The sequence below is a fragment of the Melanotaenia boesemani genome, chromosome 17, assembly GCF_017639745.1.
Source record: "Melanotaenia boesemani isolate fMelBoe1 chromosome 17, fMelBoe1.pri, whole genome shotgun sequence".
Lineage (NCBI taxonomy): Eukaryota > Metazoa > Chordata > Actinopteri > Atheriniformes > Melanotaeniidae > Melanotaenia > Melanotaenia boesemani.
In genome coordinates this window covers 19,927,258-19,997,775 of record NC_055698.1, presented here as the reverse complement: position 1 = coordinate 19,997,775, position 70,518 = coordinate 19,927,258, and the positions used below count along the sequence as shown (strand labels likewise).

The window sequence follows — 70,518 nt, the reverse complement described above, 5'->3', positions numbered from 1 at the left end:
ACATCCCCTGTTGTGGGTCAGTAGTTCCCATTCTGGGGGTCAAGATGACTAACATACATGACCGATAAACACACTGGTGAGAAAATACATACTTGTGTTTAATCAGATTACATTTTTCCCTCAAATATTTTCTCATGTCCATTTTTATAAGGTAAAATTACTAGTATAAAAGAACAATTTAAACTCTAAAAGTAATCTACATCACACATGTGCAACCAATAATGAGGCATTACTACAACATAGACAATACTGTCTATATAGATGCATGGATTACTACTGCATAGAACATTAAGACATTTTGTTTATCAAAAGGCCCTAAAGAGTCTCAAATTTAGTTTAGTTTGATGACCAAGAGTGTGAAAGGTTAAACAGCTTGAGATGTGGAGTCAGACAGATCTGCTTCAGATCATCTCTGCTTGAACAAAGTCTAACGCACCAGAATATCAAACCCAAAAGTCCAAACCAAGAACATTTGGCAAGCAAGAAAATTTCTGGTCAGAAAATTGCAATTACCCACAGCTGTTAGCAGGCAAACTCTTCTTTGGCTTCATGTCAGAGAGACAAATATGAACTAATATAACAAGATTTTTCTCTTACTTTCTTTTTTTCAGTCTTTCAATTAAAAACATCAATTAATCTTTTTTATGTAATCCTAAACGGATTAACAAGTACTAAATAATTAACAAGAATTACCCCAAATAATGTATTTCAAGTACAATGATGAACTAATGGTGAGAAATTATATAAAGATACGGTATCCTCAGCATGTTAAAAAGTTTTCAACACTGAGATGAGCACCGCATTAACAGAAATAACTGTTGGGCTATAAGTAAATGTTGTAAATATTGTCTATATTTATCTTGTTTATACGCGCATGGCACATTCATATTTTTCTTTCCTAAGCTTGTTGAAAATTGCTCCATATCACAGACTCAAAGACAATGGGGCAAAAGAATTGGTAAAAAGTCTGTTCTCAAGCACACTTCTGCTGGGAGGATCAATGGCTAACATTATTTGATCTGCATAGAGGAAATTTCTCGAGTGGCTATGGCTTACGATGGGGGATTCTCGTGGTAATAAAATTGTACAACACCATAACTGAATTCTGTTTATATGCCGACTGGTAGAAAACGTCTATTTCATTATATTCAGATTTTACCTGCATCCATGTTGGATGATATTTTTTAGCCCTGACTGTAAGCACTGTACAAAGGCCTGGAAAAGATCAAATACAAACACTTGGTCAGGATCCATAGGTGTCTCAATAAGGTGTCTCTTTTGAATCATTTTAGACATTTAGGGTAATCCTATAGTGTCTAGCTTCTAAATACAGGAGAAAGACAGCATGAGACAGTAACTAAACATTAAGTGTTTGTTAGATTACTGTTACAGGATAGATCACTTTGACTATGAGGGGATGAGTCTGTGGTTAGCTTTATAAAAGGAAGTCTTTGAAACCAAAATGTGAAGGTAAATAAAAGTTGTCTTGATGTCTCCAGCGTACAGGAAAGCAGTAACATAAAGGAGCATATATAACAGAGACAGCTAGTTCTGTTGAACTGGCTCAGTATTAAATACCAATACTTCATAATTAACTGGTTAAAAGGCTCTCTAATAAAAAAGATTAGGAATACTGATCCACACCACTATAAACCACCTTATTAGAGTAATTTTCATACATGTTTAGCAGCCCTAAAATCTTCTAAACATAAGGCTGCATGTGAGAATGCTGATTTCTTCAACATTCACTGGATTTAAGTGGAAATCATCAGTGTGTATGTGTGTGTGTGTGTGTGTTGATAACAGTTTCTGCTTCTTACTTCTGATGTACATGTTGCCTTCATTCCTCACTTCTTCTCACTACCTAATGACACCTTAATGACTTGTGGGAAAAAAACATCTTTGCATTTCTTGACAGAAGTTGACAGTTTTTGAATTGGGAATTTATTGGAGCCACGAGTGTTTTTGAGTCAGCAGCTTGCTGTTGTCAGTGCTCTTACATGTTAAAACCTTTCTCATTGGGAGGCTATGTCTATTTCAGTCTATGGTGCAAAGTCTGGTCCTCAGTCTCTGCCCATTCTCCACAATCTCACCAGTATCAGTGTGTGAAAATGTTATGTGTTATGATATAGAGTTAAAACTAATCTGTTAGACAGAAAGAATATGCAGGGATTTGCAGAAACACATATTTGAACCTATATTTATAGTCTTAAATAAGTACTTGTATTTATAGTTCTGTTTTTTTTTTTAAAAAAAAGCGCTCAGAAGCATTTTTATTTTTTAAAGTGTTATAAAAATGTCCTAATTTTCTAAGTCGGTGTATAATCCCACATCTGTGCATACAGACTGGATACCTTGTCTCCTGCTGTCTAGGGTACAAAAGGTTCAGGGCTTCTTTCTTTCTCTGAAAAAAACATAGAGAAATTTTTATTCCATTAAACTTCATTACAAAAACACAACAAGTACAAACAATCAAAAACATAAAAACCCCACAGCTCAAACAGCATTTGCATCCAGGTTGATAAGATCGACTTGACTAATGATTTTCTTAAGTGTGCACAAATGGTTGTATTGGAACTATAGATAGAAAAAACATCTTTTATCTTTTCCAGCATGCAAACATAAGAAGGCTAATATGGACTCTCACTCTCCTCAGTATCATCTGTTCTTATATTTTCCCTCCAACTTCAACACAGCACCCTCTGCAGGTCATCACCCATGTTTCTATGCAGGTATTCCCATGGAAAATCCAGTCTGAAATACCTGCCCTTAACTTTCTGAATTTAATTTATGCACCATTCTTGTGTTTATATTATGTGTAAGAAGGACAAAGCATGTGTCTAAATAAGTCATTAATGGTCAAAACAAGACAGAACCACTTATAATAATCACTTATTCTTACTCACTGAGAGTCGCTTGTGAGCAGACATGTCCCAGTCTGGAGTCTGTGGGTGAGAACCAACTGGGAAGCCTCCATCCCAGCTGCAGCTATTTGTTGTCTGTGAGACACAGAGGAGAGGTCAGAGGTCAAATAAGTTCACAGGAACTCAGGGCTTTCACATGTTAATACATAAGACCGCGCAAGAAAAACACGAGGGTGATTATAATGTCGTCAAGACGGTGTTTATTCAAATGAGCCGCGATCTCACGTTTGATGGACATGTCTTCTTTACTGGTGGAAATGAGTGACTTTCCATCCATGTCCCTCAAAACAAGCAGATATATTGGACCTGAATGAACATGAATGAGACAGTGGGATGATGATGAGGAAGCTGCATTCAAAAGAAATTTGGCTTTGGAATAAAGCTTTTACACATTTTATTGTATTGTAGTAAAAAGTATGAAGTCATTTTTTATCCTAGTTTCTTGTATGAGATGGAAGTCAGTGTAAATCCTTTTATGCCAATTTAAGAGTGGAATACTGTATATTTTATTGCTCCCCAGTTTTATCTGACAACTGAAGCTACTATTACAATTATTTATTATTATTTTATAGTCTCAAAAATCAAAATGACTGATTCTATAGCATGCCAGAAGACTTTTTAATTCTCCATGAATAATATCTGCAATTTTTACTGTTAATATTAATTAATTAGCACTTAGATTTTGAATGTGCCTGTCATTGTATTTCAACCCGGTTTAAGGCTCTAAAGGCTGCAAAAACTTCCAGCATCTTGTTCCCCTAAGATACTGTAGACAGACTAAACTACATTATCTTAGCTCTAATGCTCATTAACATAATATATATGTGCTAAAGGAAACATTATTTACTTTGCTGCAAATTCTCTTGTGTTTTATTGTTAAGTACAGTAACCCAGATATTCAGAGTTTAATAAGACTGACTATGGTACTACAGAAAACATAACCAAATGCTTTTGAAGTGATATGATCTTCGGTTATGTTGTTGTGTTTCCTAATCCATATCCTCTCCTATAAAAAATGAATGTCCTTGTGTCCTTGCAGGATTCCTGACCAATAAACATATAAACAGAGACAAAGAGCAACTCCTGTGAAGATTCAAGAAGATATTTCAACAAAATGAACAAATGTTTACAGATCGAGAATCTTCAGCACCGTATTATCACTCAGGGTCTCCGGGATTTTGGATGCTGACCACGTAACTTCATTCAAAATATGAGACTCATCACAGATCTTTTCTGCATGTCATCCTGTTTTTTCCACCCCTCATTTGTTTTAAAGAATTCTTCTATATATGATCAACAAAAACCAGTAATATTTCACTATACCATCACACACAAAGCCAGGAACAACAGCCTCAGGATTTTTCCCACACCATCAACTGAGCAGAAACAGCTCATGCATATTGAAGACAGCAAGAGTCATTTCTGAGGTACAACCTCAGCTCAGTGTAGCCCCTGCTGGACATCTGCTGCACTGCAACTGTAGACCAAGATATTCATATTTATAAGTAAGACCAAAATATTGACACATTTGCAATGCTGCTTGTGGATTCTGATGCTGATAGTTGTCTGAACATATAAGCTTGATCTTTTAATTAAACTGAACTGACCAACTTGATTACTGAATAAAGAGCAGTCAAGAATCCGAGGGAACAATCAAAGAAATGGTTTTCCTTAAATGTATATTTCTGGAATGTAACCTATTTATCTGAAGCATACTCAAATGAAGCAAATGATTTCAGCTCATAAAAGCATCCAGCCCATGGAGATAAGTCTTAAATAAATGAGAAAGAACTGTAATATAACAAATTATATCCACAAACTGTTAATGTGTTAATTTTAATTCTCAGAATGACCTCAGCAGGGAAAATATTTGGTTTGATCCAGTGCATCCATCTGAAGTGTGAAAACAAACAAACATACAAAAAGAAAAGAAAACCTTTTCAGCCACTGACATGCTGAAATAAATGTGTTGCTTCCCGTGCAGGTTACATCCTCCACATTAATCTTTTTTTCACACGGCTGCCTGTCAATCTGCCTTTCCAGCTCCAGTACAAATCACTGCAGTGTCCTGTTGTTCTAATTGGCTGGAATATCAGAAGCCTTTATATCTGTAGAGCTGATGGTAAAGCTGCTGCCTGCAGGAAGCCCACAGTTTTCATTGTACAGAGAACTTGGTACATCTGCATCCAGTAGCTGCAGGTTTTTACTCCATCATTTTTTTTACTTGCTGCCAATAATTAGTCAAACTGCGTGGTGACTGATTAAAAAATGACTATGCTGATGCATAGTTAATTTTCCATTTTCAATATTGGTGCAGCACAAACAACCAGAAGGAGACAGACTCAAGTAACTATTTCATTAATACTGCTTTAAAATAAAAACAGCACAAAAATTAAAGAAAGAATCTAATGTGATAAAATATGCTACAGGAACAAATATAAGTTCAAAACAGACCCCAAATAATAATGTCTTATTTTTCTATGTAATCATATGAGATTTTAGAGATAACATTTTCTTTACTGATCCTTAATAATTAAAAACTGTACATTAAGCATATACTTTAAAACATGCAGTAAAAGGTAATTAAACTAATATTCACTAGCAGTTGTTTTTATTTTTAATAGAATTATGTAAAATATTTTGCTATTAAATTTTTGCTTGATTCATAGTTAAATTATACTATATTCAAAGTATGTAGATTTTGCTCAGTAAAACAAGCAGATCTCACATAAACTTAAGCTCGTAAAGTTAATCTTCATTACATTCACTGAAAGAAAAGATTTTTAAACTTAAATATGTTTTATCTTGTTACATACGTGTCAATACAAATTTATATATCATAAAAGTATTATTTGCTACAGACATGAGACAAATTCTGCCGTGTGTGTGTCTGATTGTATACTAAACACACACTTGAGTTGAATTAACGTGCATTCCTGCTTATTGTAGAAACACCAGAAGAAAAAGGGGGGCAAGGCTCAGACCAAAAACAAAAAAAAAAAACAAACAAAAAAAAAACACAACTGAATTTTCCCAAACTGGAACTGGACGTGAGTGAAGCCACAAAAGTTGTTTTTGTCCTGTTGAGGGGCGATGATGGGATGAAGGGTTGTGGGTAAAGCTCATTGCTGAGGTTCCCAGCCGCCATGGCACGCCTTTTCAACTTCTCCTTGCCCCTCTTGTCTTTTCATTGTCTAGACAAATGCAGTCTTGTTCATTCTTGGACAAATTGTACAATTATTACTGATAATTTTTGCATAAATCATCTCTTGTTTTATCTGGAAACCTTAGAGAAGTTACAGATTGATTCTTAGTAAGTAAAATTAGTAGACCTCATAATTTGAAAAATTAGTTTAAAATGAAGAATGTGGATAATAATAACAGTCTGATCTTGATCACATGTAGACTGTAAATGTATTTGTTGTAAGTAAGATAATTAAATCCCAATATTGAGGGCTGAAACAGATTAGCAGTTGATAAATCAAGAAACAAAAGCCATTTAATCAGGAAAAAAATCCATTAACTGTTTTTTTTTTTTGGCTTTTAAATAGAGCAGATTTACTTATCGTCAACATTTTATATTGTTATACATACATATTTTATGTTTTGAATAATTGGTTAGTTAAAACAATTTAAAGAAACAACTTTAAGTCTAATATGACTATTTTGTAATATTTGATGGCGAAAATTAATTCAAATGAAGACATAATATCTTCCCATTAATTCAACTTACTTTACTAAACTCAATAGCTAGAAAATAGCTACTAAAACAGTCCACAATAGGAGGGCTTTGCAAAATGGTTACAACGATTACACTTGATTGCCTTTTAATTCCTACAACTCGCTCTTCTTCCTCACCTCTTCTGCTTCCTCCATGCCAGCAGTAATTTTTGGGCATCAAGCACTTCACACTCTGAGCTGTGAGGAGGTGGAACTCTCAATTAGCGAGCCACGTGTCCGGTGGAAGAAAGAGGAACTCCATAAGGAGTCCTTAAAAAGTGGCCTCTGTTCACTCCTCTCTGACCTCCTGACCTCAGGGTCACAGGCCTTGATACCACCCCCCATGTGGAACTGCGCTATCGGCTCAATGACAAAAGGAGACGGACAACAAACTCCTGCATACAGGCTGCTGTGTGAGGCTAAGAAATGCACCCCTCCTCCAAAAGAAGCACTCTCCAAAGGGAGGGCTGCACACACATACTGCACACCCAGCGCCACCTAGAGCGATAATAAAGCTGAAAATTTAATCTGTGCCCAGAACTAATGTGGACCTGTACCAAGCTGAATACCTTGATGAGAAGAAATACCAATCATCTATCTTTAAATGAAACAGCTCTATCATTTTTAGCATGATGTATAAAATCACTTTAATGCATTGTTTTGAGGTATAAGGTTTTTACCTTTAACAATATCTGATACTTTTGTGTCTAAAGTTTAGAGGAAAAATCTATAGAAATTAAACTAAATAAGTTGGGACAACTTCAGTCAGCACCTTCTTTGGTTATACTCTGTATCATTAGTCACTATTTGCTGATCATTTAAATTATGTAAAGAACCTATTTATTGTATTCCATACACAGCCTCACCTTCCCAAAAGGCAAACAAAATAAAATCACATAACTTCCATCAACGACTAAATATCAATACTATTCAGAAAAGGCTATTTACTGAATAGTTAAGGCCATTCTGAAATACTCTGACTTTAACCAATTTAAATTGAGTTGGTTGTGTATTTTGGTACTTTTTATTATTATAATTTATTATCGACTTGTACTTGAAATGGTGGATTTATGTTCAACTATTTCTTATTTAAGGTAATTGTGTTGTGAATGCTCATGTGCAGGTAATAATCTAAAACTGTACACTATTTTTCTTTTAATTAGTTTGACAATGAACCATTTGTTAAAATAAGCTGGGCCACAGCAGTAGATTTGTCTTTTTTTATATCTAAGAATTAAAGTAGCTGAAATGGTTGGTAAATGACTAAATGTTGATGAAATGTGTTTCTCCTTCATTAACCAATGAGATTCTTTTCACCTTTCAAGGCCAGCCCAAGCCCAAGACAAATGTGAGTTTTGGGGCCCTCTATTACTGTCTGTAATAATTAATAATTAATGATTATTCACATACCTACCATAAACTTTTTTATTTATTTATTTATTTTTACTTTTTTATGTATTCACTTATAAAACTAGATGTAAGAACTTTTAGTTGTTGTTAGATTATAATAGACAGTGATAAAAGTTATGAAAGAAGACAACAGATTTCCAAACTTAAATCTTAAAATTAATATTCAGCAACTCTCTGTGCTGGCCTCACAGAAATGCAATAAATAAAACATCTACACAGTTATAGGAGTGTTGTTTGCAGCATGCTTTTATCAGTTAGGTATTTTTTCACCCTTCTACTGTTTTTAACCTGAAACGGTAATAAATGCAGCTACAAACGTGGCCTAAGAATGATATGCACTTTATATTCAAAGTGATATTGTACTAACTGGGGTACTGAATGTCACAGACCCACTTAAAATAATTAAATAGAGCCATATAAAATGTATTTACTGTAAACGTCAATAGCTTTATTACTTTGGTTTTAAATAAACTGTAACAGCAATGTGCAACAATAAAGACCCACAAAGACTAGAACTGCAATTAAAATCACTAAAATAAACATTACTTCATTTTTATGTTCTCTAAATGAAATAAACAAAAATCTACAAAAAGAGACTATCAATTGTAATAAAAACAAATCTATTTAAATAAATCTACAAATAATTATGCAAATAAAGAGGTGTACATCTACTTGAACTTTCCCCACTAACTATTTGTCTTTAGGTCTAGTGCTGGTGTAAGCGTCAGCCATATTGTCTTGTGGAGAACATTAAATTCTCCTTTATAGGCAGAGACCTTCTGAATACCGGATCAGACCTTTCTGAGAAGAAAGATGGTCATTCAGCTGGGTAAACCGGTGGAGCTGCTGATCCATGGTGAATACTGAAGTTCCTGAAGATGTAGATGTGGCATAAACTTCAGTGACCACTAAAAATGGACATTTAGGGAAATTAAATTAACATTTTTCAACTAAATTATTAATCTCAGAATTTGCTGTAGTGTAATGTGTAATCACAAAGTAAGAGACCGCTCTGCAGAGGATAAAAATAAACCTAAGATGGAAAAAACAACAATAAAAAAGCAATCTATGTTAGATGTCATACTAGAATAATATAAAATACTTACTCCAGTGTGTTTTTACTTGTAAGAAGAAAAATAGATCAGTCAGTGGAACAACTTAAAGCTGCTTAAGAACTTTTTATGATATGCATTTCTCCAAAAACAAGTCCCCTGTCATATGATTGCTTCTTAAAGTTAATCTTTTAGGGATAATTTGACTAGACATTAAATGTATACAGTGACAGTATTTTTCCTCACCTGATGCTATAGTCTGCTTAGCCTGAGAAGGCGGGACTGCTCCTGGACTGTTTACAGTGCTCTTGTAGCGATTTCATATAACTTATGAGTATGTTAATGTAAAAAGACAGTTAATTTTATTTACATAATGAATATCTTGTGCAGCCAACAATTATATCTGAGTCTATAATTCATTAACACAAATTCTGCTCATTGATGACGTCTCCTAGCAAACAACGCGGTGTCTTTAATTAGGTAAACGTTTGTTAAAGTAGTTTGAAGGGGGAAAAAAATATTTTTGAAAAAAGTGACCGAGAGTAGAGAAAAATCCCCTTAATCAAAGTTAAGGCTCAGTATTCCACAAACACAAAAACATTAGCTTTAATAGTAGGCGAATTAATTATCAGTTAAAAGTAATTTCCCAGCTATTAACTGGCTAGCTAATTAGCTTTTACAGGCTATACTCCACCAGCTGGATCAAAATGTCAGATATTTAGGTACCTTTCTGACTAGAGGAAACTTACCTATATCTCGCCGTTGTTTCCCTCTTCTCTTACTCCTTTCTCCTTTTATTCGTGACCCTGAAGATTTCCTTTTTGCGACTTTATTTTGTTCTTCAGCCTCCCCTTTAGCCGCGCTCTGCGCACTACCTGCTTAGTTGTGCACGTAGAGCGGATAGACAGCGAAATCAGCTTTCTGTTTACATAATGCTGGGTTTTTGTTTAATAATATAAATGTTATAATATTTTGCCAAATAAATGGTTGAATCATCATTCACGCTTGTAAAATTATTATTAATGAAAAAAATAAAATAAGAAAATAAACTGCTCTTGGGGGCCCCCTAGTGGTTACGAGGGCCATAAAAGGCGCTTAGTTCGCTTTTGCCTCGGACAGGTGTCGTGCCGACAAAAGCACCCCTACCGTGAAACGCACAGGGGGTGTAGGGACAGCGAGTCGCCTATAGATGGCGTATATTCATGTTTACTACCCTTGAGAACTTACCAACCATATATATCAGTCTCATTACATTGATTTTTAAAAAATGAAAATAAAATAGTCTAACAGTAATAATTAGATGGTATGTACATGGTCTGACTGTACTCTCAAAAGTAATAAATGCTGTGACCAACAGGGTCTGATTTACCATGGAGGTGCATATTCTGGCCGACACTCTGCTAGAATATGCATCCCCTGCTATTTCTGACTCCAGATTACTTACAGACACCAAATTCACAACATCTATCAATAATCATGGTCTGACTGTACTTGCAAAAATTAAAAAAGGTGGGACCAACAGGATCCGAGTTACCCTTCTATTTCTGGGTGAATGGGTAGTAGGACTACTTCCCCCTTGCTATTTACAGCTTGTTTGTTTAAAAATCAATTATCAAGGCAAATTTAACCTGGTGAATTACTAGCATAGTCCCTTATCTTCTTTACAAATTGCACGTCAAACATAAACATTTGGAAAATGTCTGCATCTTCTCCATGTGTTCAATGCAGCCATTACACAGTAGAAAGCAGAAAGACACATTTTCCAGGACTGATTTGTTTGTTTGATCTGTTTTGATCCATTGTAATATACCTGAATAATAATTCAATAAAGTCAAAAGGAGGAAAACAGTTTAAGAAAAATCTTTTTGTTTAGTTCCTGTGTTTTAATTCACACACACAACTCTTTAAAGATTGCAAACTATTATAAGAAACATATATTTAAAAACACGCTTCTAGAGAAATAAATATTTGAATAAATAAAATAAAAGTTTAAAATGTTTCCATAACAGAACACTTCAACAAGTTCTTCTGCTAATCAGCAAACAGCAGGCAAAATTCTGACTGCACGGGGGTAGTTAGGAAGATCTTATTGGAAGTCATATTGTCATATTTTTGTTTTGTATGGTAGTGAGAGTGCTTGATTATGCAAACATTGTATGCTGCTGGACACCTGAATATCTTCAGTTGGGGATGCATAAAGTATCTAATTTTTATGAAACAAAGGCCACCACTACTTTAATGCAGGGCACAAATACTCCTCGTCCACTGGAGGTGTCTTTACACATGCATAATGGTACCACCATCTATCTATCTATCTATTTATCTATCTATCTATCTATCTATCTATCTATCTATCTATCTATCTATCTATCTATCTAATTTAAAGTGCAAAGATGCAGAGGATCTGCCTGAACATGTGTAAAATAAAATAGTATAAAAAAGAGCTTTTAAAAAATATGAAATAGTATAAAAAGCAGCAGCATAAAATAGTTTTTTGCGGTGTTCATGACAGCATAAGGTATCATTTTAATGATAGTCACTGAATTTTACAGTTGCGATGTCTAGGTGATCAAACGTTTGACTGTCAGTCAACACAAACACACGCACGCACGAAATCATCACACCCACCCAACAGCCTGCAACAATGGCTATGTGGTTCAACATAAACAGGCCATTATTGTTGTTGTTAATTCTTAAAATTTGTTACATACTCGACGAGAGCAGAGACCAGTGAATATGAGTCCACAGGCGAGTGACTGCCCTCCTCGTGAGGGGGTGTTTTTGACGGAAGAGTGTTTTTGTCGGCACAACAGGTGTCATTGATTTCCTGAAATTCCTGATAAAGTTAATCTAAGCAGCATTTTACAGAAAGTGACTCTTTACGGATCAATGTTACTTTCAGGGTTTGTGCTATAAACAGAGGGAATGATTAACACTTGGGAACAGTGATATCAAACACTGTTTAGTCACACCCTACCGTCAATTTCGTCCAGGACAAACAAAACGTGACACAACGACGCCATCTAGTGGCAGATACTGATGGTGCATCTACTTCCGCATCCCTTTGTAAACTCGAAACTACAACATTAGAAGTGTTTATAAAAAAATTTAACATGGAAATTAGCTTAAATGGAAATTAGGCGGAGACGTGATCGGGATAGAGCAGGATGTACTACAACACCAGTCCCTCTTTTTAAGATTTTTGTGTTTAGTGCATTTAACACCGACTGGAAAAACCAACCACTTACATTTCCTTTTTCCTTATAACCGAACTTATCTATCTTAAGCTACGGCGACCAAGATGATTTAACTTACTTTTTTTTTTCTTTCTGATTTTCCTCAAATGACCAAATTAAATGACAAAACTGTGACAGAGAACTTCAGGTTATTGATGCATATATGGTTCATGAAATGAAGCCCCCACACTGCGCTAAGGGTGTCTTAAGAGATTGGTTTATTCTTTGCTCTGTTCTACAAAACTTTATTACAACATAAAGCCATCGAACAAAACTGTGTCTGCTTGACATCAAATATTTGTCTAAGGAAAATATGGACAATGATCTCAGGTGTGTAAACCAACATATACACAGCATCTGTTGGTCATTTCCGTAAGGTTCACTTTGGAGTTTCTTTTTTTTTCCTCTTTTTTTTTACACTACAGGAAAATGTCACAATAGAAAAAACAAACAAAAACATGTGTTCAAAGTGTTTTCAAGACTTTAGCACCATTTTGTTGAAAGGCTCTTGATTTAACAAAATTCATAAGATGAACTGTCAATTGCAACAATATATAGCTGATGCTGTGATTTGGAGTTTATCCAGTAAATATTTGCAGGTTAGAAGATATTGTCTTGTAATCACTTTAACATTTATATAACAATGAATACCAAATAGGAATGTTTATCTATGTATGTGCACTCAGTCATGTTCTTATTACCTGAAAGGAAACTTCAGTTTGTCTTTCTGCTTTATGTTTTTTTCAAATTCTTTATATCTTGTCATTTTGCAGTAACAAGATTTTATAAAAACAATACAAGAAGAGCACAGTTATCTTTTAAAACTTGATGTCCTTGTAAAGTGGTGTCTCCTCTGTGGCCTCAAACATATTTTCAGCTGCTGCAAAGTTGCTGTCAGTCTGTGACGTTTCATCTGGAAATTGCATTGAAGCTTCAGCCTCTGAAAAAAGAAAACATGTTTTGTGGTTTTTATGACATTTATTTTTGCTTTAATTCTCTTCGTCTCCTTGACCATTAACATTATAGACAAAGAGCAGAAGAAGGCTGTGAAAAAGTTTTTTTTATATACATCTCTAATCTTACCAGGGATGCACAGGATCTGGGGTCTCTCCCAGCGACCTCCAGACTGACATCTGATCAGAGGGTTTAGTCTTTGCTGGAAACCTTCTGCACAATGATAACGTACAACTGCATTGGTCTCATATCGCTGTCGAGGTTTGCCGAATATGGAAGCGTTTCTTACTTTTGGTGGTGGACCACAGGAGGCTGTTGGGAAAGTTGAGAGATGGTGATGTAACAGTTCAAAACAACCATGAGAGGGAGCTAAAACTACACTGACGCAAAGAGGTTTAAGCGACTGCATGCTCATTCTCATTGATACGACTCACAGGTGCCTTTTTTGCAGGTATATGCAAGGTGGTAGTTACAGGGTACATCACTCCAGCGCCCATTATCGTGCCACACCATCACCACACAGTCCTCTCCGGAGAGAAAGTAGCTGTCTGGCTGTCCTCTGTACCAGTTCTCATACAGCTGTAATCATGGACAGAGCTTATGTTTTATATAGATTTCAAGCCATTTAATTAAAAAAAAACAAATAGAAAATATTAATAATTCTACAAATAGACCCAAGAAAATATTATTTGACAGCTGTTAACTAATTATAAAATATTCCTGAAATGTTTAAAAAGAAAAAAGAAAGAAACAAAAAGTATTTTTTGCCAGTGAATCCAAAGACAGAGACAATTGCTATATTTCTTAAGGTTTCGCCCCTGCACATTGTGTCATTGTCTGGAGTCTACAGACCATCTGCAGCCTTAAAACACTCTTATGAGTCAATATGTTGATGTTTTATGACTATTCAACATCTTTAATAACTCAAATCAAACCCTTTTCTTTCACATCTTTGATTATACACAGTGTTTGGCTTGTAAAATGCCCTGCATGATATTTTATAACTCTAACATAGAGGTAGCTAACATTCTTTACCAGTGGGTTTCCGTCAGACCATCGGAAATCATCCTCAATCATTTTATCATTCAGACCAGTCCATTGGTATTCCTTGTAGTTACCTAATGAGAAAAACAAAAAATGTAATGAATAAATTATTATTACATATTTATGCTAAATATTGTATAATAACACTAAATGTAGCCCTACTGTTGATGTAATCCTGCTCCTCAGGGTTCATGATGGACACCAGGTGAGCTCCCATCATGCGACAGTGCTGCTCTGCAACCTCCCAGCTCTGACGCTGGGCAGAGTGTCGATAGCAGAAACCTTGAAATTTATCCCAGCCTGGTTCACACCGCTCCAGGTCTGAAAACATCACAATGGAGAAGATAGGACAACCAGGCAAAGAGAAATATTACAGTGAAAGTTTCTGTCGTAGGAAAAAAAAAATTAATTATTTCCTGGAAGCTTTAAATCATGACGTGACAGAATCTATAGTTAAGTTAGCAAAGTGCTCACCAGTTTGACAGAAGTCTTCTCCATATGTCGGCAAACAGAGACATTTAATCTTCCCATTCCACTCGGTGCAGGTGCCTCCATTGAGACAAGGGTTATCCAGGCAGGCATCTGAAACACATTGGAGGACAACTACAGATTATGCCAAAACCTAATGGATTAAACACGTGCATGTCACAAATGTATGATTATATTTAATGCATTAAAAGATTTTTTAAAGTAATGATTAGCATCAATAATGAGCAAACCATAAAGATCAAACTCCTTAGATTTCAACAAGTTGACCAACAACTAAAATTACCATTAGGTTGTCTTTTCAAACCCATTAATATGTCCCATAATGGTGTAAAGTAGCAGCTCTACAGGCAGAAAATATGACTCAGTATTTCAGAATTGGAGTTAACATCATTCTCAGGTCAATCCTCACGTGGAAATAGGAGGTGGTGTTGGATGGTACAGTGTGCTGTGCTTTCAGTTCTTCAAGAGTTCATGATATGAGTTTGTAGTTACAATTAAAGTTTTTTTTTTATCCTACTGTGTGTGTGTGTGTGTGTGTGTGTGTGTGTGTGTGTGTGTGTGTGTGTGTAAATATACTGAGCTGTACTCTGACAGTAGTGGTGAAAATCCCTAGTCAGAAACTCCTCTCTGGTAAAAGTCTCCAAGACGAAGAGCTGTCTCTTTTTCAGTAATGACAATATTTGAATCATTCTCCTTCAGAGATGACACTTTTTCAATCATCCACTTGTGTGTGTGTGCGTGTGTGTGTTGCTAAGCAGTGTTTTTGACCTCTTCACCATTAGTTGAACTCAGCTGGGAAAACCCTTGTGTCTGAGATGACATGATCTAGCTGCCCCTGGTCTGACACCTGCTAGTTTGTATTGTTTGAATGTATATTCAGTGGCTGGGTTGCTGTTCATCTCAAGCTCGGGTCCTCTACCAGAGTCCTGGGAGCTTGAGGGTTCTACGCAGTATCTTAGCTGTTCCTAGGACTGCACTCTTCTAGATGGAGGTGTCTGATGTGTCTGATGTAACTCCAGGAGCTACATCTCCACTGTAGGGGACATGGCCCCAGATGACCACTGGTACTACTGTTGCCTTGACCTTCCAGGCTTTCTCTAGCTCTTCCTCGAATCCTTGGTATTTTTCCAGCTGCTTGTGTTACTTTTTCCCTGATATTTTCATCATTGGGAATGGCTACATCAATCACTACCATTTTGTCAGTCTGTATTTGGTCCCAAAGGATCTTAGCCCTCTCATTCTCCACCACCTTGGGAGGTGTTTCCCATTGTGACCTAGGGGTCTCCAGTCCATATCCTGCACAGATATTTCTGTACACTATACTGGATACTTGGTTATGGCATTCCATGTATTCTTTACATGCCAGTATCTTGCACCCTGCTGTGAGGTTCTGGCTTGTTTCAGGGGCCTCTTTGCAAAGCCTGCACCTGGGTCCTTCCTGGTGTGGTAAATCTAGGCCTCGATTGCCCTGGTACTCAAGGCTTACGCCTGTGCTGCCATGATTAGCACTTCTGTGCTGTCCTTCAGTCCAGCCCTCTCTGGACATTGATAGGAGTTGTCTATCTATGGTGGCACATCCCATGCAGGGGCTTGTGCTCCCATGATGGTTCCTCAATTTCATTTTCCTCCAGGTTCCATTGCCTGAGGCATTCACTCAGTGCTTCATTCCTTGGGGCCATCTGGCTGATCTATTCATGGAAATTGGATGTTTCATGTTGGATAGTGGCCCTGATGCACACTAGTCCTCCGCCTCCCTCTTTGCGCTTACGTATAGTCTCTGGATACTGGATATGGGGTCAATCAATAGTAATTCATGTATGCATTTACATCGTACAATGTAGTTAGAAGGGTGCCCATGTACGAGTGTACTGTAATGCCACATGACTTGGAGTAAAGAATAAAGGAAACAGGATGTGGGCTGCCCTATGGGAGGTGACCAAGTGGTAGTCCAGCCCTAGATGCCATTCAGGGGGTAGTAACCTTAAAAAAATGCTGAGTAAAGGTTTTAATACATGATTAGGTAGTCCTGAAAAGAAATGGTGTAACATAATCTGAGATGGATGCATAAAAATTAGGCAGCAGGGTTCTAAGAGCTGTATAAATACAGCCATACACCATCATAGATGCTAGTCTGGTTACCCTTGTAAAATGTAAAGACAACACATTCTGAAAAATTTTTTGTCACATCCTTTGGGTTTAGGCAATAATGTTCCTTTCTAAGGGTTAGAAAATGGGTTTTGGGTAGAATACATTCCTTTTACAATGCAACCATCACCTTTGACAGTACACCTTTTTTGCAAGTCATTTTCAAATTTCCTTTGCTGCTCTTATGTATGCAAGAGGTCACTTATTTTGTATTATTATTATAGGATTTATCTGCCTGTATGAACAGATAACTCAGGACAGTTTCATCTTCTTACTTGTTATTTCTTCTTGCATCCCACGGTCATATTAAACTTTTCAGGTAGTTTATTTTTGTGTGAGGTGGAGTAAAGACACCACATTCAGTCACAATATCCTTTAGGTTTTTCAAAAAGTATGGATCAGTTCAGACTGGCTAGATTAGTCTTGCAACATGCAAACACAGCATAGTAGTGAGTACGTTGTTAACAGAATAAAGAAAGGTTAGAGTATTGTTTAATTCAGAAAATTTGTTAAAAAACAAGGTAAAATGAAAACACATGTTTCCACACTGAAAATAAATATTTTACAAGGAGATTAGGTTTATTTGCTTTCTTTGACACCATGTAAACAATAACTATGACTTGTTTGTCATTATGCTTCTTTCAGAAGTATCTCTGCAGCTCATTGTGTATAAAAGGTAATAACTACTTGTACAAGTTGAATGAGGATCATATGCTCTCAAAAGGAAAGTCGTCCTTCAGTTTTGCAGAAAAATATACAACTGCTGTGTGGAAAACTAGTGAGGTTTCTTTCAAGTCTGAAATCTCACTCAAAAATGGTTTTATTTATGTTATGTTCCCTTTCTTATCTTACTATTATGACCCTGTCTGTGCAAAGTTTGTCACTATTATTGTTTTCATTTTCCTATCTTAAAAGGGTCTGTGTCATTGCACTGTGTAACCGTCGAAATTCTAGCTGTGGAGTGACAGTAAATTTAATCTAGGAGAGTTTAACAGACTTCTTTTTTCCTTATGGATGCAAAAAGCATGAAATTAGTGGAAAAAAAATCTGTACATCATTGTCAGCCACAAGTTAAACTAATCTGGCTTAATAAGTCTTTTAAAAATTAATTGATGGTTTCCATGTCTGTGTCTGCAGACGCTACATGATGCTTGTCTCTTTTTTTTGTGGTTCATTGGTTGCAATTCCCCATTTCCTAAAAACAAGTTTTTAACCTTGTCAATACATCCATCTGAAGCTTTCTATGTGTTACAAGATGCATCTACTATCCACATCTGTCAAGATCACAAATGTTCACAGCGTCACAACCTATTTGGTGCAATAGAGTTTTTGAGGAGAAACATTTCATCAGTTTCATAGTCTATAGGGAGAATGTGTCTATATGATGACATTAAGATAAAACAAACTACTTTTAAATGTAATCTTGCATCAGTGTTATTAGTCATTAAATCAAAATAATTTTCTGAATGTTCCACTATTTATTTGTTTATGTATTTATTTATTTGTGGACAGATTAAAATCTGCATTAATTTCTTTCTTTGACAAAATAAAGTCAATTTTAAAAAAGCATATTCCTGTAAAAAAATTTTAATGAAAAAAATATAATTTAATGTTTTCTTAATTAAACCAGGAATACTTTTTTGATTCAGTACACTGAGAAATATAGTCTAAATCATAGCTAAATTTTCAGGCTTTTCATAATTTCTTTTCCTTGTTTATATTTTTCTTTTGTTCAGTTTCCTTGGCAGAAATTAGCTCTCATATACTACATCACAAATATATATATATATATATATATATATATATATATATATATAAACTTAACAAGTAGCGGGGAAACAAGAAACAAGCATTTAGGTTAGCTGTTTTATCAGTATTGAAACTAAAAAGACACCACAATTTTTAAACAATCACACTTAAATAACAAAGAATGGCTTAAGTATGAAACATTAATGAGTTTGAGCATGTTGAATCATGTTGCTGTCAACACTCACAACATATTAACATGTTAACAATTGAACTAGTTGTGCTTCTATTCAAAATCTGTATTTCTAATGACTAAAATAGCTACATAAAACAGATTATGTCTGAGCAAAAAAAAACAAAAAAAAAAAACAATTAACACTTGAAAAGCATTTCTGCAGTTGCATTGGTCAGTGCTGTTACATTCCCATGAAACATCAAGTCAATTTTCATGTTTCTTCCACATTCTTTTTTTTTTTTTTTTTTTTTTTTTTTTTTTTCTTTTTAACCTGTCTTGTCCAGCATCGTTGCAAACAGAATGATTGTCTGGCTGCTGTCTGGTGCTGGGCAATTTTACTCTATCAAGCAGGGATTTATACTACATGTATAAAGTCCCTCTTGATGACATGAAAAACTTTATTAAATCAGACTCTTAATGCTGGACTCGACCGGAGGGGACAGAGAGAGAGAGAGATAGAAAAGAAAGTAGAGAGAAGAGGGAGGGGAGAGAGAGGGACAGAAAGGGTGCGGGGAGTGCGGGTGTGGACTTAAAACATTATACAGAAAACCATGTAATCCATACTACTTGCAACATATATAGCTAAGATCATCCTGGCCAGTAGGTCATTACACAACTAGTTGATAATAGTAACAATAATAATAATCACAATAATAGTAATAATAATAATAGTAGTAGTAATAATAATAAGAGTAAGAGTAATAATAATAATAATAAGAACAGAAATAATAAAAAAAAAAAAAAAAAAAAAGAAAAAAAAAATATGATAATAGATATAAGTGAAACTGCTGTATTCAAGAACACGCGCAGAGAAACCTGTGTGGATATGCTGGAGAACTCGGCCACACGGCAACGCAAAGACTGTGTGGAGACGTTCAGGAAGGAGTGACCATGCAGAGTGATCATGCAGATGCCACCTCACTTGAACAGAGGCCAGAGTCAGGCCAGCGGTCCCGAGACCCAGGCCACCAGCCCCCCCGTAGGCTACAGATCCCGACCGGTCCACAGAGACGACCACTCGCCCGCCCAGGAAGGCAGCAGCAGGAGACCCCAGCAGGAGCCGCCCCGCGGACACAGGGCACCGGCCCCGGCAGGCCGAGGCCAGCAGTCCCCGACCCCCCCGGGCACCGGCCGCCCGGGACAGACGGGGCAGAGGGCCCGGGCCCAGGAGCGCAGGGACACCCCCCACCCCCACAGGCCAAGGGCCAGCACGCCACCCGGGGAGACCCGGCCCGCCCAGACGGCCACCGCCAGAGGCCAGCCCCACACCCCAGCGCCCAGCCGCACACCCCGAGAACCAGTCCTGCCCCCCCCCCCCCCCCAGACCAACACACACAAACACACACACTCTCCTTCCACTCCTCCATTCATCCTCCCACACATACACCATCCAACCCTCACATACTCTGTCCTCCCACACACACACACCATCCTTCCACCATCCATCCTTCCACACACACACCATCCTTCCTCCCACACACTCACCATCCTTCCACCATCCATCCTTCCACACACACACCATCCTTCCTCCCACACACTCACCATCCTTCCACCATACACTCTCCCACACCTACCCCATCCTCCCACACACACATCATCCCTCCACCACTCATCCTCCCACACATACACCATCCTCCACCTTCACACCTCCCACACACACACACACACACCATCCTTCCACTACCCATCCTCCCACACATACATCATTCTCCTACACATACACCGTCCTCCCTCTCCTACACCAAACATCCACCTTCACGTACCCCATCCTCCCACACACACACACACCACCCCTCCATCACCCACTCTCCCAAACATACACCACTCCCCCACACACACACCATCCTCCCTCCCATACACCATCCATCCTCCTGCACACACACCATTCTTCCACCATCCATCCTCCCACACACTCCCCATCCCTGCACCATACATTTTCCCACACATACCCCATCCTCCCCCACATACATCATCCCTCCACCATTCATCCTCCCACACCCACACCACCCCCCCTCCCACACACCACACATCCACCTCCACACACCCCACCCTCCCACACACACACACCACCCCTCCACCACCCATCCCCCCACACACACACCACTCCCCCCCCCCCCCACCCCCCCCCCCCCACCCCCCACATACACACACACACACACAAACACCATCCCCCCACCACCATCCTCCCGCCACCCCACGCCGCGGGGGGACAGCCCCAGCCAGGAGGCGAGGAGACATGAGCCAGGCCCCCACCCCCCCCACCCCGCCCCAGTCCCCCACTCCCCACCCCCAAAACAGCACCTTCCCCCCAGGGCCAGCAGCCAAACCCCCCGGGACAGCCCGCCCACGCCCCGGGCCAACGCGACAGGCCACTCGGCCCGCCCCCGCCCCCGGGCCACCCATGGAGACAGGGGCGCTTGAAGACCCCATCGCCCCTCCCTCCCCCACTAGTGAGGGAATATATTATGTGCTGTTTGCAATTAAAAAAAGAGGGTTAAAATTGGGGGGCAGTAACTGCATTGAGGAGGGGGTGGGGCCACCTGAGCAGTCCCACCCACCTGACCTCGCATGTTCCACCCCCCAAAACGTGTTTGTATGTTGCAAATGTTATTTGTGCTCAGTGACTAAGTGGAATTAAAAGCTGGGAGGCATGCTGCCGCTCGGCGAAGCAACGGGGCCACTATGATGACCCCCCTGCCCCGCCCAGCGCAACAAGCACACCTCCCACGGCCCTACCTGTGTATGTAGTGAAGAGTGGGGGAGGGGAGGGGTCAGGAGATGTAGGTCCAGAGGGGGGTAAGCCTCCCCCCTGGAAGACGACCAGCCAGTGGCTTAGGGCGCCCCCGTCCCCCGCCGGCCCCGAAGGGCGTCACAGGCCCAGAGCAGGCACCCCAACCCAGGTACGCCACGAACCCCCCCAGGGGCCAGCCACCAGCCCAAGGGGCCACTTTTCTCTTTCTGAGTGGGAGGGGGGCGAGGCGAAGGAAGGGAACCCCAGGCCCCCGCCCCCAACACCCAGCCAGGGCGCCCCCCAGAGGACACGTCCTAACCCCCTTTTTTTTTTTTTTTTTTTTTTCTCCCCAGCCACTCACACACACTCTCACACACCTCTATATACCAACACCTCAATACGTGCACATACCTCCACACACACACGTCACGCACATACCTATAAACACACACACCGGTGCCCACATACACGCACACTCTCATACCCCTCCATACACATACACCACTACACACACACTCACCTGCATATACACACAAGCACCTCCATACATACTCACGCCTCCACCCACTCCTTCACTCCTCCACACACACCTCGACCTCCTCCACACACACCTCGACCTCCACGTGCACACACTCATATATACATACCTTCACACACACCCACATCCCACATAGACCTCCACACACACACCCGCACATTACTCACACACACACATACACGCACACACCCAGACCTTCATACACACCCACACACACATACGGCACACACGTCCCTCTACACCCACCCACACACCAGCATACCCACAGACACACACACACACACACCCACACACAAACACACCCCCACCCAGGTTCCGGGGCTGCGACCAAGCACCAGGGCACGGACCAACCCCCGGCACGGCACATCCGGACGGGCCCAGCCCCCCCCAGCAGCGGCAGACCCCCCACCCCCAGGAGCGGGGGGAGACCCGACACCCCAGAGCCCGGGGCCCCCACCCGGCCCACCCCGGGCCCGACCGGCCACCCGGCCAGGGGCCGACGGACACCGACCCAGGCACCCCGGCAGCCACCCCCCACCGCCACGAGGCAGCCCCACCCCGGGGCCCACCCAATGCCGCCCGCCCAGACCGGAACCCCCAGCCGACCCAGCAGCGGAGCAGCCTAGATCCCCACCCAGGAGACAACCGGAGACCTGAAGCCACCAGGGACCCCCCACCCACATCCGCCCCCATCCCAGCGAAGCCGCAATCCTCCACCTACATTAAGTGATGTAGCCAGTCACAGGGGACCAGAGGGAATGAAAGTCATCAGATTGGTTCCTGGAGGAGGCAGACATTGTCTCAATGCTGATGTGATCTAACAGGAGATTTCTAAACTGCTGGATAGACAAATTATTCTTATCTGTCCAGTTCACAAGAATAGTTTTCTTTGCGATGCATAAGACTGCGAGGACCAAGTTTATGGAGTGTATTCCTATGTTGGTGTCACCCAGGTCGCCCAGTAGGCAAAGTGTGGGGTTTGCAGGAAAACTAGTTTTAAACCATTTTGAGAGATCTTCACACACCTTAATCCAGAACCTTTGGACAGGTGTGCAGGACCACAGCGCATGGATGTAGCTATCAGAGGTGTTCTCAGAGCAGTGTGGGCAGATGTCTGATGGTGAAAGGCCCATCCTGAGCATCCTGTGTCCTGTATAATGAGTTCTATGGAGAATTTTGAATTGTATTAGTTGTATATTTGAATTCTGAGTCATTTTAAACGTGTTTAAACATATTTGTGACCATCTTTTCTGATCAAAGTTATTAGATAAATCATCTTCCCATTTTGAAGTTGGGAGAGATATCCTGTCTTCTAGCTTTGCAAGTAATCTATATATTTTTGATAATAATTTTGGAGTATTATGATTCAGGAATTCTGCTATTCTGACAGGAAGCTGCAAGTCTAACTGTACAGGGGTATACTTCTTACATATAATTGATTTTAGTTGGTGGTACTCTAAGAATTTATTGCTGTTGATTCCATACTGTGAGACAATTGTGTTGAAAGATACAAAGTTTCCATTTTCTATTATCTGTCCTAACTGTTGTATTCCTTTAGTCTTCCATTGAGTGAAGTTTATCATCTTTTTGTTCTGCAGGATGTCAGGGTTGTTCCAGATGGGTGTAAGTCTACATGGAAAGAGGGAAGATCTGGTTATCTTACAGAATTCCCACCAAGCCATTAAGGAAAAACGGATGTTAAGGCTTTTAAAGCACTTATATGGTTTAATGGTTGAGCTGATGAACGGCAGGTCAGAGATGACTAAGTCCTCACACAAAGCCTGCTCCACATCTAGCCACGGCTCATCCAGATAACTGGGTTTGAGCCACTTGGAGATGTACTGCAGCCTGTTAGCTATAAAGTAGTTATTAAAGTTTGGTAGATCCAGTCCTCCTCTATCTTTAGTCTGCTGTAAGGTTTTAAGACTGATACGTGACGGCTTGTTTTTCCAAAGAAACTTGGATATGAAAGAGTCCAGAGATTTAAACCAACTGGTGGAGGGTTTAGTGGGTATCATTGAAAATAAATAATTAACTTTAGGTAGGATCATCATCTTAATGGTGGCAACTCTCCCCATTATTGAGTTTCTTCCACATTCATACAGGAGACTCTATGACCTTTGACAGTTAGCAAAAAAATATAGTCTGTGGGGTTTTGTAGTTTGTTGTGTAGAGATGGATTATTAGCAAATAAAATGAAACAATCAACAATCTGAAAAAAAGGTTCACTGAGGCTTTAACTATCATTCTCACAGGAAATCATCGTAGAAGAAGCAGTAAAACATTCATTCAAGCATACCATTACTTCACAGAAGTCAAACTTTGGAAGGGGAGGAAAAGATCATGCACAACAAAACTGGATTGTTGACAAATGTCAAAGGGTAACTGTCCTGGTGTGAGTATCTTGAAGGGTAGAGTGGGGAGTCACAAGGAGAGCAGTAAGGAGTGTTTGAAGGTCAAGCAGGAGGAGTCAGAGGGGTGAGTGGACTTGCTGAGACAACAAGTGAAACAAACGTGGGGAGTTTAAAAAGCAGGGGAAAGGGGTTTTACAGAAATGGAGCAGAGGCAGTTCGGTCAGAAAACTGACCAGGGATTTTAGTGCATCGTTGCGTCGAGCAGGAAGAGGACTGTTAGGCTGATGAGACTGGCTTTAACATTACCTGAAGATTTCCCTGTGCCTCCTACTGCTGCCCTCTCATTGGGCAAGATAAGCAGGGTAGGCGGCTGGGTGAGGCTAATCTCAACATCAGCCAGACCGTGATCCACCGGTGGTATGACATGAGTCACCTTCTGTGGTTCAGCTGTCTTGTGGAATACTTTGTGTGTTGTGGTGGTCGGGCTCCAGGTGCGTCTGGACCAGTGGGTGGTGCTGGTGAAGGAGATGGAGGTTTCCTCCGTGGGAGCAACTGTTGGCTTTGTGGAAGAATGTGAAGGTGGTGTGGATGACATTTTTTGGCTGAACTCAACATCCTTCAAAGCCATTTGGGGTCTAGTAGTGGTGGTAAGCAGAGCCCACTTAGATGTTTGAGAATCGGAAGGGGATATGATAACGTCCTCAAATGGTGCAGCACCATTAACTTCCTCTTCATAATCGAGTCCTTGGGGAATTTTATCCTCTCCTTCAAGGACAAGGGATGTAGAAGCTTTAGCATCCTCTTTATGATCAAAGGTTTGATTAAATTTAGCTTCTTCAAAAACTTTAGCTTCTTCTTCAACGACAAGGGTTGGTGCAACTTTAGTTTCTTTAAAGGAAAGGGTTGGTACAACTTTAGCTTCTTCTTCAATGACAAGGGTTGGTGCAACTTTAGTTTCTTTAAAGACAAGGGTTGGTGCAACTTTAGCTTCTTCTTCAACGACAAGGTTTGGTGCAACTTTTTCTTCTTCTTCTTCAATGACAAGGGTTGGTACAACTTTAGCTTCTTCTTCAACGACAAGGGTTGGTGCAACTTTTTCTTCTTCTTCTTCAATGACAAGGGTTGGTGCAACTTTAGCTTCTTCTTCAACGACAAGGTTTGGTGCAACTTTTTCTTCTTCTTCTTCAATGACAAGGGTTGGTACAACTTTAGCTTCTTCTTCAACGACAAGGGTTGGTGCAACTTTTTCTTCTTCTTCTTCAATAACAAGGGTTGGTGCAACTTTAGCTTCTTCTTCAACGACAAGGGTTGGTGCAACTTTAGTTTCTTTAAAGGAAAGGGTTGGTGCAACTTTAGCTTCTTCTTCAATGACAAGGGTTGGTGCAACTTTTTCTTCTTCTTCTTCAGTGACAAGGGTTGGTGCAACTTTAGCTTCTTCTTCAATGACAAGGGTTGGTACAACTTTAGCTTCTTCTTCAACGACAAGGGTTGGTGCAACTTTTTCTTCTTCTTCTTCAATGATAAGGGTTGGTACAACTTTAGCTTCTTCTTCAACAACAAGGGTTGGTGCAACTTTTTCTTCTTCTTCTTCAATGATAAGGGTTGGTACAACTTTAGCTTCTTCTTCAATGACAAGGGTTGGTGCAACTTTTTCTTCTTCTTCTTCAATGATAAGGGTTGGTACAACTTTAGCTTCTTCTTCAATGACAAGGGTTGGTGCAACTTTAGCTTCTTCTTCAACGACAAGGGTTGGTACAACTTTTTCTTCTTCTTCTTCAATGACAAGGGTTGGTGCAACTTTAGCTTCTTCTTCAACGACAAGGGTTGGTGCAACTTTAGCTTCTTCTTCAACGACAAGGGTTGGTGCAACTTTTTCTTCTTCTTCTTCAATGATAAGGGTTGGTACAACTTTAGCTTCTTCTTCAATGACAAGGGTTGGTGCAACTTTAGCTTCTTCTTCAACGACAAGGGTTGGTACAACTTTTTCTTCTTCTTCTTCAATGACAAGGGTTGGTGCAACTTTAGCTTCTTCTTCAATGATAAGGGTTGATACAACTTTAGCTTCTTTTTCAGTGACAAGGGTTGGTGCAACTTTAGCTTCTTCTTCAATGATAAGGGTTGGTACAACTTTAGCTTCTTCTTCAATGAAAAGGGTTGGAGCAATTTTAACCTCTTTTCCCAGTGAAAATGAAACATTGGATTCCTGTATAATGACTGGGGAAACTACTGTTTCATTTTTAATGGCTGGAGAAACTTGAATGTCATCTCTATAAGTGGAACTAACTGTTTCAGGTTCATATCCGCTTGCTTCTTCATAAGAGCTGGTCACAGTATCTAAATTCACTCTGTAACCTGATGTTTTGGACTGTGCTGTCATGAATTCAGTATGGGAATAAGAGTTGTTCAAACCCTCTGGAAACTCGCTGATAGGGAAACTTGCTTCAGAAACTGCCTGGTCAACAGACTGAGTTGCATAAAGTTGTTTTTCCTCATTTTCCATATTTAAAGTGTCTTCCATTTCTAAGCTTGTACTTCCTTCCTGTCTGGAAATGGAGAACTCCCCAAACTGTGGTACTGTAGCATTATCGAAGTCTACTTTTTCCAGATGATGTGACCCAGACATTAGAGTGGGATCTGGAGCATCAGTTTGATATGTGATTGGAGCACTGCTAGCCATAGCAGAAGGAGATGGGTGAGTCATGAAGCTAGCAGCATAAGATGGTGATGAAGAGAGGAAGGTGGCTCCATCCACTTGAAAGTCTCTCTCTGAAAAAGAAAACGTTTTGGGAGCTGTAATACACCTTTTAAAAGAGTGATAGGAATAATTGCAGGTTTGTTAAAACACTTACAGCTAACAAGTGTTAATGATGGCATTTAAGTCACTCACGTATCTTAAGCTAGGGCTTAGCTTAGCGTAAACTCTTGGAAAAGGACACTGCTAGCTTTTCAATTGTTAAGAGAAAAACCAAACCTGTCCCCTTATGTAGACATTAAGTCTCCAGAAAATAAGTTTAATTTAACTTCCTAGCATTAAAGAGTGGTGTTAGCCTTTTAACTAATTCTCAACAAGAGGAATGGACTTTCATAATCACTTTCATGATAGTGATTTTATGAGATTTACAAGTGCTTGACATACCTTTGGAAATATCTCCTGACCCATCCATGTTGGGCCACAGTGAGGTTAATGCCTCAGTGGCTGATTCAACCATTTGGGCTACTTCTGTAGGAGTTGTTCCTTCTTTTGAGGTCTGAGTGGTGAGAGGCTTCTGCAGAGGATCTTCTACTGCCGCTTCACCTAACTTCACCTGAAGCATGGAGTCAATACTCAACGTGGCTGCCTCCCAGAAACCTGCATCCTGAGTATGATTGCTGTCTGTTTCACTGTAATTGGCTTGTGCTCTGCTGAAATTTAAGCTAGTCTCATGTATGTCGTGGAGCTGCCTCGGCTTCGCAGATGGTTGGGGGGTCTCCAGAAGGTTTGTGTCTGGCACTGGCTGGTTCTGTGTGTGAGGTTCGCTTGTAGTTCTTTCAAGTCCAGATTGAAAGGTAAAGCTCAAGTTCTGGTGGGAATCTGTCTCATTGTGAACACTGGGTAAGAAGGATGTATTTTGAATGTGATTGTAAGTTTCTGTGCTAGTGATGGTACTGTTCACTGCTGTAGGATGCAGGGAGTGACTCATTTCTGAAGTTTTGTTAAAAGGATGAAGTTGGTCCACAGCAGATGTTGTGCTGGCAGGAGAATCTGTTGTGTCTGCAATTACTGTTGAGGTTGTGTCATCTGAGGTTTTTGGAGTAATAGAGACAGAGAAAAAGGGTAGAGATTCAAGTATACTTTGGGCTTCTCGCTCCACCTGTTCTGATTGTTGATTCAATTGAAGTTCCTGGTCATTTTCCATTAGAATAACAACATTATGTGCACTTTCTTCAGGTTCTGTGGTCATGTAGTCCATTGGAGGGTCACTGGAGGTTCTTCTGTTTTCTGTTGAGAACAGGTAAGTAATTAAAATTTTAATTCATTTATATTTTAAAGATATGAAAAAATGTCTTCTTTTTATATTCTTAATTTATTTCACTGTATTCATATATCAGCCAGTACAGTTCTATGGTTAAAATGTTTAATCTTAGACAATCTATTTTCATTTTGGCATTTTATTCTTAACTCTAAATAAAAAATATGCAAACCTCTGAAACAATAAACATCATGAAGACTGGAAGGCTCTGGGAAACCAGTCTGGTTGCTGAAGCGGTAAAGGGTCTTGACACCTGCCTGGGGACCACCACAGCGCTCTCTAGGGTTTATAATAGGGTAGCGTACGCTGCCGTCAGACAGCCAGCCGGGACTGCAATGGTCAAGTCCTTCACTCCATGCTGAGTATAACTGTGCTGTTGTAGCTAGCTCTGCTCCTGCAGCCTTGCAATATGACTTTGCCTCCTCAAATGATAAATGTTGTGGGACGGAGTCGTGGAACACCTCTCCTACAAAAACAAGTGATTAATTCTACTGTGTGTTTAATATTTTGCATGCATCTTAAATCTGAGTGAAACATTTACTGATACTATTGGTTAATTGCAGATAGATCTCTATATAATAAGTAGGATATGTGTTGGCTCATAAGAAACATGTAACTTAAAGGCAAGAATGATAATTATACTTTCATATGTTTAAGCCCATATCTTGAACAGGTGTTTCATGCTTTTACAATGAACAAACTTTAAACATTATCATATAAAAAGTTTAGATTAATAAAAGCATATATATTTTTTTACCATTAATTTGTTCTATAAAACAGTAAACATCAAACAGATTTTCTGCATCCATTGTCCCATAGTTTCTCACTCCTGGTTGCCCATCCATGTCTCCGTAGCAAGCTTCACGGGGCATCTGGATTGGGTACCTGCATCATCAAACGTAATCATTGCTTACTCTTTTGATCAAATTAGAAATTACAAATTCATGTCAAGAGGCCAGGCAAAGTAATCAAAAAGTCTGGGATATAATCACAAATATGTGAAGCCTTTAAAGCGGAGATTTGAGTATGTTGTGTAATTCAAACAAGTATCATTAAAAGATGACAGAAAGGTGACAAAAATACCTGACGGACTGGTCTGCCAGCCAGCCTGCGTCACACTGTTCGTATCCATCATTATAAGCCGCCAGCAGCTGGTCAGGAGTCGCAATCTGTGCACCAATGGCCTCACAAGCTCCCTGAGCCTGCTGGAAGGAGAAGGCATACCGGCCGAAAGCATCTCTGTAGTGGAACACAACACCTAAACACACATAAGCGTGCACATATTCACGTACCCAAAAATACATTTCAAAATGATTGTGCATAATTACAACAAAAATCAAAAATCCGTCTTACTTATAAGACTAAGAAAAAATAATAAAACCAAGACCTGTGGATTAGTTTATGTTGGTATTATTTTCTTTAAGTACTAAATAATAAGGCATATACTAATAATCCTAAGATTTCCAGGCAGTTTCAATGGTTTTAGTCAAATGGACAACACTGCACACTGTTCATGAAAGTCTGGTCAATCCTTTTTCAGTATCATTTGTGTAGTAGGTCCTTAAATGTGGGCAAACACCTTTAAAAAATCCTCAAATCAATGGTGCTACCTTTGACTTTGAGCTGAATATGGTCGCTAGCATCTTCTAGCCCCCGTTGCACCTCACAACGATAGTGACCCGAGTCAGTATGGCGTAAATCTCCCAACCACAGAGATAGGTCATCGAGGGAGGAGGTGTAGTTATACAATGCAGCACGGTTTCTGTATGCTTCGTTAATCTTCACCCTTTGACCCCGTGCTACTAAGATCTGTGTCTCTACCCCACCAGACACCACTGTCCACTTTATCCGTGGTACCACAGGGGTGGAAGAGGTGGAGGTGGGAATGGAGGACAGAGACATCAAGCAGGGCATGGAGATGGAGCTGCCCAACGAGGCAAGAACTGGACCTGAGTGGGGGATGCTCACTTGAAGCCGTAGCGCCTCATCTGAAAAAAAGAAAGAAAGATGCATACTGAAAGATGAATGATGAGTAGGAATAAATTAGAAAAATGCAGATGTAAATGTAAACATACCATATGAAGGTGGAGTCTGGGTGGGAAAAGCCGGAGTAAGACGACAAACTGCACAAAGAAGTAGGAGGATCTGGACATAACTGTTGAAATCAAACAGCAAATGTGGCCAAAATTAATATATATTACAAAAAAGACATGGAAGAAAGGACACAATTATTAATCGCCAACTCCACCATACTTTACCACCATACCATACTTTAAGATCTGGAGTGATCTTGTTTCAGTAAAGGTAACGAAACTATCTGGTGTACTATAGTTGGTGCATCTCCCATTTTAATTATATACATGTATAAACAAAATGAAAATTATTCAAATTATTAGCACAAATTTAGGTATAAACAAGGAAGATCTCTGAATCTTTTTATTTTCATCTTTGACTCTGGCTAGCATTTGTTCATACAAATTTAATAACATAAATTTTACTCGTTAATCTGGAGGGATGTACTTGTCTGCAGTCTGAGGATTGCTCAGACAGCAGTGATATTCCCAACATTCATCACTGCAAAGAACTGACAGTTTCTCCATAATATTTGGTAGTTCTGTTTAATTCACTAGCTGGCAGAGCTTTGGGGATTTAGGTTCGTCTGTATCCAGCTTCTTCCCAATGTGTTCTGCCATTTCCTTCACAAAATGTCTTTTTACAAGTTGGCATGTCCATGGTGTACCTTGACAGTTGTTATAGGCTCCAGTCCAACCACGATCTTCAACAGGATGAAGCAAGTATAAACTACAGTATCTGTATTTACTGATTAGAAAAAAATGAGTTGTAAATATGTCTTCTCCATATATATCTATATAAAGCCTAATCATCAAAACACCTTCAGACACTTTCAACATAAACAGAATATGACACTCTTTACATTTGTTGCTATTCAACAGCATCATATTTTTGCTTGGAGTACCTAATCTAAAAAAATCCTTATGTTTTGGGATAATCTGTGTAGTAGTATTTTGTATATATCATAGAAGACAGACAACATTGTACATTAAAACTACCTCTAAACTCAACCATACAGTAAAAAAGACTAACGTCTCTGGTTTCCAAAGGGAAGCTGGTGGCACAGAGCCCTGACCACAAGTCATTCATCACCTCCGTGAGCTAATGACATAGTGCCTCAGCCCAGCGGCATCCTGCCAGCCCTCCATCACCAGCCTGGCCCTATTATTAACTCAGCACGCATGTCGCATGGCAGGATGCACTGTGACCTCACCCAACCTTAAACGATGAAGGTTGCCTCAGGTTATGATGAAGCAGGAATTTTTTTATTCATAGTTTCAAAACACTGTTCTTTCTCCAAATTACTTTTTTTAGGGTTGATCAAGTCAAAGTTACCTTAATATTTTAATGTGGTTGTGCAAATTTAATGTCAAAGGAAGAACTAAGAACTTACTACTTTGAATACTATCATTTAAGTCATTGGTTCCCAACCTGGGGTCCAGGACCCCCAAGGGCATCCTCCAATGGGCACAGAGGGTCCCTGAGGCTTTAAACATTCAGAGCCATTGTGATTTCCATTCACACATTAGCTCAATTTTAAGAAATAAAGTAAGGCTATTTGTTGTTAATTTAGCTTTGGCTTCATCAAAGGAAAGCATAAAACCAAGCATAGTTTCAGCACAGGGTGGGGCAGGGGGGTCCATGGCTTTTTAGTATTTGCATGAAGGGGGTCTCCAAGGAAAAAAAGTTGGGAACCACTTATTTAAGTAACCTTACATATAATAAATCTGCATCTGCAATTAAAACTGAGCGGTCTAATACAGAAAGGAAGGCTACAAAATCTAGCTAGTGTTGCACACAAGTTTAGCACTAGTGGACATTAACAAAAAAAAACACCTGAAAGAGCAGAGGGAAGGCAATAAAAGAAGGCACTTTGAGTGACCATAAATGTTGCACCCATTCATACTGTATGTCACAACATTTGTTTTACATTCTGTTCAAATATTTAACAAAATAGATAAATAAATAATAAGAGTTGTCCTCTGCACTGTGGTAGCTCAAAATCACAGAACAGGCTACCAGCATTAGAGCCTCTGGAGTGAGCCTGAAATTTAACAAGTCCTAATAAAGTTGACCTTTTCTGCATCTGTTTATCAAACCCATCATTTAAATAAAGACAGCACAAACGCAGCTCACTAACTTGTGTCAAATTAAATAGCCTTTTTTTTTATGGCTGTATAAGTGTTGTCTGTTTTCTTGCCAGCTGGGTGGATACCACAGGGCTAGTACTGCTATTAGTATGCTTGACAAGAAAACATCTCACAAATAGTGAGCAGTAGCCAAGAGGACAGCTGCACACTGTGCTTTCACTTCATTCTGACTGCCTTACAAAAGGCTTCAGGGAAAATTAAAGGACAGACCACTGGCACACTAGTGTGCTTTTTTCTTTCTCTCTTTTCTTCCTCTTGCTCTTTTCATAGATGGAAAAGGAAGTTTTAAACCACCAAGGACTGTTCTGGAGTAGGCTTTGTACAAAAGAAACAACCACATTAAGACCCCACACACTAATTCAAATGGTCTTAGTGTTGTACTAAATATCAGTTTGTGCATTCAGATCAGTGACAGAGGAGAGAATCGTTTCTACGGGTTATTATGTGCCATCTTTAGATCACTTTTACACCGAGGTCTTGAGCCTCGCTATCGCCAGGCGTCTTGCAGTTCTTCTTGTTTTAATGACAGTAACAATAAAGACAAGTCAAGCTGAAATCAATGCCACCCTTCTGCATTCAGAGTTGTACAAAGTGCAACCAATGCATTATCCAGTCTCCTCCTCCTGCAGACACAGATCAGCTGCAGACTAACGTCTTGTGGACACGAAAACATGAACAAATCAGGATTAAATCAACATGAACAACTTAACATTTAAAACCATATTATGAAAAAAAAGATCAATTTTAAAAGTCTCCTCAATTCTTCAATTTTTACTGACAACATTTTGCCACTGCATCTAGTGGGTGGCCTCTGCAATACTCTGCATCAGTGTCAATAGAGGCAAACCTCTTCTCCACAATCAGGCCAGAAAACGACTGCTGATCCCAGTTTAGCTGGGTCAAACATGTCAGTTTGACTGATGCGTTGTGAGCTCTGAGAAATGTTGCACAGCAACTGACTTTTGAACTGGCGTTAATCATTTTTCCAGCGTCTTCCCCCAGGAAACTACAAATAGGTTTATTATACTAGCTGTTATCATGACTGACACAAATATTTTTCAATCAAATAAATCTAGAAAATAGAGCTTTCTAACATTTATTTATGTTGTATAACATTGTAATTTCAATTTTACAACATAATTCAACCCATGTTTTTTCCCGACCCTAGTTAAATGAATCAACCTAAATATTATAGATGTCAGTATTTTTTTTTTTATCTTTAAGTCCAAAATTATAAATGAATAAATATGTATACTAAATGAACGAATGAAAGAACACAATCTCACCAGAAATGATTTAGTAGACTGTGAAATAGTTTTTCCATACACCCAATATGTACAATCCAGTATTAAAAATTGTGAGATGATAATGTGTTGGTCGGCAGCTGCGTCAGGCAGTGTGTAGTCTGTGACGATGCATAATTTTCTAGCCCTGACAAAGTATTTTTACCATTTTAACTTAACAATGTACATTAATTCTAACCTTACCGTGTACTTTTAACTCCTAACTATATCTATTAATGGATAAGAGTAAAGTAGAAAAGAAGTAATAGCAGAAATATATAGGTATGGATTTGAATCTGGGGTTTCATGCTAAAAGGTCAAAGTTTCGATGTCAAAATGCCCCAAAAACACACAGACGGCTCACATCAAACTACAGGACAAACAACCAAAACTGTATTGAGATTTGCTGTGTCTTTTTTATTACAGTCAGAGGAAGGCTGGAATAAATTAAGTAACAGTGTTTGCCAGAATTTAAAAAATAGCTCCCTAATTACAGACCATGTTTTTTAGTCCTTCTCATCCTATGTAGAGTAAGTTTATGTCTGTAACATCATGATCGCCGAACTGGGTGTTGGACAGACAAGAAGTTAAAAAAAAAGAAAAAAAAGAAAAAAAGAAAATCAGAATAAACGAAGACCCCAGTCTAACTATATACAGATTAATTTAAGTTTTTACATCACTAGGAGATCTTTTCAAGATAAAGTCCTTTAAAGAAAGTGAGATGACTGAGGTGCTGCTCAGAAACAAGCTCATGCTTTGAACTGTGAAAATCAACTGTAACTAGTGTACATAACAGAACAGGTCAAATTTGACCCACACTGGGCTCTTCACTCAACACCACACCTCCGGCTCTGTGTCATCAAGTGTAATGCCTCCACATCTCCAAGAAAACCAAATATCTGCCCTCCAACAAGATGACTTTGTTGGAAAAGCCAGCCACCAGATGATTCACCACCCAGTGTGTCTTGGAAAAAGTCAAAAGATGTTTCCAATAACCACCTAATCACAGACCTGACTCAAAAACTCTGTGGATGGACCACAGCCTGCATGGGTAGCTTATTCCCAAAAAGAGGCATTTCCCTAACTTTCAGATTAGATAATGTGACTCAGGATGTGTTCAAGTGGGCTCTGCTTACTAGACTCTTCCCTGTCTCAGACCCAAGCCCCAGATCAGCTATCTTTGGCCTTTGCTCCGTTGTGTGTTGCAGACAAAAATCAAAAGAAGTTTGAAATAGGCAGCTCTGGTTTGAAGGACATATTTGTGCTTTTGTTACAGCTTTACAATACAAATACTGCTATGCACTTTAGGTTTGGATGTTTTTGTTGACTTTATTTTTGATTTATCTGCGATAAATTGGTGTAAATGCTTTTCATCTGCATTTCATGATTCATTAAACTGCCCCCTTATTTTGCTCTTGGCCATACAGGCATCTAGAGAATCTTATGTTTAGCCAACTATGAATGAGAATCAGAGTTCAGAGGGACAACAGTCCAGAAGGACATCCATTGCTGCAGTACTCTACCAATCCAACCTTTATAGGAGAATTAACTGTCAGAAGTAATTATTCATCAAAAGAAACATGACATCCTGCTGGGATTTTGCATAGCTTCCATTGTGAAGGAAACACAATGAGCATCAAGTCTTTGATTCAATCCCTAGTAAAACATGGTGATTGCAGCATTATTGTGTTGGAATATTTTTCTGTCAAAGGGGCTGGAAAAACGTAAGAATGGGAAGCAATATCTTTTGTTTAGTTCTTTCACAAAAAACACATTCTGCTTGCAGAATATTTGTTCAAATAAATAAATAAATTAATAAAACCTGATGCTGTTTATGGAGCATCACAGTTCATGGATTAATATTACATCTGTATCTCCATATATCTACAGATTTTCTTGAATTTTCTACTATGGGCTACTTTTTAAATTCAGACATTCATTAGAAATTGCAAGACACAGACTTGCTAATATTGTGGTTGTACTTCATGTTTTTCTCAATTTGACATAGGTGCTCCTAATTATTCTCAGAGATGTTCTGTTATGTTTCTTTACTGGTGCACCAGATGGTTGTATGTTCTTTCTTTTCCAGCTTTGATTGTAAAAGTTGTTGCTTTTGTTTCTATCTTTTGAATGTTTGTCTCTTTATCCTTCTCTTCACTCTCTCCTTTTCTGTTCCCAGTATCAGGTCTGACATTGATATATAATTCAGCACAAACAAAATAAAGGTCTCATCAGACCAAAGCACCATTAGAAAAGTATAAAGAGAGGGATCCTTAAAACTCTGTTTTGTGAATGAATTTGACCTCTTACTCTCCATCTGTCCATTACTGAAATCAGCTCAGCCCTGAGGTAAACAGCAGAAAGTAAAGAGATATAATATGCACTCAAGACAGGAAACAGCCCTCTAAATCTGCAGCGGTCATGAAATCATCATATTATGACTGAAATAAAAACTTATTTTTAAAAAATATAACAACACTCTTTTTGGTAAAGGCGTAAGTGTTATATATTTATCATTTATTTTAAAATTTAATTTATTTTTCTACTCAAGTCATCTTCACGGAAAAGTTTGACCTGTGAGAAAAATCATCTCAGAACTACAAATTCACTTGTGCTGCTGAGGAAACATGTCAAGAAACATAACACTCAATGCTAGCACAGATGGCAAGAGATAGATAATACTAAGTCTGTTTTAAACGTTAAACGTGACTGGTTTAACTGCACAAATTTCACTTTTTGAAGGAACACACTTTAGAAACACAATTTAAGGACCCATTAAGGAGAGAAACCAGCCTTTTCACACAGTTAAGTACAAAACGGGGTTAGTTGCTTGAATAATGGTGCATATTTTAGAGTAACTTTCAAACGGTCAAACTGCGCATTAACATAACAGCCCAAATAAAAACCAACCTGGTTCTTCTAAGCAGCATTTCAGCTGAAGCTGGACGAACTGACTTCATCAGCTTGTTCCAAGAATCGGCTCCTCTCTCTCTGCGTGCTGCAGTGCGTCTGTACTGAGAGGCGAAGGCGTCTCTGGATGCTCTGCACAGGTAGATGGAAACGGAGGCTGCTGCCGAACCGACAGGCTCAAAGGCTCGCGGAGAAAGGGGGGAGTAGGGAGAGAGTGACGCCACAAAAGAAAATCCTGAACTGCCCACTTTTTCATCCAACAATCCGGGTGGAGGTGACGCATGCTTGTCAGGAGGGACTGGGAGGGAGGACACCTAGAGAGGCTATGAAGTGAAGCATGCAAGCATTCAAGAAATGACCTAAAAGCTTTGTCTTTTCAGTGCAGGAAAGCGAAAAATACATCCAACGTCATTCGGAGGAATCAGTAAAAGTTGAGTCAGCGCAGTAGCAGCACGGAGAGAGCTGCTGATGCTGCTGCAGGTACTGTTGATGCAGCTGTCACCTGCATAGGAGAGAGATAAGAAAGTTGCTTGTTTAATCAACGCAAATTATCATTTTCAATAATTATGTGGTAAATTAAAGGGATAGAAGTGTTTTAAAATAATTTCTAACGAGTTTGCATGCACTTGATTAATAAGCAGTGTTGCAAATATTTTATATGCATTCTCATTCATTTACTTATTTATTATTCATTTACTTATTTAAGCATTCTTATTCATTTACTTATTTACATTTTATCCTTAGATTTTAGTAACATGCATTAGGCTCTACTTTTAATTAATAGAACTACAGCTTAATTGTTATCATTGCTTTGCAGGTTACAGATAGTGCATTCACATAAACAGGAGACAGGGTTACTGGGTTCAGTGCTGGGAGGGTGGCAAGGGACCTTGAAAATTGTTCTGGTGCCCAGCAAGAGAAAGCTACTGAGAAGATAACAAATAAGCAGAAATAGGGAGGATAAAACTTGTTTTGCAGATCTCACCCAACTGACTGTGGGAAAGAAGAAAACAGCCTGGGAAGAAAAGTGACGGAAGAAGGAGGGACCACCTTGCAAAATACACATTCACATGAATGCGCACTACATGCATGCACATAGCCACAATGCATTGTATCAGTATAAATGAGGAGGGTAACTTAGGTAGGCGGGTCTTTTGGCTGAACCGAAGGTTCCCGACACTTCTGTGTATTAGTGGACCAGATGCTAAGGCTAACAGGCCTCCTTCTCGAGAAGATATGTATTGTTGTCTTATTACTGGCTTAACAAAGAATTGTCAATTCTACTCAAACTCTGGTGTTTTTGCCTTCTTTTAAAAATGTGGATTTTTGAACACTCTTCCTTCTGATGATTGATTTACAGGTGGCGAACAAATCTTTAAAGCCAACAAATAATATTTTAAAACTTCAGCAGTCATCCTGCAGGAGACAGGCCACAACAGCTGCTCTGTCATTTACAACCAATCAACAGTTTGTGGTTGATGCCAGCATTTAATGTGAGGCCAATAAACTAAACGGTGTTACCAGTCTAATAATTTAGAAATTGCCACAGAGACCCAAGAAGTGGCTTATCAAAGCATAATTAAAACAATAATAATAATCAGAAACAGTTTGGTGTTTTGTTTTTGTCTTTTCAGAAATCTAAACCAATTATTATTTGTAACAGTGAGGTTGATCAGTTTTAGAATTAAGAGGCTCAAAATGTTAAGCATTTATTCTTGGATTAATCGGCATGAAAACAATGAGACTTAAATAAAATTAATTACAAATGCTGGCAGTTATGTGCAACATGTCTAGAATTATATTTGTTCAACCAAGCAGGTGAAATTGAACACAGGTCAGACAGAGTTTTGAGGACCACTAAAAAGCCCAAAAATGCTGCACCACTGTTTGCACAAACAAGAGATGATGAAAAAAGTAAAGACAACTAGCAAATCTAGTTCACTGCGTGAGTGTTTGTTACTGTGGAAATGCTTTTCAGTGACTGAACAAGTAGGTATTCTGGTTGTGGTACATGAGACATAACTACATTAAACTTTCAGTCTGATTCCTGGCCAGCTTGACATGTTTTCTCCATCCTCTTTTCTTCCTCTAACAGTGCAGTTATCTATCAATGCCAAAAACAGTGACAAAATAATAATAATGGATTAGATTTTTATAGCACTTTTTAAGTCAACGTTGAATCCAGTATTCATTCAGTCCTTATTCACACTTTGTGATGGTAAACTACATGTGAAGCCACAGCTGTGCTGGGACAGACTGACAGAAATGTGGCAGCCAATTCTCACCAACAGCCTTTCTGACAAACACCGAACATTCATCCTCATTCACCTGTGATGCTGACACTGGAAGCAAGGAGGGTGAAGTGTCTTACCCAAGAACACAGCGACAGATTGACTGGGGGAGTGGGATTCAAACTGCCAGCCTTAAAGTCATTGGATGACCTGCTCTAGTATCTGAGCTACTGCTGCCTCATTATTACCATAAAACAATAACGCACCTTGTTCAGAGCGTAATTACATCTTAATGACCTCAGCTAATAAAATTTTCTGTTTTTTTTTACTCTTACAACCCTGTAAAAACACTAATGTGGAGCAGATGTCAGCCAATGATTCTGCCCTGATGATCCATTCTTGGGGTCAGGACTCATCTCACTCAGTGTGAAATTTGAGGGACCTTTAGATTTTAAGCTGAACATGTAGCTTTCACATGCTGAGCAGCTTTGTGCATTTTCAGGGATTTTTTTCTGCATCTTCTCATCTGATGATACTACAGATGCACACAAGATGAATGAGGTGAGGAAAGTGTGTCACTGTGCTCTCTACAGAGAGAGTGAATGGTGCTTTGTAGTGGACATCCTGTGACTCAGCAGCAGTGGTTGGCACTGATCACCTGAGGAATCTCACACCCAGGTAACAGCAGGCCCGTCTAGGATGGAAATGTCAAAGCTCAAAGGACACATGGGGATAAGGGGGAAGTTTCCAGCTTTGGCCAGTTATCACAGCAACTATCACATTGACTTAAGCAAAGGCAGCAGCATAACATTATACTCTGCTGACATTATTCTTCATTACTAGGGTTGAGGAGGAGGAGTAAAGATATTTTAAAATTCTCAGAAAAAATTTACAGTGTACGGTGATTTTACTGTGATCTATGTAACATGTCCTGCTCAGAGATGGTTTAATGGCAGGAAAAGGTCACCAATTAACCAATAACCTTCTAAACCACTGGTTCTTATTGTGATCCATGGAGGAGCAGGAGAGGACTGGAGAGCTACTGTTTGCATGGTGACTGGATGGATAGCCATGAGCACACTGTCAGTACTTTCACCCATTCACCATGAGGGACACAGTCTTGTGCTGAAGACACCAATGTGCTTTCAGGTACCAACTGTACATTGACAGGGGTTATTGCCCGTTAAAGACACAGTATATATTTTTTGACCAGAGACCAAGATCAGCTATAGTGGGAGTCAACGGCAGTTAAAAAAAAAATTATTTAGTGTACCTTGTAAGTGTACTGACATACTCCTTGGCTCTTGAAAGTCACTGACACTAAGAGACCATAATAAATCAATTCCCTAAGTTTTATGCTGACCAGTTGAGCAATCTAATATATAAACCCATATCCATTTTTCTTACACATATAAATACAAAGACACTTTTCTAAAGCTGACTTCTTGAATTTTTCAGCAGGACTGAAATGTTGAACTTTCCAGAATTACATGCTATTTATATTTTCTGTTTTAATCTTTATTTAGACTATATTAATTAAATCTGCAAAAATCTTGTATAACATCTTACACTGCCTATATGGTGTTTAGCTTTGCTCTTTGAACCGAAGACTCCTTCTTTAAATTAGTAAAACTTAACACAAGACATGGAAATTAAGTCTGACCAAAGGAATTGCAACATATTGAAGTCATATACAAGAATCCGCTTAGAGTTTACCAAATTTGGCCAAACACAGTTAAACATGCTTGGAAGCCATGCCTCAGACCTGCACATGAGCTAAAGTTACATTTTCCAGAAACCTTCAAAGAAGCAGCCTATAATCAGACACTATCATTACATTGTAGCTTAGCTTAGATCATCAAATGAGTCAAGAGCTGCACTCAAATTCAGCTTTAAACTGATCCTTGTGTTTCCAAATGATATTTTATCCAATGAAAGTTTCACTTGAAACCCTTATTTAAAACAAATGATGTTACTTCCAATCTAGTCTCACTAACAACAGACACATTCTGTTGGTTAAATTAGTGCTGTTACATGCAGTCTTCCCCACCAGGTGGGATTCATTAATGCATGTGGTTGAGGAGCAAATATGACTCAGCTAAAATGCAGCACAGCCTGCAGTTTAGTTTGATGTAGTCTTAATTCTGCTTGAATCATGTCGGTGGTTTAACTGGGTTACCAGCATTGCTATAAACTAACCACAAGATAGAAATTACAAGAGGGACACTTTCAAATCTCTTTCAAACCTAAGGCTCCCAGAAATCTGTTCTTGTGTGTGAGTAAATGGAAAAAGCTGGGACAAATGAAGCAATACATAAGTTCCACTTCACCACTATTACCCTTCACCTTGCTGCAATCCCAGACTAAAATCCATACAATGGCAGAAGAGACTACCAGCCTTGGAATTCTCTTTCCTCCCATAAAAGTAAAAACCTCAAAACCCAGTTTCCGCTGACTGGCTGCTTTTAGTCCCTCTTGGATGCAGAGCAGCAAAGGCAAACTGGTTCATGAGGGATGGGTCTGGGAAAACTGCTGCACTCATCCACTCGCTATCCAAACTTGCCATGCTTTCTGCATGATGCTACTGTACAAACCAGAAATAAGGCTATAGAGTAATCTCAATCATTTATATGATCTATGACACCTAATTTTTTTTTTTTTGTCTGTGCTAGTGGCTGAAAACGAGGCTAGTTGCTTCACCAGCTGGAGATCTGGCAAAGAGTTAACTTGGTCCTTCAGTAAATCAATACGTGTGGTTAACCAGCAAGGAAAGAGACTTCATGTACCTCACAGTCTGCCCCACTCACACATCACATATAAATGTAGAACTGAAGATCAGTTTAAATGGGAATGGGATATTTTATTGATATGGATAAAGCTGAATATTTATGGCAATAGTAGGGAAAAGTGAAAAATATTATTTATTCAAAACCATAGACTAAATGTTATAAACATAATCCTGCAGTGAAAGTAACCTAGCATAGTGTGTGTGTTCCTAGCAGTAAAAGCAAAGTAAAGCTAACAACATTTAATGTTTCTGAACCATTAAAGCCTCCAGAGGAAACCACAACCGTGATCCAGCATGCACAACCCTAAGGCACAAATTAAACGCAGTCCTTACTGATGCTCAGTGGGAATAAGGATGAGAAAATAGCTGTTCTGTTTCATTTTATTATTTTTTTAATCATATAAATTGATTTAAATAAAATTTGGATTGTCTTATGTCCCTACAGAAACAATTACATATTTTCAAATGACTTTCTACTTGTTTAAAATAGATTTCTTTAATGAAATATTCCCACATTTTAATTCTGTTTTAAATTCCAGCTCCAGCAGCGATTAATCCCCTAAAACCTAATCTGCATTCCTCATAATACAGATACTAATGACCTTAACCCTTTAATGTTCACACAAAGAAAAAAATGGGAACATTTTTTATGTTTTTTTTTTCCTTTAGACAATAAGAATAAGAATCTATTTATTTATTTTAAAGAAATTATTAATTATTAATGGTCTGAATTTGAAACAGTAATGGGCTAACAAGCCCTTACTTTTCGCATTTCTTACCCGAACTGAGTAGAAGTGTTTCAGGCAGGTAATAAGATTCATTAGAGTCACTAAAAAACTTGACCTACCAAAATGCAGAGCATCCAGTTAAAGGGTTAAAATAACAGAAGGCATAACTCTTTTTTAATTTCCCCACTCTGTGAGTGTGAATTTATAAATATGCTAATTTTATCCCACCCATATCCCTGCCAGCAGATTAAACTGCTTTCCATGTTAGCTATGCAGGGCTCTGTTTAGCGCGTCTAATAATGTGGCAATTCAGTCATACATGTTTGAACCAGAAAGCAGTTCTCAAAAAAAAGTAACCTTAATTATGCATGGTGGAACGCAATGAAAATATTATAATGGCTTTAACATTTACTGTCTACAGCACTGAAAATGCATTGCTTGTCATTCAGCCTCTCCCTGCTTGCTCATCTTGAGAACCACAACATTGATAGCCAACACCTTTCTAAGTCCTTTGTTTTCCTTCTTGTTCATTCTTGCTGTCACTGTTTTCTCTATCTGACTTGAGCTATCTTTTCACAGCATCTATCAAAAGCACGGCCCAGGATGGCTGACCTCTTCTTTCTGAGTCAAAGCAGAGACCTTGGTCTAAATCTATGGTACATTTTCTGATACAAATGGGAAAGGTGTGGGTTTTACATATCTAGGAAATAATCTTTGTGGTATTGGGTTAATGTAGGCAGCATTAAGTGACTTTCTATGTAATAAATAAATTCTTTCAAAGCTGTCTCTATAGCAAGCATAGCAACTGTTTCAATTCAATAGAAGTCTAAAGATGGACACACCTACCCGATCATTTTCAATTAATAAATCATTTAGCTGTTTAGTATGTTATGCTAGAAATGAACAAACTGCTGAATCTATAAGTTTTTTTTAGCAGCTTGTACGCATTCAATCTGCCTCTAAGCTCTTTTGATACTTATCTAATTTTCCACAGTGAGTGAGGAATTCACAGATGAGGTCATACTTGAAACCTGACAAATATTCACACAACACAGGTACAACCAGCGGTGCCAGTGTATAAAGAGTCAAATGAGGTGAGTGAGGACTTTGTTGAAACTATCCAGTCTGTGTAGTCTCCTCCCAAACCATTTCTGTTTCCACATGGTTTCCCAGACACATTGGAAAGACAGACTCATTTGTCTAAAGGCTTTATGTTTTGGAGAGCTGCTTGTCTGGACTTTGGTAAAATAATATGGCCATTTTCTCTCTTATGATGAATCCAAGCAGGCGGCAACCATTTCCATTATTAATTCTGCCAATATCAACACTAAAGTTACTTTTCTCATATTACAGACTCAGTTTATGAAGTCTTGTGTAAACCAACAGTTTATGCTGTTCTCCTGGTCTTGGCCTTAATACAAGCTTACTCATGATGGCTCTTTAAGATGAATGCTAGAGGTAGAGAAACATGCAAAACTAACATATCTGTTTAAATGCACAGCCAAGGGAATAATATCATCTGATTTTTAAAAGCCATAAAGCAGAAAATAGTCCACATTTCTTTGGGGCATTTCTGCAAAGTATCTGGTTTGCATCATCATTGGTATCAACTTATTTTCTCTCTATCAGTGATATTCACATGCTGCACACAAGCCTAAAGCATGATCAATCAAATGCCATGCATGACATATTTAGAGGTGTTAAAACTTTGGAACATTTTTTTTCTTTTTACAAGTAAACATTTGCTCATTGGTCATATCAGATGGAGATCAGAGCAGTGCACTACCACCCCCGAGTCTACTGAATCTTCTATCAGCTTTTGAGGTTACATTTTGTGCAAAGGTGAATAAAGTTTGACAATTAAAGCTTATTTGAGCATCAAATCTTTTGGTGTGGTTTAACATTGTGCTTGGCTTTCCTTTTGTCACTCTAGAATTGTAATAAAAATTATTACTCTTGCTTAAAATATTAAAATGTTTCATCTTTATGATTCAAGATCAGCTCGTGCTCTGCTCAGCTTTTTTTTTTTTTTACCAGAAGAGCCATCAATTACCCTTTCTCTGCTCAATCTTTTTATTTGGATGGTGTGTGCAAAATTTGAGTTTCTCTTTAGACAATTGTGACACTCCTGCACTAAATTGCTGCTCCTTCCACTTGGAATAAATTTTAAACTGATTTGAAATTAACAAATTTTATATCTCTAGGGGAGTTTAAGTGGATTCTAAGGGCTTGAAACAAAAAGAATTTTTTGGAAAATCTGTTTTCAGACCTTGTAGTATTCAACCCATGCTGTATTTCATTTGCCTAATGTTGGCTGCTATGTTGTTTTACTTCTTGTGTTTTGAAAGTTGATCTCTCATTGTTTTGTAGTCAATTGTGTACTTGTGGTTGTGCCAGGTCAATCTTAAAAAAGCAGATTATTAACCTCAGTGAGGCTTTAATCTAATTCTACTGCAGCATGCTGCTGTACGGCACCATGCCACATGCTAGCAACTGCATACCAACACACTGGCTGTTTTAAACAAGCAGATCTGCAGTCATGTTCACTTTCACTAGAGCACAAGCCCAATTTATATTTTGTTGTTTTGAGCTACAAACTCCTGAAGATAATATCTGACTTTTAGCTGCTATAAGTTAATATTATATTTAAAAAGGGATTTCCTTAGTTCATACACTGGGATGAAAACTGCTGTTTGCTGTGCTGGAGGTTAATGAGAATAGTGACAGGAAAAACTAAATTGTAACACAAGAATGAGCAGAACATGGCTAAAAAGCCTCCACTGAGCTAAAAATGAATAGTTTTAATTTTGTGTAAGTTTGCAACTACAAGGCTACTTTTTCAAGGACACATGAATGTCTTATTGTGACTTTTTTCCATTGAAAAATAAAGTAAAACTCAAGTTTCATATTTATTAACAATGTTATAAAGAAAAACAGAATAATAAAGAATACATTTAAGCTGTGGATATGCAGTATATTCCTCATAATTTTTACAATCTTTGTAATTTCCAACAGCATTTTTAAGTCTTTTCACCTTTCTCTTAGCATGCTCACATAGTTTTAGGCGATTTGGCCGGTAGCTGGACTCCAGTCAGAAGAAGGTATGTTCAGAGACCCTGTGAAAAACGGGCAGAATAACATGGAGCATGAATGTCTTTGATGTCTCTGGTTAGTACCAGTAGGACCTCCGGTGCCTCCTGTCCTCCTGGATACCCAGTTTTTCCATTACTTCCTCCTCCAGAGTCTTTAAAGATGGAACGTAAGTCTTTTCTAGAGTGTCTTCAGGACTGGTATCTTTAGGCCCATCTGTGCAGAAAAGGGCAAAAATAAATGTTGATGGAAAATTTAAATTATTTTCTGTACTGGTCAAAATTTCAACATTTCACAATCTTGATGGTTTTAAGAATTATTTTACCCTAATAAGCAAACTGAACAGTCCAAATGCAGAGAATATATTTGTTCTTTTTGTAAAATAAAACTTAAATATCACCTAAACAACATAAATAATATCAGCAGACACTTATGCAGCACTGCCACAAAGGACTGTTCCCTAAAAAAATCTTCTAGTTTAAGTTTCTTCAACTGTAAAACAATCCAATCAAACCGTACCACATAAAAGCATTTCTTTAGTACCCAAGACTGCTGTGGACGAAAAAAATGCCAAAAATAAAAAAACATGCTAACCTTTCCACTGCTGTGGCACAATGCCATCTCGTCTTTCCACCACAGGTTTTGGGATGATTCGACCCGTCCTGGCGGATACTCTAACTCGCTCCCCCTCCTCTGTGTACTTCCACTCAGTCTCAGTGGGCTTCCTAGATGACAAACACTGGAGCATTACATGTGCTTCACAGAAATATTTCTTTAAAAATGACTGTACACACACACACATATATATATATAATTTTATATATTCAGTCATTTTTTTGTCATGCAAAGCTGAATTTAGCTGAATTGCTTTCTCCTTTTTAATTTTCTGCAAAGTTTTCTCATTTTTCCCTGAACACCTGAGGAGTTACATTTGGAGTGCTGTATGGTCCTGACCTGTCTGATGGGTCAATGAGTGCAACATCACGGAGCAACAAAGGAGCCTCGCTCGCAACATAAGTCCCACGGTAATCTGAGGCCTTTCCAATATACCTGTAATGCTGAGAGACAAAATACCAGTTCACAGCTCTGAAATCCCTAAAAGGCTAAACACCCGAATAAGTGGCAGCCCACCAACGTCTGCAGTTGACTTGGACATTTAGCTCCATCTGGTGGAGCTCAAGTATTAAATAAATCTGTGGTTCACATTAATGGCCATAAAAGTTTTTTGCTAAGGTAGCATTTTTAAGAGAAAAAAAAAAATTTTTTTTACATCTTTCTGAGAGTTAGGCAGTTGGCTTTAATATAGGTTCAGAATTTAAAATGTACAATGTTTAATCTTCTCTAAACCACAAACATCTCCAAATTATTTACAGGATCAGTTGAATATTTATGTGACACTACTTAAGTCACATGTCATATACATAAAAATGAAAACACTACATCAACATGCAAACTAATACAGTGAAACAAGGTTCTGCAGCTGAAGTGGTTTGTAGTCTTATTAAAGAAAAAGTTTATTAAAAATGCAGACAAATAAATGACTATATATTACAAAATAAATATATTATTAAATGTTTAATAGAATATCATTCATGTATTAATAAAAAAAAAAACAGCTTTCTTACTGTGTTCAGTCCCTCCAGAATAACCCAGTTTCTGCGTCTGAAGACTTGGATAACCTTTCCCTGTTTTCCTTTGTCTTTCCCTGCAAGAATCTCGACCTGAAAATCAGATGAAAAACAAAGTCATTTTTTTTCAAACATATTTACAAAAAGCCTCAAATCTGTGATGTATCTTGTTTGGAAAAGAAATGTAGGAGACCTTTTCTTTACTTGCCATTAGCGACGCGTCTGCGTACATATCATGGCTGCCACACGTTCGTAGCATTTGTAGCATAAGACCATCTACCGTACCCCTTGTCCACAACTACCGGCATCTGTATGGTTTTTCCTACCCTTGCACAGTGTTAAACACTCGTACCTTAACTGTTTGCAACAAATTGGAAGTGTTTTGGGGGTTGATGCCCTGGAAATACAATGTGAATGGTAGATTGACCTTTTCCTTTCTGTGCAGTGTCTGCATGCTGTCCTCGTGCATGCATGAGCTCTCTTTGGGTGTTCTCGCTTTCTCCCACGTTCTAAAGTTGATTAGGGTTAATTGGTGTTACTAAATTGTAAAAATATGAGTAATTGTTGCTCTCTCTGTGCTGGCCCTGCGATAGCCTGGCAACATCTCCAGTGTGTACCCTGCCTCTCACCTGACAGCAGCTGGGATAGGTGTGTAACCCGGCATTGAAATAAGCAGGTATAGAAAATGGAAGGATTGAAGTTTCGTTAAACTGGTTGAGCATTTCTTGCAATAGCTTCCAACTCTGAAATAACCCAACTCTGATTGGCCGTTTTCAGGACAAATGAGCCCACTTTGAGTGGTAACACGTGAACTAATGTAGATCCTCAGCTATAGTACTTTATAAGCCAATATTTTCATCTCACGTTATATCACTTCAATTACGAAATGATCTCATTCTTGAAGTAAGGTTAGTTTTTTTTTTTAAACATTTTAGTGTTCATTTTTAAAATATTTATTACTTTATATGTCTGGATTCTTGTTTAGTCAACAAAGAGTTGTCAGAACATTAGACTGATTTATGCACGTTTGCTCAGAATCAGCCCCACAGTGATCTAGTTTTTACTTGCCGAAGGCTTATTACTGCACATGAATGGAGAATGGAGATACTAATTACATATATTGTTATAATGATAAAAGTGTTTTTTTCCACTATGATGAAAAACCATTTGCATTGAATCCTTAAAATAGATTTCTTACCATGTCCCCTTTGAGCACAGACCAGTCCTCTGGTTCCAGGGGTTCCACGAACACCTTTCTCCTCTTCTTCCCAGGTGGATTCATCCTTTTAGCAGCCACGGTCCACGGTCTATTGGTCCCGTATCGGTAATATTTGGGTACAACAACCCTGGCTGCCATCGACAGGACAGCTGTCAGCCGCATTGTGCTGCAGGGATTAAATGAATCAAGCTGGTAAAGGAACAGCACTACCACACAACCGCAAAACAGGCTAGGCTAATGTTAGCTGAAACATGGCTCTCATTAGCGTTAGCTTAGATTGTTTTATTCCTATTTTCTCAAACGTATACACACGTAAAATGCGGCTGCTGTTTGTGTTTTAAACAGCCCACATATTTCTCTATAAGAAAAGTTAAGTTTATGCAAGTACACAATGCTTACCCTCTGTTGATGCCAATGTCACATGTAGCAGGACTGACACTAGCACACAACGGGCGCGCCACCTGCTGGACAGGAGGTTCAGACCTCGTCGACTTCACGCATGCGCAGCTGTTAATGTCTTTGCATTAACAGATGGCAAACTGATTAGGAGTGAAAAAAGCGCTGGCATCTATACACTGTATCTCGCCTGCTGGGTTTGGCTCCAGCTTCCCCACGACCCTTAATCGGACTAAGCAGTATAGAAAATTGATGGATGGATGGATGGATGGATGGATGGACGGACGGATGCCTCTGAGGGAAGGATGACCTTCACATAACTGTGGCTCTGCACCTCTGTACACACACACAGCAAACTACTGTAATGAAATGAAAATGCACATAAAATATTACTTATAAAATAAATCAATTTAATCTGAAAAACTGAAAGCCTTCATACTACATAGTCACAACTGGTGTATATTTCATTATTATGACTATGTAAATATCAGAGCTCAACAGTGACTCACGACCAAGTGTCACCACTAATGGTGAGACATTATTGTTAGCACTTATATACCTATACAGAAGGCCACAATGTCATTATTTTTTAAGGAAAAATAGGAACATGTAAAATGGTAACATGCATAAAGCTAAAATTCTACGAGAAACTCAAAGCTGTCAGGACATGTTACATAAAACCCAAAGTAGTTCAGCTATCGCAGCCTTTGGGGCCAGAATGTGCAGCACGGCTCTCTGGGAAGCAAATTGTTCGTGACAACTGCACAGACACACAATAGGGCTCCACTGCTAGTCTCCGTTTGAAGAAGAAAAAAAAAAACACAAAAGTGAAACAAAATATGAGAAGCTATTAAAACTGTTTGGTTGGTTTGAGAAATGTATTTTCCCTCATTCTTTCAATTCAATCCTTAAGACATTTACACTTTGTTTGTGCAGGAAATACAATATAATTTGAGTTTGGCAGGAAAAAAAAAGCTCAAATACCCTGATATACAAGCATGACAGAAACAAGTTCTTTTGTAATCAACAGGTTTATTAAATCAACGGGCAACTACAATAACTAGGCAGCAGATTAAGATGAATTGTGGCTTCCAAAAAGTAATGGAAAAAGCTAAACCAAAAATTACACTTTACAGCAAATTAAACACTTGGAATTACCTTCAGATCTCAAATAGTGTGTTGAGAATTTACACTTGGACATGAGCAATATGGTGAAGGAGAAGTGGCCATCTTAAAACACAATTATTTTCTTTTATTATGTGGAGAGATCAGGTTTGCCTTGATTTAATAACTTGATAAATTGTAGGCTAACGCTTCCAAACACATAATCGAACATTGAAGCAATGACAGAACAGTGACATCTACAACTTTGTTTCACAGTCAAACAATAAGACCACTGAAGTAAAACACTCATATTCCAGTTAAGAGGGCGGACCAAATTAAATAAAAAAAAAAAAATTCAATCATTAAGTCTCTCTTTTCTTAACTCTTAAAAGAAGAAGAAAAAAAACACTGGGCAAATCAAAGTTAAATCAGATTTAACAATTTCAGCACCACATTTCAGAGCTGAAATAGAAATATTTGTACAATTTCTGAAAGCAGTCAAGTGTTCTTGATGTCTTCAGTCTCAAGCAAAGGTAGCACTACTGTGAGCTAAATATGAAATTATAACAAGTAGAAAGCTGAGTTGGTGGTTTAGAGATTTTTTTTACCAGATAATCTGGATACCAAAAAGTGGTGAAGAGCACCCCTTCCCAAACAACAATTACAACAGCTCCATCCTGACATTTCAAGATTAAGCTAAAACAACATTCAGGAATGTCTTTCTAATTTTTAATGTTTATCAGCCAAAGAGTTACAATGGAGTTTACTGCACGAGTAATTGCAAACAGACAGGGTAAACCTTAAATAGATCTCAAATTGTGTTTCGGTTTCAAGCATGTTCAAAAGCCAAGAAGCCCATACCTGTAGCTTTGTGAAATTAAGGACACAATTTGGTCACCTGCAGTGAAGAATATACACACCAAGCAACAAAATCTGTGTTGCATAAAAAATGTCAGAATAAACTAGTTGATAATTAATATGGATGAAAAAAAGTGGAACTTATCATCCATTCAATGAGGGTGTGAAGCTATGGGATATAAACTGGGGTGAAAGTTTATGGACTAAAGCTAAGAGCATTGTGAAAATTGTTTTTTTTTTTTCCCCTGTACAATAATTATGTTTAGAAACCATCAAATGGGAGTATCTGTCCTTTCTGTGTGTATGATCAAAATTTTCTTTTTATATAGTAGTTATTTATTCCCTCTAACTGAAAAATGTTTTGACACCTAGCATTCAGTCTTTGTAATTACGTAATTGCACTTAGAAATAAAAAATATATATATACACCAAAATCCCATTTACATATGAGCTTGAAAGCGCTCATTTCAATTTGAAGTCAGATTAGCAAATGTTTTGTTTCTGGGATATATGATATCCCAAAAATGGCAAATGAGGATTTGTTTGTCTCTCAATACAAACATGTAGGTTTTTTTTTTCTTTTTTTTTTTATTCTTCTATTAATCAAACAGCTGAAATCTGCATCCTGCAGGTAATCATGTTGATGCTTGAATTCCCAAAGCATCGAAGGTTCCTGGTTTTCTTCGGAGCTGATGTTAAGCACTGTCTGTAACAGGCTGTGAAGAGAACAGTAAGAGCTATGAGTTTAGCTTCTGACATTTTACAAGCAGGATATGAACACACAATTCTAACATGCAGGTAAATACACATATATGAATTATACAACTATTTTAAAAAAACTGATGCTATTATCAATTATCATTATCATTTCCATGTGTTTCCCACATCATTTGTGCAACTAACATACATAGAAGACTAATACCTAAAGGCAGCTTCAGTACTATTTCAAGATTGCTTAGTGTTTACAGATAAAGTAAATGTTCACTGTTTCCAACAGCAGAAAGCAAGTATCTGGAAGTAAATAGGATATGGTGTAAACATGTCTAGCACTAGTTTAGAGTAAGTTTTACTAGTTAAACAATCATTAATAAGCATATCTCACCTTATCTGCTGTTAGCTGCCCTCCTGCTTGAACATTTTCCTGGGCCTCCGGTTTCGACTCGCTCTGCTTGGAAGGTGCTGTTGCCTTCGGTTCAGACACATCGTTAAGCTTGGCCTCTGCGTTTGACTTATTGCTGTCACCTTCTGCCTCTGTATCCTTTGGCCGTTTGGGAGATGCCTATCAAAGGTGTGGCCATGCGTGAGGGAGACGGCTTCAAAAGCACTAATAAATGTCTGTATTTGGACTGCCTGTCAGACTGAAGCCTACCTCTGTGGATTCCTCTGCTTTTCGTTTAGTCCCTCCCTTCTCATTCTTCTCGTCTATGACCAGAGTTCCTTCGTCCTCGTCACTGCTACCTTCGGCTTCTGCTTTCTCAGAGCCGCCTTTGTCCCCTGCTCCTTCTGATGAGTTGTCCTTCTTTGATGACTAAAGTCAGAGATTTTTATTAGTGATAGACAAATGAACAAAGCTTGTATCACTCCAGAGCTGTCAATCTGTGCATATACAAACATTAAAGGACGTCCACTCTAGACACTTTTGGGTAAATTTATTTGATCAGTGTGAAGTATTTCAATCATTTTTTGCAAATTATGATATTCCCTTCATCATTATTTTGATCAGCATAAAGGATAGACATGGCCTTCACTGACATCATCTGTCAGTTTTTAGACTTGTTTTGAGGTCTTATAAATTTCACTATGCACTTTGAGGCCAGTGTGAGGAGTGTGTGATGGATTTAACTGAGAGCCAACTGACATTATGCACATCGACATAAAAACATGTAGCCACATATTAATGGCTGCTGTACAACCTTAATTTACACAATAACATTTTGTCTTAAAAAAATACTCAATCTAACAATTTTGACTGTAAACTTATAAGAAAAACTATAACACTAGTAATAAAAAAAATAATTTTATAACTAGGAGATTGATTTATTTTTTTTAACCCTCATATACTTCTATGAACATCTGCAGTCAGATTAGTCGCCCCCTTCTGGTCAGTAGAGAGAATGCAAGCCCAAGGCACCTCTTAATTTTTAAATCCTAAGGACAGGACCTTATTTTCACGCAGTTTATGAATAAGATATAGTAACAGCAGTATAAAACTAACTTGCAGCCACTGCAGCTTACAGATATCATCTTTTATAAGTCCACCTACCTCATAGCCTTCGTGCGTGACAGTGGGGTTGTTCTCAATCTCCCAAAGCCCCTCAGCAAAGCCTTTTCTCTTGTTTGCTTTTCCAAACTTCTCCTTGCATTCATCATACGGGAACAAATCCTTGGACCCCAGGAATGCCCTGTGGTGTTCCAACATTAAAAAGTGATTTTCCTAACTGTGTACACGCACAATAGGTTCATTTGAACAAATAAATAAATGTCTTCACATTATCATGTTATAGTTTTGTGATTACATTAAGGAGATTCATTATTTCATCTGCCAAATTGATTGGGGACAATTCTGAAAAATTAGTAAAAAAGATAGTAAAGAGATATGATTTAGGATTACCAAAACATGATAAATCATCTGGGGGCCCAGTCACTACAAACTGTAAATTTAAGGGAAAGTCAGATTCTAACTAAAATCCAATCAGCCTGCAATAATGTGTTTTGGACAAGAGAAGCAACAAGAGTTTGGGAAAGCTACTACTAAGTTATCAAACTGAATTAATAAAAAGTGAGGTAAATAAATAAATACTGCCATTTTATCCTTGAAGTAGAAAAAAATTAATGACTTGATAAAACACAAATTACTCACGTTTCATGAGTCCCAAAAAAGAACACTTGGTACTTGTTCGAGGGGGATTTCACAGCTCCTTCGGGTAACTCGTCAATCTGTGAATCAAGGGGACAGCCTCTTAAAAAAAAGATGCTCTGAGTTAAAAATCTCAAATAAAAACTGTAATAACAGTTGATGACTAAAACACTTCACAAATAATGGATAGTGAATATGGTGAAGAATTTTTTTTTGAAAGACCTACTGGACAAAACAATATTTGTAATAAAAATAACAAGAAAAAAGCAGCAAATATTTGCAATTGATAAGAATTTTCCAGTGAATGATAATTATTTAAGCATCAAAACACATTCCAATTGTGGAAAATCAACTAAAGAATCAATGAACAGTAGTGACCCGGGTGACAGATTATATAACTACACAGCCTTACAAGATAATGGGAATATTATTCATATTTAATTGAGAGGTTTTTAGAATATTTTATTTTGCCTGATGTAGAGCTGCCAGCGTTAACATTAAAACTCCACTCTTCTAGAGTGAGGCGTCAAACACCCTGTCAGTGTACTGTTTGGGTCAATCACTCTGCCAACATGAAAAGTTTTCAAAGAGCACAAAACGACAGTGCGGCACAGGAAAGTATCACATCAGCATGGCGTCCATTTGCCTCTGCCAGACAGGCCTTCTGGCATTCCCAGATAGGGCCACTATGAGCGGGTACTTGGGCAGGGCCTGCAGCCTGTGGACATGACGCTGTTAAGACTGATTAAAAAGGACGGGAGATATGGATCACTGACCCTTTTTGGGTGTGCAATGTTTATTAAGTGCAATGTTATTTTGTGCTTTTGTTTAGATTTATGTACTTCTGAAAAATCAAAAATTGGCCTTACTATGAGGTGATAGTCATTTATTTCAATGACTGCTACATCAAAACCTGTAACACCTTGACCATGCTCCAGTGTTTGCTTGTAAACTCTATGGACCAAATGTGGTTGGGATTATTAGGTTTTGCATCCACATTTAACAGTTTTATGCATGAATATTTGAATAAGTCTTTAAAAATGTATTAGTTTTATCTCTTGATTTGTAAACACTACTCTATAGTTATTCAGTTTGGCAGGGTTTCAGAGGAAAGGCGAAAGTGACTTAAATATTTATATTGTTTTTCTTTATAAATTATTAGGATGGTTTGCTGGCAATGGTCAGGATATTGCCTTTGTTAACTGGGTAGACATTACGTTAGTATATTAGTGTTTTATTAGCCTGGACCAGCTGTTAACGTAATGGAAGTCGTTTCACAAACAGTCGCAACAAGTGCGGTGTGGTAGGCATGTTTACAAAGAACCAAAGCATGCTGCACAAGCAGCCATTAATCTGCAATACAACAGCTTAAAAAATCGTGGGGGAAAAAAATATTGTAGGACAACTCCGCTAAAGTGGATTGAAGCTTGTCAGTTTGTATGGTTGAGCTTAAACTGTCACTTGACTTTGTCCTGCTGTTCGGGCGTTATCGTTGTGAGGGAAATGACCGTTAGTTTTCAGTCAACGTTGTTGCTCCATTGCTATCTTTAACGGTTACAACCAGCACAAAGTTGGCGTTAGCCTTACAGGCCCCCTGGGACACGAAAGTGGTACATATAAAGCAGTAAAGAGCTGCAAGTGACCATTTTTAAATATTAAATTAACGAGTAAGTCGATGAGCGGTTTCTAACATTATGAATCACCCCGAAAGAAATGTATAACTGTCTGCAGTTGGCTAGCTGTATGCTGATGCTTTGCAATGTTAGCTCAGTCGTTGAAGCTAAGCTAACTCATGGTAGCTAACTACTGTTGAGGCCTCTCAGGTGAACTAGCGTATTGAGCAGAGGAGCCATGGACTTAATTGAAGACCACTATTTGAAGATGGAAACGAAATATGAAACGGCGGGTGCTTACCCTCGCAGGCCAATGTGGATACCCCTTCATTTTAGCAAACACCAAATCTCCAGGCTTGTATTCCTTTTGCCTGTTGGATCTCGGCATGTTTCTGCTAGAAATTGCTTGCTTTGTCAAAGATGTTTGCGATCAAAACACAATGGTTGTTTTAATGTGGTATAATATGCGTTGTGGTCACCTCCTGCGACAAACAAGCCAAACGTCGATTTATCATCCAATAAACCAGGTGCGGCGGAAAACTGAGGCGAAGAACGGTGTGGGCGACTTTTTTCGTCGATTTAGAGCAATGCGGTGTAACCACAATAATAAATACATACAGCTATGGAATAAATATTATTACTACGACTAGGCGCGATAAATTAACGCCTTGATATAACCGCTCCCCCCACTGGCTCGTCGGTCGGACTACTTGGGTTTGAAATTGAAACCCGCTTTCCTCTACTGACGCGCCCCCAGTAGCTACCTGAAGCTGCACAAGTGGCGCCCCTATTGACCAAAACTTTACAATGACATTAGATTAAAGGAATTACAAAGAAATAATGGCGCTAAATATCGGAAAGCAACTCATATGTAATAGAGGAAGACAGATATAATAAAATTTTGTAGATAACTGCAATTTTTGTGGAGACTGTATTTCATTTATTTCTAACTTTAATTTAATTTAACTTTTTTTTACCAGGCAAACCATTGTGCTGCACATAAAAAAGCAGCATTGTGGATGAATAAACTAAATAAAAAAAAATTAAAGAAAGAAAACGTTAAACAATTATGCACATACATTTCAAGAAATCATTTAAAACAGTTGTATTAGGTTGTAGTGAAACATTTACAGTTGTCATAAGTTGTTTAAAAACAGACAGTTTCAGAGTTTTTTTTTTTTGTAACAAGTTCCAGTCACATGATGCAGCAAATGAAAGAGACATTTGACCAAAGATAGATAGATAGATAGATAGATAGATAGATAGATAGATAGATAGATGGGGTGGTATCTGTTTTCAGATAGACAAGTCTGAAGATAGATTTTTATATCAGAACCTCTTCTTCTCTCATATTCACTATTACAAAGTCCTCAAATATATATTTCCTGTATATAAAAGCGTAGACAAAGCAATTCCAACTGACTCAAACTTCAGCCGCTACAACAATAGCATGACTCTTGCATAAAGCTTTAGTATTGGATGTCTTAAATTATGGCTGTCAAATTTTTTTGTTTTTTTTTTACCATATTACCACTTCTTTTTCATTTTATAATACTAACATATTATTTAAGAGGGATTCTTAATGCTTGAATTTGACTTTAGACAGAGTTTTGCCTCTGTCCATAATTAAATAGTGCAATATGTATGTATAGTCATATACAAATAGTCCATGTGTATTTACTTCTTAGGGTGTGGACAAAGTGAAGTTGCTCTTCTTTTTACACAGCCTCTTTTCTCAACTAACTGGTTCCACTTTGCAGAAATACTAAGGCCACAAATATGCTGTGTAACTTGGATGAACACATATTTATGTATAATATTTAAGCACAGACGTTCTTCTCCAAAACTGAGATTGACGTGTGTTAAACAGAGCTCTATTGATGTATATTTCCAAGAAGTATATAACTTTTGGAGACAACAACTTTGCCAGATTGTTACCTGGGAGCCAGTAAAATCTTAACTGAAGTCATCCAAATATAATCTCTCATTTTAAGAACCTGCTATAACTGTTTCAAATCTTTAATTTGTTTTCAAAGGATAACCTACTCACTCTGACTTGTCTTCTTTTGGGTCTAATGTGTTTACCACACTTTTATGATCAAACCATTACTTTAGTAAATTGATCATTTTAATACAACTGCTACCCATCCAACGGATTTAATTTTTTCACAAAAACAGCATAACCTTATGGTTTCCTTTACAGCAGGGAGCATTTTCACTCAAACTCAGTCCAGTAGGAGGCGCTAATACCTTGGAGTTGATTACCGACTGGTAACCGATGAAGAAGAAAAAGCTGCGCAGAAAACTGCGCAGTAGTGTTGTCCTCAATCACCAATGATGGAGGCGAATGTTTTGATGGAGACCAGGTACTGAGGAGTTCAGTTTGTTGGCGTCACAACTCACTAAAGTGCCGCGTTGTGGTGTACAAAAACAGGGCTGATGATATTTTATGCCCTTTAATAGTTTGAAACGAATTTGACGTAACTGTTACTAATCCGATACCGTATATTGCGGGGGGCCTAGCTTACATTAGCTTGCGCTGTGTTTTCAGTTAATCAGCTCATCGTGAGGCTGTGTTATCCCTGATACGTTGATACTACTTGGAATTATTTTTTATCTCTGTGGTTGTAGTAAGCAGAATATATCGTACCTTAAACTAAAGTCAGCTCTGTGAGTGTGGCTTCTGCATACCCATTCAAGGAGAAGTGGTCATCCATGTTCTCGAGTTTTTGTAGATCATTTATCTTGAGTAATATCAGCAAACATGTCCTTGGTCGCCTATGGTAGCAGTGATGACAGTGACTCGGAGGAAACCTCGCATTCTGCTGCAGCAGAGAGCAAATCAAGCGGAGGAGGGCTTTTCTCTCTCCTCCCTTCTCCTAAAACAGCTGGATCGGCAAGAGGTAACGAAGTACCAAGCAAGAAGACTAAATCAAAACCTTCAGCAGTAGACGCCACTTCAAGAGATTACTTAGATCCTCTGCCATCTAAAGGAGGTTTGTTCTCCAGTCTGCCTAAACCCAGAAAACGAACAGAGCCCGTCAAGATTACTGTGCCAGAAGTCCAGAGACAGGATGTGAGTATTGAGATAATTAAAAACATTTGATTTAACATATTGTTGCTACTATTGCAGAGCATAATGTTTGATGATTTATACATTTCTATTATATAAATATAGTCAGACTCGGATGATGATGAACCAGCAAAGAAAGTACAAGCTCAGGTAAGACTTTGTCATGGACTCACATTTACCTCAATGGTTTCTAAGAACTTGAATAAAGGTCTTCTTCTGTTCTGGACTACAGATCCCTTTCGATTGAGTGGTGAAATATTCTCAAGAACCAAAAATAAATAAGTCCAATTGCATTTAAATCTCTTAGGATCACTGTGACCTGGATGACAGAGAATGTACACCATCATAGCTGAAGGATATGTTGGTGTACATTCTCTATTTTCAATAAACATTCAGACTTTGTTTAAAATGAATGGACACTGGGCTGAGAAAAGACAGATATGAATGTTACACAGTCTCTTTCATCAGTTCCCATGTGTTTCAACCTCATATTCACATTATGCGATTACATATACATAATAGAAATCTAGTTCATGGTATAACTCTTGAATTAAACTAGCTTCTGCAATGTTCTGCTGTGGAAATTTTAAATATTTTTGTCTTTTCCTTAGGTTACACAAATGTAAAGAAAAATGAATTAAAGGGGAAAAAAAACACATTTCATGTAATATGCTTAAAATTGTAACAGTGTCCGATTCCTGTGATGTAACTACCCTTTCCTGACTTCAGACATCCCACTTTAATTCATGTCATCTGTTTTTTTTTTTTTTTTTTTCTTCTTTTTTTTTTTTTTAACCAGGGTACAGGTTCAGGCCTGTCCTCTATTCTTCCACAACCCAAGAACCTGACAGTGAAGGAGATAGACAGACCTTTAATTCCTCATGCACTCACTAAAAGGCAAGAACCTAAAGGACCTAAACCTGGAACTCCTGCTCAGGGCCTTATTGGTTCTAGTGCATCTCCCTCTGCCATTAAAGCTGCGGCAAAGTCAGCAGCCCTGCAGGTTGCTAGACAAATAGCCACAGATGACCAGGATAATGAGGAGGATATAACCCCACAGAACTACTTTTCCCTTGGCGAAAGCTCCCAGCCTCTCCCTGCAGTTGTCCCAAGCCTAGATCCTGAGCCAGGAGCCCCTGCTGAACCCCTTCCTTATGAAGTTTCTGATGAGCCAGGACAGTCAGACGCCCCACTCGACTTCGGAGGGAACCACGAGGGAGCAGGTGTATGGGGAGGTCAATATCAGCAGTATGAACAATCAGTGGCGGGCCCAGAGGCTTACCCTCAGGTATATATATTTTTTTCATACCCAGATGCATGACAGCCACATAGCTTCAAATACAGACCATCTGGATTGTGTTTAAATGGCATTTAATGATTAATTAGTCTGAGTTTTAGGACCAGAAACAATTCACTACCAGAGAACATCCAGAAATCTTTCTGTGCTCAACGAGGAGCTTACCAGTTAATGGCAAAGCTTAATTTCAAAATTCATAGTGCAGGAACAACCAGGAATCTATTTTGTATTTCAATTTGTGGGGTAATATTGTTGAAAAGCCTCAGTATTGACCTGAAACAATGTCCAAACATACACCAGTTTAAAAAAAAGATAAAGATATGATATTCAAGAGATATAAAGAGGAGGATTTTATAAGGGCTTGTCTCTATTTAGTTTTTATTTTTTGAGGATTTAATTTTGATTAGTACAGTAAATGAATAATTTGAGAAACAGGACTAAATGAGAATTAGGTTGCTGTTTACTATAGTTATCTGAATTGTCTTATCTATGCTTATAAGCAGTTTATGAATAATAATATAGAAATATACAAAAGTTAAGCTTTTATGTATGCATGTGTGTGTCTATGGGTATGTATAAATGTGTGTTTGTATGTGTGTATATGTGTAAATGTATGTAGAACAAAACAGTGGAAGCTAGTTTGTTTTCTTATGTATTTCAAAATATATGGATTAAATTAGTTCAATTTCCTCCTTGTCATTTTTGAACATGTTGAATAGAATTTTTTTTTAAATTCTTTTCTTTTGTTTGTTTGTGGTCTTTTGATGGTTGATGGTTAAATGGTTGAAAAAGCATCCTTAATCATGCTACATGCTTTTTCTCCTTGGACAGGGATACTATGATGAGCCATACTACCAGGATTCCAACCCCGGATTGGCAGAGGCTGAGGAGCCTGGCCACTCTGCCATGTTTGATGATGAAGCGGTAGGAAGCACACTTTCTCCTTTCCCCCCTTTTTTTTTCTTCTCTTTTTCCATCATTTAAATCCATGCATTTTTAGTGTTTCACTGTCATTTATCTTTTTTTGCCCCTCATTTATGTTAAACAGCTGTTAATATAGAGTGTGTGCATTTTGTATTTTATATTATTTATGTTTTTTTTACTTCATCTGCAGTTCATGCGGCTGCAGGGGAAAAGAAACCGGGGTAAAGAGGAGGTGAAGTTTCTGGAGATCAAAGGAGACGACCAGCTGAGTGGGAATCAGCAGTGGATGACCAAGAATATGACGGAGGAAAAGCAGACCCGCCAGTCTTTTAGCAAGGTGAACATCTTCGCTTTCTGTTGCTGAGTTGGCTGCATGTTTTGGATTTTGGTTGTCTGTTAAAGAGTTCGCAGGTTAAGCTGGGAAAGGACGGTGTTAAATGTTTAATTTTAAAAACTGGTAGCAGCTGAAGACCTCTAGCCATAAAGTTTTTTAGGTAGTTGGAATTATGTTTTGGCCTCCATTGGGAGCATTTATCATGAAAGAAATAGCTTTTTGACCAGTCCCAGAATGCATATCTCACACATCTTTTCATAATTCTTTAAGTAATATAACTAACAGATAAACAAACTAGATGTTTAAAATGAAAATGGGCATCATACATGTAGGGTTTTTTCAGAAATTATTTTTAGGTTACTCAAAAATCTCAAAATGTGACAAGGCCATGACATGCAAATCTTTTACATAAAAACAAGTCATGCATTATTGTTTCAATGCATGGACACAAGTCATAATTATAAACAAGAATATTATACATTAGATTTGAATCTAACTTCTTACTTTTTATATCTTTGTGCAGAGAAGAGGAGAACAACCTACAGGACAACAGAGGCGCAAACATCAGATAACATATCTCATTCACCAGGTGAGTGACCAACCAAGCACAAAGCTCAGGTTACATGTTGCACTTTTAAATAATGTAAATTTCTTCATGTGGTTATGGTCTCGCTGATGGCTGTGTAAACATTTAGTTCATCGTCTTAAAGGATTTGCACCAAATAATTTTAAATGACTTTTTGATCAGCCAGGAATTGTTCTAGTAGTTACTAGTAGTAGTTTTCTTACAGTTGATTCTATTCCAGTTTTGAGTTCCCAAAAGGAAAAAGGTAGCACACTTGCAGAGCTTCAGAATATGGTTGATTAACTAATCCGTTTTCCATTTTCATGTCAGCACACATCCAGCTCCAGATTGTTCAGCCTTTTAACCTTGTCTCTTTATGATGCATCAAAGAAAAACATTTATTTAAAGTAAAACAAATTCCCTCCGCTTTGCAAGTATTTTGTTTAGTTACCAGTGTATTTAGTTTTTCACTAAATAGTTGGTGTTATTCTTGTAGCGTCATACTAATAGTGTTTAAAGTTTTTTATTAAATTTGTTTGCATTGTTCCTCACTTGCCTTCATTTGACTCAGGCATCATCCTCTCATTATTTAGACACAATATTTTGTCATCTGTAATTTGAATTTCAAATTTGAAAGAAACTCACATGCAGACTGAATTTTCTTTCTTTTCCAGGCAAAGGAACGCGAGCTGGAGCTGAAAAACAGCTGGGCAGAAAACAAACTAACCCGCCGGCAGACTCAAGCCAAATATGGTTTCTAACTGTCATAACTGTGAACTCTGGTGGCATACAAAATCATTGTATCAGAAATTAAGAGTAGATTTCCAGATTTACCCACATTAAAGAAAACGGTGTTTAGGAAAAAACAAGCATACAAACCTTTATCCAGATTTTACTCCTTGCACTCCACCCTGTCTTGCATTACTATTTAGTAGTTTTGTTTTTTTTAATCGGTTATTTGCTAAGGTGTTACTCTGCTACCCCTCTTACAGTGATTTGCTGGAGATATAAAGTTTATTCCCACAGAAAAATGTACTAGTGTTTTTAAAGTGACATTTCTCAACCAGTGGCAGAAATATTAATGTGGCCATTATAAATATTTTTCCTTTGAATGTGTAAGTATTCTGTTTATGGCGTACTCTGATGTGTGACTTATTGTGTTTTTTAAAAAAAAGCATCACTTCAAAAATATTTGGTTCTCTGGGAATCGGTCATTAGGAATATGTTCCTGTTTAAAATCAGATGAAATTGTGAAACAACCTTTGACATGTCATTTTTTTTTCATTTAATCAGGAGCTTTGTAATAAAAAATGTAGAAATAAATACGTTGTAGTTGCTTGTAATATTAGTGGCCAACTTTTTGTATATTTATTCTTTTTTTTTTCATGGAACGATCTTTTAGCTGAAGGCTAAATTACCAGAGAACCAAAGACAGACTTACATTTCAACTAGTTTCTTAGTTACGCTAGAGACCAACCAACCATTTTCTTAAGATTAACCAGGAAGTTAATTTACAGCATCCAGCCTGCCAAGGCTCTGTACAGTATCTTTTAGTGGATATGTAATTAATAACCTATCAGACACTGTGAAAACTCTCCACATGGGGATCGTATTCATTTTATGGGGATATCTTTTCTAGGTGTACTACAAGTTTGTAACCACTTTTTTCCTTTCCTGCTCCTCCTTCTCACATCAGCTTTTTCCCCCCTCCATCTTACTTTTTCTTTTTTTTTTTGTGGATTTTCATTGCAAAAACTTATAAGGAAAATGAAGTGCACTGTCCATTATCAGCTCCCTTTGGTTGATGGACAGAGGTGTATGATCACTTCCTCATCCAGCAGATACACTTTGTATAAGGATGCTGATAGTAACTTATTTTCTTTACAAAGCAATGGCAAGACAATACGTTCATCAGTTTCTAAATGCAGTACATATTATGTTCGATTTTGCAAATACGTGAGCTGTTACAAGTGGCGGCTCACAGATTAAATATAATTCTAGTAACCTGCAAAGCTTGTGTGGGAATTTACACTCTATATCACAGCCTGCAGCTGGCAGGTTAAAAATATCTTTGAGACAATTAAGATGGATATAATAAAATTCTTTAAATCTTTGAGCTCAGCAGGTCTCAGAGACGTGACTGTCAAGGTGATTTTGTATTGGCACATTCCCACTTCAAGATCTGAAACAATTAACTGTGATTCTTTGAACACCTTTTTCTTTTTTGACCTAATATTTGTGTTGTGCAATTATAAAATAAATGTAATGATGTAGTGATTTACTTCACTATAACAGTATATAAAGGCCTTCACCTTACCAACAAATTATTTTGATTTAAAACCTTAATAACTGCAACATTTTTATTTTCCACAACAGACATCATATTGAAGTTTTTATTCTAACACATTACTGCTTTAATAACAGATCAAGATCCAGACTGTTGACTTGCTCAAATTTGTTCTGTGCAATGCATTCTTCAACAGATACATTTTACTATGTGTGTTAAATGGGAAACAAATATCCTATACAGCTGTGAACCATTTCATTTAGAGTCCTTTAATTTTTATCTGGGCTGCCACTTGGCGAGGCTGTTGCATCCTCCGCCTTCTGTTTGGTTTCCTCGGCAGCAGAGTTTCCTGCCGAGACTGAAATCTGACTCACAGAGTCTGTGCCAGCATCCAGATCTGCCGGATCTGAAACACCCTTCAAAACAGCGTCTTCCTCATCAGCAGAAGGCACAGCGGCTGCCTGCTGCTGCCTCTGTACCTTCAGCTGCTTTTGGTAGCTTGCAGACAGGTCTTCATATGGCAATAGTGACATAGGTACACGAACTGTGTCCATTCCATTCACCTAGAAGAGGAAGATTTGATAAACAGGCAGGTTACTTTTTGGACATTAATTCATTGTGTTTCAGTAAAGTAAATTAGCAGAGACATGAGCTGCTGCCTTCTCTTAAGAATAGAAAAAAAAAACATTTCCTGAACAATAACTGTTTGCAAGTAGGATCATTTTCTTCTAATAACTACAGTATGGCACTACACTAACTGCATGTGATGCCCGGATACAGAATAATTCTTACTGTAACGTCACACCAGTAGTCACCCAAGTCCTTAATTGGCTGAAATGGAAGATTCAATGCAGAAGGTGGCACAACAACGCCCAACTGAAGAAAATGTAAGTAAAAACAAAAAACAGATTGCCATCATGCTCTGTGAAGTCGCTTCATGTAAATTCTGGTACTGGAATTAAATAAGCATGAGCACAGAAATAAAGCAGGCATACCTTCTTGTTAAACTGTCTGCAAACTACATCTTTAGTTAGCTGGAATTCCTCACAGGGCATTTTGTTTATCTTCAGTTTGCAGCCTTTCAGAAACTCCACTGTCTGAAAAAAGAACATTTTTACTTTATTACTGAAAAGCATTAGTAAATTGTCTTTTCCAGTTTTAATAAGTGTGAATCAAACACTGGACCGAAGATGTGAGGAAGTATAAAAACGCACCTTTTGCCCAGTATGGGTTTGGATTCTGTCCTCTGGTTTCCCTTCACGCAGAAGCTGTGCATTAAAAAGAAGACGATGAAAAATTGTACAGAGCTATCTAATATGTAATGAAAGAATGTGAAAATTAAAATATGATACCCACTCTCAACTCCTCAGAAAACATCTGCTTATTCTCTGGTGATGGATAAACTGCGAGGCCTTGGGCCAACAACTTATTTCGACCAATAGACTTCTTCACAAACACAGCGTCTCCTCGACCACCAAGCTCTATTGATAATGTCAGGCACAAAGAAAATCTTTTCACACATTTTGAGACTTCTTGGGACAATATTAAATCATTAAGAGCATTGCAGTACTTACTTGGTACAGTCTGAGTAAGAATGAGCTCCATCTTTTCCTTGGAAGTATGTTTGGTATCTTCAACCACCTTGTAGATTCTGTGTCTTCGAGGGTGAAGTCTCGGGGGACTGCCTACTTTGGACAGGGGGACTTGCCACCATCGCTCTACCACTACTGTGTCCTGTGGAAACAGATTCAATTATTCCTGTAATTACATCCATAACAAACATGCATAATTACACAAGTGTAATGACACTCATGCAAATTTAAATCTGTGTTAATTGAACCATTGCAAAAAACATTAACTGGCAGGTCAAAAACACTATTAATGCTCTTGCAAAACTAAACACGATTCAAGAATGATTGTAGGACTATGCTCAGTTGGACCGTCATTTTTAAAAGAAACATTTTCACGTGAATTAATATAAAATTCTAACTGGGAAAAGCTTCCTTCAGTATGCAGAAAATTAGTAGTTTTATGACTGTATACAGTGCTAGGATACCAACCTGAACTGGAGTCAGAGAAAAACTCCTTACAGCAGACTGGCTGAGCAGATCCTGAAGGACACGGCGGCCGGAGCTCCACATGTTCATTCAACACCGCGGCTCAACCCTTTCAACCACTGCACTCACACAACCCACTCACAGGTCCAGAGCAGCCTTTGATTCGGTACCACCACCATCAAGTTTAAAAAAAACCTATATTCAACTTACCAGCGATGAGCTACTTGTTACAAGCATGTTAGCTAATAAGTTCACTGGTGTCTCTTGTTGTGTGACGTAAAAGGACCATAACCAGCTCCATAGTAGTCCCTTAAAAAGCCTGAAGTAAATGCACTCTGAAAACATCTCAAATGTCCGAAAACTTAACCACTCTGAATCTGTTTTTGTTAGAAGCTTGTGTCACGATTTTTTGTGAATGTGTGAACAAATGTTAAAAGTGTTTTTAAAAGCTTTAATTTATCTAGTTTCTTTTTTTTTGTACTCTCTCTCTCTCTCTCTCTCTCTCTCTCTCTCTCTCTCTCTCTCTCTCTCTCTCTCTCTTTATACATATTTATATTTATATATATAACTTTTAATACCGGAAGTGAGTGTCATTAAAAAAAAGGCCCGCAAGACAAGACGGAAAACAGAAAAAACAAATTCCATTTTGAAATGCAGATGTAGTTATGGTGGCGTTAGCTTTAAGATCATCGAGGATGTACAGTGCATCTGGAAAGTATTCACTTTTTCCACATTTTGTTTTGTTACAGCCTTATTCCAAAATGGAATAAATTCATTTTTGTCCACAAAATTCTACACACAATACCCCATAATAACAATATGAATATAGAGAAAAATATTTGCTCATTTATTTAATCAGTATTTTGTTGATGCACCTTTGGCAGCAATTACAACAGCCTCAAATCTTTTTGAATATGATGCCACAAGCTTGGCACACCTATCTTTGGGTAGTTTTACCCATTCCTCTTTGCAGCACCTCTCAAGCTCCATCAGGTTGGATGGGAAGCATTGGTGCACAGCCATTTTCAGATTTCTGCAGAGATGCTCAATTAGATTGTTGGTTCAGGTGTGTTGGTGCAGGGATACATGGAAAACCTGCTGGATTGCGGCCCTTGTAGGACCGAATTGAGTAGCCCTGCTCTATCAGTTTATCCACATGCTGCACAGATTTGTTTTCAGTTTTGTTTATTTCTGTCTTTTAAAACATGTCGCTGTATTTCGTGTCTTTCTAATAAAACGGGCCACTAATTTCTCCCTGTAATAAGTTCAACTGTAGCAGGAAATTTGTGAAGACTTTGTTTTGAAATCAGTAAAAAAAAAAAAAAAAAAAGCTTGCTATGTGAGAAGTGTGAACTATAGGATACTATGGATGCACATTTAATAGGCTAGAAATCACACTTGACTATCATGATACAAATAATTTCACATGGAGTGAACATTTACAAATGTTACAATGCAGTAATGCTGACGAAGTTTAGCTTGCAATCCCTTGTGTACTACTTTTAAACCTCTACCTCTCTCTCGTTATATTACAACACACTAACTCATTCAGGTAAAGGCGAAGCAACATTAGTTCTCTTTCAATTTTGTGGGTGTAACTGCCTCATTTACAGAACAATTTTCACACTTAAGTTACAATATTAGCTCAAAACTAATCCATGGTTAACATTTTTTTGTAGGAAACATGACCACACTGAAGCATTCTTATTTAATAGGTTATTGCTGTCACTGTACATAATACAAACATCAAAGCCAGCATTTTGTAATCAAACCTTCATCTCATAATTCATAAAGTAAATATAGAAAGTTTTATTTTTAAGCAGAGCTGCACCATCTCAAGAGGCGCATTGTCAGACTCGGTATAAGAGCTAAATACAAATCAGAATATCCATCTTAAAACGGAATCCATATGAGCAGGAACTAGATAGTCTGACATCTTTTTTAGCTTTGAAACATGACATTTGGTGTAAACAGGAAGCATGTAATCTTGTATGAATGGGATGTGATGTCTCATCTGCTTCTTCTAGATCACAAAAAGTACATTTTTAATCAAACTGATGCAATTTTTTTTTCTCTAGTGAAGCACGTCATCTTTCTTCTAGCATTTACAGGAAGTCTGTCAGAATGAAAATCTGGTAGCAGTTTTTAGAAATGCTTGTCAAATATTTCTGGCTGCACCTGCCAAGCACTATTAAACCTAGTGTATAACTTTAGGAATCATTACTAAAATAAATAGGAATCATCAACAATAGGACCAGAATCAGTGTCGTCACCATCAGAAAGGTACAAGAATGACATCCCTAACTATTTGCAGGTATCATAAAATGCTATGCTTAGATCCCTCACAGGCATAAACACAGATTTAATTCATACATCCCCAGCAGCTGACCCCTGAAAATTACTTATTGCACCATAGAAGCTATTTCGATTGGGTAACAAGCGACGTCCTGCAGCTATAGTTGTACAGCAGGTGATGAGACCAAAGCAACAGCCGCAGATAAACACAAGACTTATTGTGACCCACAGCAATGTGGTGATAACAAAGGCAAACTGGTAGGTTGTCTTGTCGCAGTACAGATCTTTTTCGTAGTTTGGAGGATAGACAGAATAAACCCAGCAGGTGCCTACAGCAAACAGACACACAAGATAAAAAAGATGACATTTCGATTTTACTGAACTCCACTCTTAGCTGAACTTCAAGGCGTACATGCTATACAAACATGAGCTTCATTAAGATTTTTATTAAACCAGTTTGAACAGCTTCAGCTGTATATCTAAGATATCAAAGTACTGTTTTCACTGGACATGGTTTGATCTGTTCTGACAGGTTGCAGGAAATTAAGCAACATTCAAGTTTAGCGCTGCCCACTTCACACCAAAAACAAAACATAACAGAGCATCCAAGTGAGAGTGAGTCTTCTAGAAATTAAGCTGCTGAGATTCACCTGTCTGTGGGACATTCTGGGGGTAAATAGTTTAACTGTTTTAGAATAATGTCTTTAAATGCAAATACAGTGTATCAGAGATTATGAGGATTTCAACATCTATCAAGAATATATAATTAATAATATATTCCACACTAATTTCAAATAAATGTAGATCTTAAACCATCTTAAATGATTGCAATTTTTGTATTCTAAACACAATTAATTTATTTTGAGCAGTGTCAATAAACTGCAGTCTAATAAAATATATAGTGAGAGGTAAATGTTTCTCACACCTGCGATTAACCAGGCAAAGCTGAAGATATGCAGGATGGCCATGCAGACCGAACCCAGGATGTGGATGGCGCTGTCCTTGTTGGTGCTGCAGTTGTAAGTTACAGTTAGAGAGATGATGTTGTTTGCTCCAAAAACGATCAGGTAAATGGGGATGTAAGGTTGCACAGGACAGTAGTTAAGATGTGCGGCCCCTGTGAAGCAGCAGAGCAAATGTATAAAATGAGGAAATTCACTCGGTGTTGTATTCATAAAATATTAGGAGTGAAGTTGTACAGAAGTTAACCCACCCAGTCCAATAGCTGCCATCATTAGCATCCACCAAATAATGTTCACCACAACTAGTAAAACAGAAAAGAGGAGAGGCTCAAATGTTGCTTTAATGTTAAAATGGATCGAATTATGCAAAACAGAGAAAAAAATGGCTGACCAGTTGTTGCAAACAGCACAGCATTTTGAGGTCTGACATCCATCTGTAGACACAATGTTATAATTACACAAAGAGACTGTAACAGTAATAGAAATGGATCAACAATGTGAGAGATGCTGCAGTGGTGCTTTACTGTACCTGTCAAGCTGTGAAAGGAGAACTTTAAACCCTTTTTCTTTTTCCAGTATGGACTAAATGAACAGAGACCTGTGCATGAGTCGGTGTTCTTGACAAAGTGACAATCTAATTAACATAGTTGGAGGTTTGGCAGGATGTGAAGACACAGTTTCCAGTGTTTCGGTAACTGTTTTGCAAGGGTCTGTAACTAACAGGAAATAATGATAATATCAGATTCTGAAAACTGTTTCTAACACTTTGCAGGCAAAGTGTGCTTTTAGACAGAAAACCAGCATGGTGACCAATTTCTCTTGTAAAACAAACTCTTGTGCATGTAAAATTTACAATTCATTGGATATAAGCAATACATCTTAATGGCATTGTGTGGTGCAACATGATGGCTAAACCCAGCACAGGAAAGAATATGTGCAATATTAGTTACACAAAGGGAAAGAGAGAGATAAAAAAACTTTTTTATCAGCTCTGATCATTGTGGTAGCAAATAAACACCATGCACTTTCCTGTCATGTAAAGCTTCCTGAAGAGATGTTGGATACTAAATCTGGATGCACTGCAGATGGTTTTGAAATGTTTATACTTGCACACACACACACACACACACACACACACACACACAAAGAATTAAAGTAGCCAAATGTACATGTTTTATTTTCCAAAATATACATTTAATGTTGGTTTT

General features: G+C 38.2%; 6 protein-coding genes and 1 long non-coding RNA gene across 12 annotated transcripts; 1 reads left to right on the top strand and 6 right to left on the bottom strand.

Annotated features, from left to right (window-relative positions):
• Positions 1–2,375: 2,375 nt before the first annotated feature.
• On the bottom strand, positions 2,376–10,024 carry LOC121656268. The gene is made up of 3 exons (XR_006013379.1): positions 9,856–10,024; positions 2,907–2,999; positions 2,376–2,404 (listed from the first exon to the last, which is right to left on the bottom strand). It is a non-coding gene; the product is annotated as an uncharacterized LOC121656268 (long non-coding RNA).
• A 2,513-nt stretch (positions 10,025–12,537) lies between these two features.
• LOC121628215 (brevican core protein-like) lies at positions 12,538–37,181 on the bottom strand. Of its 6 annotated transcripts, none has more exons than XM_041967189.1 (15): positions 37,005–37,181; positions 30,664–30,743; positions 30,199–30,576; positions 29,672–29,846; positions 29,346–29,473; positions 28,761–29,054; positions 27,715–28,557; positions 25,479–27,344; positions 24,885–25,424; positions 14,815–14,922; positions 14,503–14,661; positions 14,332–14,414; positions 13,731–13,875; positions 13,426–13,608; positions 12,538–13,282 (listed from the first exon to the last, which is right to left on the bottom strand). In XM_041967189.1, the coding sequence occupies exons 1-15, from the start codon at positions 37,052–37,054 to the stop codon at positions 13,161–13,163; spliced, it is 5,154 nt and encodes a 1,717-aa protein (XP_041823123.1). In that variant the 5' UTR covers positions 37,055–37,181; the 3' UTR covers positions 12,538–13,160. The 6 variants fall into 6 exon arrangements, with proteins under 6 accessions (XP_041823123.1, XP_041823126.1, XP_041823125.1 ...); XM_041967192.1 differs by having other exon boundaries at positions 25,848–27,344; XM_041967191.1 differs by having other exon boundaries at positions 24,885–25,784; positions 25,929–27,344.
• Positions 37,182–45,647: 8,466 nt separating this feature from the next.
• mrpl24 (mitochondrial ribosomal protein L24) lies at positions 45,648–49,193 on the bottom strand. The gene is made up of 6 exons (XM_041967368.1): positions 49,088–49,193; positions 48,668–48,854; positions 47,467–47,562; positions 46,796–46,899; positions 46,436–46,566; positions 45,648–46,057 (listed from the first exon to the last, which is right to left on the bottom strand). The coding sequence occupies exons 2-6, from the start codon at positions 48,848–48,850 to the stop codon at positions 45,921–45,923; spliced, it is 651 nt and encodes a 216-aa protein (XP_041823302.1). The 5' UTR covers positions 48,851–48,854; positions 49,088–49,193; the 3' UTR covers positions 45,648–45,920.
• A 2,054-nt stretch (positions 49,194–51,247) lies between these two features.
• LOC121657214 (hepatoma-derived growth factor-like) lies at positions 51,248–56,252 on the bottom strand. Its single transcript, XM_042012620.1, has 6 exons — positions 55,818–56,252; positions 53,907–53,983; positions 53,310–53,448; positions 52,416–52,574; positions 52,149–52,325; positions 51,248–51,762 (listed from the first exon to the last, which is right to left on the bottom strand). Exons 1-6 carry the CDS (start codon positions 55,902–55,904, stop codon positions 51,742–51,744), a joined length of 660 nt encoding a protein of 219 aa, XP_041868554.1. The 5' UTR covers positions 55,905–56,252; the 3' UTR covers positions 51,248–51,741.
• A 1,559-nt stretch (positions 56,253–57,811) lies between these two features.
• On the top strand, positions 57,812–62,568 carry prcc (proline rich mitotic checkpoint control factor). The gene is made up of 7 exons (XM_042012603.1): positions 57,812–58,592; positions 58,695–58,739; positions 59,389–59,877; positions 60,718–60,810; positions 61,001–61,147; positions 61,668–61,733; positions 62,384–62,568. The coding sequence occupies exons 1-7, from the start codon at positions 58,281–58,283 to the stop codon at positions 62,468–62,470; spliced, it is 1,239 nt and encodes a 412-aa protein (XP_041868537.1). The 5' UTR covers positions 57,812–58,280; the 3' UTR covers positions 62,471–62,568.
• A 1,354-nt stretch (positions 62,569–63,922) lies between these two features.
• On the bottom strand, positions 63,923–66,345 carry mrpl9 (mitochondrial ribosomal protein L9). Its single transcript, XM_042012604.1, has 7 exons — positions 66,057–66,345; positions 65,571–65,730; positions 65,353–65,477; positions 65,211–65,264; positions 64,992–65,093; positions 64,789–64,872; positions 63,923–64,559 (listed from the first exon to the last, which is right to left on the bottom strand). Exons 1-7 carry the CDS (start codon positions 66,141–66,143, stop codon positions 64,266–64,268), a joined length of 906 nt encoding a protein of 301 aa, XP_041868538.1. The 5' UTR covers positions 66,144–66,345; the 3' UTR covers positions 63,923–64,265.
• Positions 66,346–67,191: 846 nt separating this feature from the next.
• Positions 67,192–69,970, bottom strand: LOC121657122 (transmembrane protein 272-like). The gene is made up of 5 exons (XM_042012512.1): positions 69,840–69,970; positions 69,702–69,744; positions 69,562–69,612; positions 69,274–69,465; positions 67,192–68,677 (listed from the first exon to the last, which is right to left on the bottom strand). The coding sequence occupies exons 2-5, from the start codon at positions 69,742–69,744 to the stop codon at positions 68,421–68,423; spliced, it is 543 nt and encodes a 180-aa protein (XP_041868446.1). The 5' UTR covers positions 69,840–69,970; the 3' UTR covers positions 67,192–68,420.
• Positions 69,971–70,518: the final 548 nt, after the last annotated feature.

Coding starts and splice junctions, on each gene's coding strand:
- LOC121628215 (XM_041967187.1), bottom strand. CDS start 37,054: ATGAAGTCAGTTCGTCCAGCTTCAGCTGAAATGCTGCTTAGAAGAACC. Junction 29,847..30,198: donor TATTCAGCTCAAAGTCAAAG/GTAGCACCATTG, acceptor ATGTGTGTTTAG/GTGTTGTGTTCCACTACAGA. Junction 13,283..13,425: donor CCAGATCCTGTGCATCCCTG/GTAAGATTAGAG, acceptor TTCTTTTTTCAG/AGGCTGAAGCTTCAATGCAA.
- mrpl24 (XM_041967368.1), bottom strand. CDS start 48,850: ATGCGGCTGACAGCTGTCCTGTCGATGGCAGCCAGGGTTGTTGTACCC. Junction 47,563..48,667: donor CTGTGCTCAAAGGGGACATG/GTAAGAAATCTA, acceptor TCTGATTTTCAG/GTCGAGATTCTTGCAGGGAA. Junction 46,567..46,795: donor CTCATTGACCCATCAGACAG/GTCAGGACCATA, acceptor TTTGTCATCTAG/GAAGCCCACTGAGACTGAGT.
- LOC121657214 (XM_042012620.1), bottom strand. CDS start 55,904: ATGCCGAGATCCAACAGGCAAAAGGAATACAAGCCTGGAGATTTGGTG. Junction 53,984..55,817: donor ATCCACATTGGCCTGCGAGG/GTAAGCACCCGC, acceptor CTTGATTCACAG/ATTGACGAGTTACCCGAAGG. Junction 52,575..53,309: donor TCACGCACGAAGGCTATGAG/GTAGGTGGACTT, acceptor CTCTGACTTTAG/TCATCAAAGAAGGACAACTC.
- prcc (XM_042012603.1), top strand. CDS start 58,281: ATGTCCTTGGTCGCCTATGGTAGCAGTGATGACAGTGACTCGGAGGAA. Junction 58,740..59,388: donor CAAAGAAAGTACAAGCTCAG/GTAAGACTTTGT, acceptor TTTTTTAACCAG/GGTACAGGTTCAGGCCTGTC. Junction 60,811..61,000: donor CCATGTTTGATGATGAAGCG/GTAGGAAGCACA, acceptor CTTCATCTGCAG/TTCATGCGGCTGCAGGGGAA.
- mrpl9 (XM_042012604.1), bottom strand. CDS start 66,143: ATGAACATGTGGAGCTCCGGCCGCCGTGTCCTTCAGGATCTGCTCAGC. Junction 65,731..66,056: donor TTTCTCTGACTCCAGTTCAG/GTTGGTATCCTA, acceptor CTGTTTCCACAG/GACACAGTAGTGGTAGAGCG. Junction 65,478..65,570: donor TCTTACTCAGACTGTACCAA/GTAAGTACTGCA, acceptor CATTATCAATAG/AGCTTGGTGGTCGAGGAGAC.
- LOC121657122 (XM_042012512.1), bottom strand. CDS start 69,744: ATGGATGTCAGACCTCAAAATGCTGTGCTGTTTGCAACAACTG. Junction 69,613..69,701: donor TGTGCTGTTTGCAACAACTG/GTCAGCCATTTT, acceptor CTGTTTTACTAG/TTGTGGTGAACATTATTTGG. Junction 69,466..69,561: donor GATGGCAGCTATTGGACTGG/GTGGGTTAACTT, acceptor GCTGCTTCACAG/GGGCCGCACATCTTAACTAC.